At 44.9% G+C, this 62955-nt stretch overlaps 1 protein-coding gene across 2 annotated transcripts; it reads right to left on the reverse strand.

Annotated features, from left to right (window-relative positions):
• Positions 1-26661: 26661 nt before the first annotated feature.
• Positions 26662-59289, reverse strand: LOC310792564 (scavenger receptor cysteine-rich domain-containing protein DMBT1-like). 2 transcript variants are annotated; one of them, XM_083654263.1, is made up of 15 exons: positions 59174-59289; positions 59054-59077; positions 56066-56140; positions 52895-53039; positions 48888-49075; positions 46007-46105; positions 42959-43027; positions 35330-35890; positions 31366-31504; positions 28936-29144; positions 28488-28663; positions 28105-28335; positions 27762-27922; positions 27075-27322; positions 26662-26932 (listed from the first exon to the last, which is right to left on the reverse strand). In XM_083654263.1, the coding sequence occupies exons 1-15, from the start codon at positions 59241-59243 to the stop codon at positions 26886-26888; spliced, it is 2442 nt and encodes an 813-aa protein (XP_083510389.1). In that variant the 5' UTR covers positions 59244-59289; the 3' UTR covers positions 26662-26885. The 2 variants fall into 2 exon arrangements, with proteins under 2 accessions (XP_083510389.1, XP_083510388.1); XM_083654262.1 differs by having other exon boundaries at positions 35324-35890.
• Between the last annotated feature and the right edge of the window lie 3666 nt (positions 59290-62955).

Consider the following 62955-nt stretch of genomic DNA (forward strand, 5'->3'; position numbering starts at 1 on the left):
GTCAGCCGTGTGACTTTTCCGGGGTTATTGTCCTGCGTGGGGGGGGTACAGACGGAGGTAGGCGACGAATTTCGAGGTTTGACTGACAGATTGAGGGCGAATGGCGTTAAGAGATTTACTCACAAGCTCGTTTTAATGCTTTTCCATTGGTTGCATTTGTTAAAAACCACACAGAGACGTGAAGGGTGACCAATGGCACTGATTTATGACAAAAAGTAAAAAAGTGAAAAAAGGGACATTCGAGGTCCTGGCACAACAGCGACGATATATAAGCTTTACCCAGGATATAAATTAATCGCCAAATCCAAATGTGTGTAGTGACTCGAACATATAAGGCCACTCAACCTGATCGAATGCCTTCTGTGCATCAAGTGACAAGATTGCTGCACCACAGGTCTTATTGAGATCTGCGCATATGGAATTGAGAAGGCGCCTGACATTGAAAAAAGAAAGCCTATTGGGAATGAACCCTGTCTGGTCGGGGTGAATGATGGATGAGAGATGCTTGTTCAAACGGGTAGCCATAGTTTTAGTAATTACTTTTCTATCAAAGTTCTGAAGTGCAATGGGTCTATAGACAAGTTTCCTGGGCACTTCCGGTTTGCTTCCGGACTCGGCCGCCGTCGTGTCGGTCTTTTCCGGTGTTTTGTGAATACAGTCAGAGGAGCAACGTACTGTACTAGCGTAGTAGCCATAGCGACCGCGGAAAAAATGCAAACTTGGGATCATTCTCAGAGTCTCCTATCTAACGAAAGAGTGTCTATCCCACACCCGTTGACAGTGGACACATGGGAAGATAATATGTATAAATGGCCGAACGTAACTACAGGCAGGATTATAGCGTATTTTGAGGAATCAATGGCGGTGGACGGCAACGCGATGTAATTTGTACTAACAACGTGGGCTCTGGAGAACACCAGGGGTTTCCCTGCAAATTGATGATTTGTTAATCTGAATGGATGGAACTTGGCTGTATATACACTAAGCATATTTATTCATTAAGCATTACTTTTCAGACAGGTAAATACTGGAACGTCGGGGAGGCTGATCCAAGCCCACAACATTAGCTCAACACTGCAGTGCTAGCCTCTGCAGTGCTAGCTAGCTAACTAGCGTTACACCAGGCAATGCTAAACACACAAAACCAACTAGCCAAATAATAATAACATGGATGATCAGCTATATCGTTGCTAACATGATAACTACCCAGCGAGCTAGCTTACCCGGCAATTCAGCAGCAGTGACTTGCTCCAGTCTGCGTCTCTTTTTCTGAGGAGGCCGCACGTATCCTAGCCACAGTTCAGGGAAAGGATTCTCTTTGGTTGGCTTTTTGTCCACAAAGTGGTGAGAACAAACATTAACGTATTTCGGCGGCTTCTTCAGATTCAAAGCCTTCAGCCACATCCGTGAATCCGAATCCTCAGCTGGTTTTCGGTAGAAGGAATACAGTCGAGTGCAGGGACAAAGCTGTTTGGTAGCGGGCTGATGCTCAAAACATTGTCGATCCGGTGCATGCTCCCTAGTCCGATACCTCACGAGTCCGACACCTCACGAGTCCGAAAAAAAGAGGCATTGGACAGGGGATCATGTCTATGTTCCCCGGCTTCTATGTTCCCCGGGTTCTATATTCCCCGTTTTTCACTAACCCTAAACCTAACCTCCCCCAGACCCTAACCCAAAACCTAACCTCTCCCACCCCCACGCCTAAACCTAACCTCCCCCAGACCCTAACCCAAAACCTAACCTCTCCCACCCCCACCCCCACGCCTAAACCTAACCTCCCCCAGACCCTAACCCAAAACCATGAGGTGTCGTCGGACTCGTGAGGTATCGGACTAGGGAGCAGTCCCCGTCGATCCAACCACTCGTTCAAGCGTTTCTGTGTATTGTGACAGCCACGCACTGCACAATGTGTTCCAGTATTAACCATTGTTAATAACGTCTGCTAACGTTGGTGTAGCTGATGTTATCGATCGTTGTAAAAAAAAGTTTGGATATTTCGGCTGCTGCCTTCTGATGTGCCCGCTGCTGTGGACGCAATGTGGACTTAACCGGAAGCCGGTGACACGAAAGGCTGCTATGGCGCCGCCCTAGGAACGGCCAGGAAACTTGTCTATAGCTGGCCGGATCTGCTTGCTCCTTCCCCTTTTTTAAGATAATTGAAATGTTAGCTTCATATAGTGTCTTAGGCCAACATTTTGTCGGCATTAGAGCTAGATATCATTGTGAGGAGGAGCGGGGCAAGGATGTCACAGAATTTCTTGTAAAACTCGGCACCGAATGCTTTACCTGACGGGAATGATTTGATGGCAGAAGCTATTTCTTCCACTGTAAAGTCAGAGTCTAGGTCCTCTCTGGCAGCGTCACTGAGCTTGGGTGTCTCAAAAGAGTCAAAAAAGTCACTCAAATCACACCGAGTGGCATCACTTAGACGAGTAAAGTTTGCTGTAAAATTCCCTAAAACGGTAATTTATTTCCTTAGGACTAGTCAGCAGGGTTCCCCCCTTGGATTTGATGGAAGAGATTAATCTGGAAGCCTGAGCGCCCTTGAGCTGTCGTGCCAACAGGTTCTCTGGCTTATCTCCCAATTCAAATTGTTTTTGTCTCAGATTTAACAGAAGGGTGTTTATTTGGCCGCCCAGGATACAATTATATTCATATTTTAATTTCAATATCTTAGACGCCTCTCTCTTTTTTTCTTGGCTGTGGATTCGTAGGAGATTATATCACCACGGATAACAACTTTTAACGTTTCCCATAGAGTGGAATCAGACACTTCTCCGTTGTCGTTAAATTCCATAAAGTGTTTTAATTTGGTGGCAAATTATATTCTATGAATTTCCCATCGGCGAGTAAAGAAGGGTTAAGACCGTATGCCAAGAGTAGCTTTGTTTAGGAAGAGAGAGGTTCAGCGAAATGGTCAAAGGAGCATGGTCAGAAATCAAAATGTTATGGTATTTTGTGTTGACAACGTGGGAAATTAACTGGAAATCTATTAAAAAATAATCAATTCTGCTGTAGGATTTATGAGCATGTGAGTAAAATGAAAATTCTTTATCAGTGGGGTGTTGTATTCTCCAGATATCTATTAAATTCCTTGATTTGATCAAATTGTTCAAAACTTGCACAGATGATATATTTGAGGGTGTGTGTGTGGACAATTTATCTAGGTATGGGTCTAGGTAACAGTTCAAATCACCTCAGATTATTATTTTTGTGTTATTATCTGGGATTAAATCAAAAATTATTTAAAAAAAGTTGGGATCGTCAATATTGGCGGCGTAAATGTTGAGTAAAATTAAAGGAAATGAATTGATGTTACCGGAAACTAAAACAAAACGTCCATTAGGGTCTGATATTGTGTTTGTCATGGAAAATGAAATGGATTTATGGATGAGGATTGCGGCCCCCCGGGCTTTACTTGAAAATGATGAATGGTAAATCTGGCCTACCCACCCTCTTTTAAAGGGGGACTTACCCCCCAGATATGTAACAAAACAGTGATTTGAAAAAACCTATGGGAAAAACCAAGAAATGACGTATCCTCTTGTCTATATTATACTCTTTGGCTGTGCTCAGCTCAGGAATTTTTCTCCGGAAATCGACGCCATTACAGTTTTCCCACCGCCTCGAAAATAATTTATATGAGAGCTGCAATATCTTTATAAATATCAACAACTAGCCAACGCTGGTGGCTTGTATGGAAACAGCGTTGCTCAAAATGGTTGAAAGTTATATCAATTTGGTAATTCAGTGGCAAACTAGAAATGTAATTATTTTTCTGCATGTATGTGTATGTGGCGTCTGTATCTATCGCTAAAAGAGCATAGTGACACGAGACTCATTATCGCCGGCCGCATACTGGTGTGGATAGAGCCTCCATCGGGCTGTCACCTGGCGACAGCTTAGCAGCGGCAGCTACAGCAGCGGCAGTCACAGCGCCACTTCGCGTCCAGAGTCCATCTGCGGCGGGGCCGCAGATGGGACCAGGCGGTCCTAGCAGCCCCAGATGGTCTACCGTCACCGACTGTCTCAGCACGACCACGGGCTGAGCCCCCGTGGCCGACGCCTGCCCATCCGGCCGTCCCAGCACGACCACGGGCTGAGCCCCCGTGGCCGACGCTTGACCACCCGGCCGTCTCAGCACGACCACGGGCTGAGCCCCCGTGGCCGACGCCTGTCCATCCGGCCATCACAACACGAGGGCGGGCTGGACCACGGGCTGGACCCCCGTGGTCTGGTGAATGAGGTAAAATCCAGAAATCCAGCTCTAAAAAAGCACCGTGGCTCAAAACTGTTTCGTACTCTTAACCAAGCTAATATTGTCTGGGATCCACGGAGCAAGCCAAAGGGACTTTTGTGTGAAACATTTGCAGTCTTGGTAACAAACGTGAACAATTAGAGCATCTCCTGTATGAGTCCAATATTGATTGTCTAGGTATATCAGAATCCTGGCTGAAACAGTCCTCTCCAGAAGCCCTTGTATCCATGCCAGGATACAATGTTTTCAGGAAGGACAGGATTAAGGGTAAAGGTGGGGGTGTATTACTCTACATTAACACATTGACTTTTTTCAATGTTGTAGGTAGGTTCTGCCAGTTTTTTTTTTTGAGGATTCTAGGCTCATTTTATAAGAGCCGAGGATTCTTTTCTGTTAGGACTTCGTGAACACCAATCATCTAAAAAGAACTAATAGAATGTGTGCTTTCTCTGTCTAAAAGAGTTAGTTTGTAGAGTTAGTAGTTATGTAAGCATTAGCAATTGAATACAGCATGGTTTCAGCGTCAGAAAAAATATTCAGAGATAAACGGCTTTTTGTGAAATTCGATAGAACAGTCACTTTAACCATTCATTTTTGGCATCAGTAAGACCTAAACAATAGTTTTGAACAGTAATTTCCTCCATAACAGCAGGAAACTCCCCTCTGCTCAACTCCTCCCTCCGTGGGCGTTCTTCTTGGCTGCAGCGCCGTGTCACAAGCACTTTCCTACCTGTGCAAATGCACTTTCTCATACTCTCGACCTCTCAAATAAATTTCTGAATAGAAATTAAATTACTCTAAATTAGAGCGAAAAAGAAACAAAAAAGAATGGGTTGAAAATCCCATTCTAAAAGCCTTTTATGGCTGTTTCCAATTTGGTGCTATTTTGCAAGGCAAAATGGCCTGCTGCACCACAAGCTTGTCACCAGTCTCACTGCCCCGCTGCCGCTGTGCGGCTGTGCCTGGCTGTGCCTGTCTGCGTGGCCGCTCCCCGAGGAAGCCCGGCTGGAGTCGCCCGCCTCCCGGAGCCCTGGCCGAGAGCTCCGATGAAGCCCCTGCGACTCTGGTCATATTTACGCTGCGTGCCTCAAAGTGTGCTCCATCCGCAATCCACCATGCAAGTTTGCAATCCCGCACCGCCAGCAATCAGCGCGAAAACGAAAGCGCCTCCGCCAATCCATTTTCATGAGAATGGAAATGGATCACACTGCTTTTTGCTTGCCTTCCTACTTCCTTGTCGCCACTTAGTGGGTCGGTGGAATGGGTTGTACATGTTGTACACGTCCAATACTTATATAAGAGATGTAAAAGGGTTAGATGCACATCCCACCGTCAAAAAAAAAAAATCGATGCCAACGACGTGTTAACACACAATACTGTAATCTTGGATATTGTGGCAATAAAAGTGATTCTGCTTCTGCTTCAGTGGCTCCACCATGACAAGAATAACATCATGGGGAGACCCGGAATATTTCTAATTCTTGGGGGAATTTTGGAGGAAATGGTCAAATTCAAACCTATTCCATATCGACACAAAATATCAAGCATGGGCAGCTTCAAGCCAAAAATACTGTTCACAGCTTGGTTGTCTGCCGTGTTTTAACTGACTTGCTCTTTTTGTGTCAGTCGTCGTGACGATCTACTGGATCAAGCAGATGAAGTCCATCGCTCAGATGAAACGGCGCCTGGAAGACCAGCAGATGGACATCCGGAATGTATGTGGGCAGATCGATCGAAATATCAATACTATCAATACCACATCAGCATCAGTAGGATCGATACCAGTAGCTGTCTGTGCAACACATCTTGGTATCGGGTCAATACCAAATTTTGCGTTATCGCACACCTTCTGGTTGTGTGTCAGATATCCATCAGTCATGCTCAGAGACCGATGATTATTGCAACCACTAATGTTAGCTATTCAGATCCCCACAGTATTTCTAAGCGAATGAGCATAAGATCATAATTCCTTGAATATAAAAATTACTCACTGAAATTCAGTTGAGAAATGTAAATTATGCTTTTCATCCAGAAACCTTTTTGTTGTTGTTGTTGTGTGCATAGGTGGACTTTTTGTTGAACTCTGTGTTATGGGTTGTTTTAGGATGTTAGCGGACTCCATTTCTAAGCTAACATTTGTTTATTGGAAGAGAATGGTGGAGTCAGTGGAGGCTATAAGTTTGTATAATTAAACACAACACATTTTATAATAGGTTAATACAAAAAAAAGAAATACAAATTGTAATAAGTCAAATTTATTTGTTATAATTTTGGAAAAAGTTAAATCCTTTAAAATTGACATTATATAAACTTAACAATAGAGAGCCAAAGGTCCGCCCCTTCCCGGCGGAGCCTACATGCACCAGCATCTGAAAAAAATGAATGGTGGTGAATGACGAGAGGCAATACTTTTTTGATCTCGTTTGAATTATGCCATGAGGTACACATTATGTTTGTCAATTTAAAAGATAACTTTGCAAGTCAAGAAGAAAGTCAGTTTGTGGTAAAACTGTACGATCCATATACAGTAAGTTTTACTTCGTTTCAAACTCGGATTCTCATACAGTATATGCTGAAGCCTGCACAAGCAGCGCTGAACTGAATGCTTTTCTTTTTTTCTCTTAAAAAGACCTTAAAAAAAGGTCAGGTGCAGTTGAAGGCATCCTGGCATACCTTGGCAGGTGATTGGTGCGGCCACCCACCTCCCTCTGATGTGTCATTGACACGTCCCGCACCAACGCCAAGGAAGACCATTCTATCTGCATTCAGTTCCTCTGACATAGCTAGCTAGCTATTCAAGCCTAAGCTAGCCGTTAGCTTCAAGCTATCCGACAGCCAAGATCTGTCTTAACAGTGGACAGCTGGCGGATCCAGTCTTCTGCATCCACTGTACCGCCTTTTCTAATTCCACTCGCCGCTACCGTGCCTCCATCCTCTGCGAGGATCTGCTGCATGGAAATTTCCCAAACTTCTACATTCAGGACGATGTGGCGGAGAGTAAGCACTTCGGATTCGGGCGCGCAGCTATATTAACATGTCAGCCTTAGACCTGGCTGGGGCCCTAATGTAACCGAGTTGAATCAGCGCGGATTCCTCGTGAGTCCCGAGTGGTAGCGAGTGGATTGGTTAAACTCACTCCCCAGGTATAAAGGCATGTTAATCAGCTCCGCCAAGGGAGCTAGCTCTCTTGGCGTTGCGGTTAACATGTCGGTCTCCCAAGCCGAGGGTCGGCAGTTCGAATCCACCCCTGGGCAAGCCCTTAACATGGGTTGCTGCAAGTACCACCTACCCAACGCCGTTACATTGATGCCGTGAACCCGGATGTCCAGTGGGTGTGGAGTGAGTTTAAGGGGGTGAGTGTAACCGAGTTGAATCAGCGCGGATTCCTGGTGAGTCCCGAGTGGTAGCGAGTGGATTGGTTAAACTCACTCCCTAGGTATAAAGGCATGTTAATCAGCTCCGCCAAGGGAGCTAGCTCTCTTGGTGTTGTGGTTAACATGTCGGTCTCCCAAGCCGGGGGTCGGCAGTTTGAATCCACTCCTGGGCAAGCCCTTAACATGGGTTGCTGCAAGTACCACCTACACAACGCCGTTACACTAATTCAATGTCATTATGACTACGCGTGTTCCTCCTGTCACGTGTTCAGTTCTAAAAGGAGATAAGCTCATGTCTAGATGAACTGGACCCGCAACACACCACGGCAGAACGAAATAACCAGGCTGTCAGATGGAAAGTTTGCAAAAGGAACTTACCCAGCATACGGCACAGGGCGCAGACAGCAGGCCGGCTGAGGCAAACCGCTTCACGGGACAGCCCAAGCCGGGGTGTAGAAGCTAGCTACAACCAGCTTCCGTTTATTAGTTTAGACGCTAATAGAAAAGTATCTCACACACACGTGGAAATAAAGGAATAAAGAGAATAGAAACAGGAGCGGTAGAGACGACATGTCTTCCTTGTTCAGAGTGGCAGAGAGAACGCCCCGCTGCCTATTGCCACGTCATATAGATCACACTCCCTCAAGTCAACTCCCACTCTCCTATGACAGCCTCACGCGACGTCATAAATCACTTAACAGGGGTAACCGACAAACATCATACTAACGAACTGTGACACTCCTGGTACACTGACATCACCGCAGCACTGAAAAGTAGGTTGCAGACAGTTCAGAAACAAATTGGTCAGACTCATCCTGCAGCTTCATCCCAGTGCTCAACTTTTACAGTCTCATTTTGACATCCTCAAGTGGCTCAGGGTAGAAGAGAGGGTAGCTCAAATCAAACATGTGCATGGTACACAAGATAATCAAAAATGTTTCCCACGGTACCTCAGTGGCTTATTCACCAGGATTAGGGATATCCATGGACATGGCACTAGAGGGAGCCCTACTGACCTGGTTCCAGCTAGATTTAAAAGAGGCGTTAGTGGCTTAGGGCCATTCATTGTATGCTGCCCTGGTGTGCGGACCATTATTTTTTCACATGCTGCCCGAGGTCGCCATGAACACATTGCCATGTTGCCCCGTGTTGCCCATCCATAGGTCTGAGGGTTGCACTGAGTGCCCCCTTAGGCAGCAAGGATGGTTGTCCATCAGCATTATGTGAGAATTCGAGTTTGAAATGAAGTAAAACTTTAACGTTGTCCTTTGTCCTACAACCCAGGTTTTACGAGTGAGGCGCAGGATTCTCACAAATTCAGCCTTGCTGCCCCTTGCTTAACATTGTCGCGGGCTGAATGCACTTAAAGGAGAATTTCGTTTTTTTTTAAACCTGGACCCATCTCCTGGCATTAATTATGATTTGGCCACTCTCAGCGATCTGCCAGTCGGCAGGAAAGTATCGCGGGACTTCACGAGACTTGGTGACCGAGATCACGTTTGAGGTAATTTGGTCCCTGGGAGAGACCAGGAAATAGCCTGGGGGGAAATATCACTATGGTGGATGTTGACGGATCAGATTATGGCGATATGCGGCGAAAACGGGAATAAAAATAGCTATTTAGATGCAGGAAAGACAGGCTCACACTTGGCCCCAAATCAGCTCCATTTTACGACTGACTTGGACGCTATTGATCTCAAAACAACGCTAGGACGGCCAGAAACGCCACGGAGATCGCTGGGTGAGTGGCCAAATCATAATTAATGCCAGGAGATGGGTCCAGGTTAAAAAAAAAACGAAATTCTCCTTTAAAAATGGTCTTCCTTGGCAGTTGGTGCGGGGCGTGTCAACGACACGTCAAAGGGAGGTGGGTGGCCGCACCAATCACCTGTCAAGGTATGCCAGGATGCCTTCAAGTGCACCTGCAAAAGGTCCTTTTTATAAGGAAAAAATAAAAACATTCAGTCCAGCGCTGCTTGTGCAGGCTTCAGCATATGTGAGAATCCTCCTTCTCACTCGTAAAACCTGGGTTGTAGGACAACCCTAACGTTATAAACGTCAGAAAGACTACACACAACCAGTTGCATAAGTGACGTCGTAACTTGCTCTTCCGCCAGGCCATGTTGGTGTTGGTGTGACGTATATTATAATTGTTGTATTATAGTTGACTGCGTGATTTCAAACTAAATGTTACATAAAATATAATTGTTATGACAAACTTTCTTGACATACAAAGTTATCTTTTAAATTGAGGGAAGAAATCACATGTGTACTTCATGGCACAATTCAAACGGGATCAAAAAAGTATTGTCTTTCGCTGTTCACCACCACTTATATTTTTTTGACGCTGGTGCTTGTGCTGAAGCAGGAAGTAGGTGTGAGTTTGGCTCTCTATATGGAGGACTGATGCTTATCACTTTATTTCAGGTGTGGTGTCATGTCTTGTCACCTTGCTGAACTTCATTATTGTTTGTTGCAGAGTGTCATCTTGAGGTATCGTGCTCAAGACTCCACCTACCAGAACATCAGTCCAGCCACCATGGATCACGACCAAACCTCCTCTACTGTCAGACAGACTAGATCATTGCAGAGTGTCATCTATGAGGAATGTGCTGAAGACTCCATCTACCAGATCATACTTCCAGCCACCATGGATCACGACCAAACCTCCTCTACTGTCAGACAGACTAGATCATTGCAGAATGTCACCTATGAGGACTCTGCTCCAGCTTCCAGATCCCAGTCAGACTCCATCTACCAGAGCCTCAGTCCAGCCACCATGGAGCATCAGGACCAAATATATTCTACTGTCAGACAGACTAGATCATTGCCGAGTATACTATGAGAACTCTGCTCCAGCCTCCAGATCTGAGCCAAATTCTATCTACCAGATCAAACATATTCTATTCTAGAGCCAGACTCCTCCTAGTCTCTCCCCAGACTCAAATAGTATGTTGAATTGCCACACATACTACATACTGTAAATGAGTATGTGCCACTTCGCAGCCCCCGCTGTTGTTTTGAGGGCGGGTGTAGGGGTCCAAATTGAATGACTGACATGTTGTAGCACCAATGAGAGAGTTGTTCATTTTCAGAAGTCAACAGTGACACTGACGCATGAACTCTGAGCTACTATAAAAAAAAGTGGCATTTGGCATATTGTTGGGCGCTATAGCAACATGCCAAATGTTAACTTAAACATTTTAATGTTAAAAGGCCATAACTCAGTGACTGTAGATCATAGAAATGAAATTCCTTGATTGCTTCATTCCTTGGGCCATTTCCACGCCACGCTGAATTTTTTTGATGTTTCAAGAGACTTTGTTGAATTAATTTTTATTCTTAACATTATTAATGGACAAGGTAAAGAGAAGAGCTTTCATTTACCTGTTGAAGCTTATACCACTGACTATAAGATCAGGTCCCATCAGACTCAGGGCCCTATCGTCTGTCTGCCTGACGCTATTTGCATTTTGCGCCTGCGAGCCGACTTGCGCCCGTCATGTTGTATCGTCCCCCAATGTGGTGCTGCGGGGCCATCCGCAAAATACCAACTAGGTTTGCGCCTATACATAAACAATTAAACAATGCTTTTATCGTCGCTCTCCGTGCAGTACACTGTGAGGTACAGCCCTGCAGTTAATTAGATTTGCAAATGAATGGGAGTTAATGCCTACCCCCGTTCAGTCGCCAAAAATACACAATTCCAACAGCACCAGAAACACTCACTTGTACATGTTGTGAACGGTTGTGACTCGTGTACTCACCACGTGATTAAATAATCCAGGAAACGGCCATTTTCGAAGTGAATCCACACACCAAGATCTAACAAAGATTAACCAAACTAAGCAAGAGTAACTCAAGTTACTTCCTCATTTGCCATGAGACACTGTATACGGGCGCATGCGCTGTGTACAGTGCCTCATGGCAAACAAGGAAGTAACTTCAGTTATACAGTTAGGTTACTCTTTCTTTGTTTGAGGCGCGGTGTGAAATCACTGCGCCTGATGGCCATGTTTGGAAAGTAGTTTGGGCTATCTATTTACCTTCGAAAATGACTGCATTTTGGATTACTACTTCATCGTGTGAGTACATGAGTCCCAACATGTAGCCTACATATAGCTTTTTGGCACTCTTTGAATGTGCGTTTTTGGTGGTATGGAGGTGTACCGGTAACTCCCATTCATTTGCAAATCTAACTAACTGTACCTCTAGCAGCTAGAGTCTAGCTGCACCTCACGGTGCACTGCATGGAGTGATGAAAAGCATTGTTCATCTTGTTTATGTATGGGCAATATGGCAAATAGGCAAATCTCTCAAAAAGTTGGCCTCTCCCTTTAACTTAGCGGATCCCTGCTGCGCGTGAGTCACTGCAGTATCACCCCCTGCAGGACGCACACAAACCGACTCTGGAGACATTATTGTTCACGCGGACTGTCTAATCCTGTAGGCTACATCAGAAATAAAATGGGAAAAAAAACAATCAATCAAGAAAGAAAGAAAATAAGAAAGATTTTGCTCCAAACACACACACAGACAGTATACTGCATCGGCATACAGCACGCCTCCCAGAGCGCTGCGCATCATTATGCACAGCTGGCGTGGGAGGCACGCACTCCATTGGCCGAGAAACACACAGATGACGCCCAAATCCTGAGGACAGAGCACCCAGAGGGTGACACGCTGGCCCTAGAGGGCTACGAAGCACCCCAGAGCCGAGCACCGGCCGCGCCATGCGCACCATGGCCTCAGGTACCCTGTCATCAGCTGGACAGCCGGACAAACTACTGAGACAGAGGCCAGGGGGGAAACCTGGACTGGGCAGGACCCTGGCATGACCAGGCCGAGGATCAGATAGCTACCAAACACCAACCTGGGGACAGCACCAAAAAAGGCAGCGTAAACCCAACAAGTGTAAGAAACCAGGAAGTGGCGTAGACGGTAAGGATAGACGAACAACCGCATAAGATCAAGAATCCCAGAAAGCGTTGGACATTTTAGCTGATACAGTAAAACACTTTTTAGACAAAGACAAACCAGCTGACCCCAAGCCAGAGCCAGACAAAACCCCACTTGCATGACTCAGGGGGGAACCTCCGCCATCCGCCAGAGTTCACTTTGTTGACAGGCGGAGGTGAACCAAAAGGCCCGACATGGAGGCCCCAGGCCCGTATCCAGGGTTTCGAAATTGGGGAGGTCCAGACATGGCAAGGGGAGGGCGGCTCCGAAAAAAAGTAGAGGTCCCCCCCCCCTTTTTAGCCATATTTAGAGTAATATATCATTTTAAATAAAAAATAATAAAAAAATTACCTTTTTTAGCCATATTTAGAGGAATATCTCATTTTTAACATTAGGATACTGTTGTGATGTAATTATTCTGTATTTTCTCCTTTTCTCACTCAGAGCAAAGAGGGAGATATATAGCATGATGATAATGCTCTATATCTCCCTATTTGCTCTGAATACACGTTTTCAAGAACATGCTAAAGAAAATTGTCAGGACGAGCTCCAAAACCACCAGCTGTAACTTGAATGACCTCTGTCTTCTATATAAGAAGAGGGTTCTTAAGAAGGCTCAGGGTGTCCTGCGTGACCCACAGCACCCTCTTTACCCTGAGTTTTCCCTCCTTCCTTCTGGGCGCAGGTATAGGATGCCCCACTGCTGCAGGAACAGATACAGCCATTCTTTTGTTCCTGAGGCTATTCGCTGTCTGAACTGTTGAATTGAATAGTAGCCTACTTCATGCCCCCTTTTCTGTTTTAATTTACATGGTTTCGTGTCCTTTTAAATGTACTATGTTTTAAGACATCCCTACTTTTTACTGTTTCATGTCTGTATGTTTTTAAATTACATGTTTGTTATGCTGCATATGAATTGCCCCAAGGGGGATAAATAAAGACATGACACAGACTTAACATGATAGAAATATTATCAGCAAACTTAATGACTAGACTAATTATTCTGATCTGAATGGCATATATCAAGAAACATTGACTCCTCTCTTTGCTGTATAGTGGGAGGTACATTTTTGAGTAGGCTATTAAAATAGCATGTCAAGTTCACATTTCTTTATTGCCAGATTAAACAATTCGTATTGGTTGTTGGTTGGTTCAACACAACATGTGCGCGCTTCTTCTTCTCTAGCCTACAAGCATGTAACTTCCTTGATTGTTATTGTTGATAATTCTATTTAACACATTGACTGCCAGCCGTTTTTTTTTGCTGTAGGTAGCTTCTGCCAAGCCGTTTTTTGAGGATTATGGCTCATTTTACAAGAGCCGAGGATTCGTTTCAGCTTGGACTTTGTGAACATACAATATCTCAAAAGTACTAATAGAATGTGTACTTTCTCTGTCTAAAAGAGTTAGTTTGTAGAGTTAGTAGTTATGTAAGCATTAGCAGTTGAATACAGCATGGTTTTAGCGTCAGAAAAAATATTCAGAGATAAACGGCTTTTTGTGAAATTGGATAGAACAGTCACTTTAACCATTCATTTTTGGCTCTCTCTCTCTCTCTCTCCCTCCCCCTCTCGCTCTCTCTCTCTCTCTCCCTCCCTCTCGCTCTCCCTCCCTCTCTCTCTCTCTCTCTCTCTCTCTCTGGGGGATGGGGGAAAGCGTTTTCCCCCATCCATTTTCATGAGAATGGCTGGGGTGAGAATGGCGTGACAAGTTAAAAAAATGCTTGCCTTCCTCTAGTCAGGACTCAGGAGAGCACTGTTGCCACTTAGTGGGTCGGTGGAATGGGTTGTAAACGTTCGGTGGCTCCAATAATTATATAAGAGATGTAAAAGGGTTAGATGCACAACCCACCGTCAAAAAAAAAAAATCGATGCCAAAAACGTGTAAACACGTTGTTGGCAGTCAACAGCTGGATTCTGAAAACGTGTTTACACGTTGTTGGCAGTGAATGTGTTAAATAGGCTACATTTTAATTTCCCGAAACATTCTTAAACAAGAAAGGAACATAGTGCACTGCAAAATATTTTTAATTACATTTGTAAAAAAAAAAAAAAAAATTAATTTTTTTATTTTTTTCTCTGAAATTATTAGGGAGGTCCGGACCTCCCTGTCCTCATAGCTAGATACAGGCCTGGGAGGCCCCAGAGATGGTCTTGGCTCCTTGGTCGGAGAAATCCGCCACTAGCCAAGAGCTGTACTACAACCTGTGCAAACAGGACCTGCTGCACCCCGCATTCCTTGCAAGCGAAATCCACGCGACAGTTCCCGCTCAAACCGCGAACGGTCCCATATGCCTGGCCATCAGCCCGGGACAGAAACTACCCGGCAGACAGGCATTCTTCAGGCCGCTGCCCCTGTTCAGGGAACAAAACTTGACGATACGACACACTCCTTTCTTTGAGTTGGACAATCGTTCAACCTACATTCTGGTGCAGAACCCGACAGATGCACCTTCCCAAGTGCTGACGCGGCAGCCACTCAGTGTCGGTTGACAGCTCATACACACCTCCAAAAGGGAGGGGCGGGGGGCAAGCCCCACCTCAGAGGTAATGAACGAGACCTTGTAGGGTAGCCAGGATAGGTGTGTCCCCACTCACTCCACCAGCATGCACTAACCACTAACCTAGGCTGCATAGACGGCCTATACTGCCAGTAACTCAGACAATCTCATTTGTTCCAGGTTGAGGCTCCCATGGACCTCCGGCATACTCCTCACGCTGAGAATCACCCTACACAGGAGCGAACTCGATGGGGGGATGCCGGAGATCCGGGAGAGACTCACCCTCCAACAAAAAATAGCACTGTGAACCTCGTGAACCTCACTGTGAACCTCCATGCCTTACAGACTCTAACCAACATAGTACGAGAACCTATGTGCGCGCAACCAGAGACTTGACGCAAGACCTTAGGGAGGTATCCTCCTCAGTCAGCAGTCTGAGCGGGGGTAACAGTCCCCCCTACCTAGTCTCCCTAGACCTGGTTGAACAAATCTTAAAATCTGCCACGACTACCGTGGTCCAGCCTCTCAATTACACTTGGCATAATAGTCTCAGCAATGCAATCCCATTTTCATAGATCCACAGAATCTAGAAATAGCACTCCTCATCAACCTACCAATCACTGAACAGCAAAACATAATAGGCTAAAACAATGTCACATGACCGCTATGACAGTCACTAAACTGAGCCTACTGAATCAGACAGTGTTCCACACAGTCCCCCAAGGGGTGACTGTACACATCGATGACACTGTCCTCCATTATCTCAACCCCGACAGGCATGACATGGACATTGAGATAATGGACGCATTCAAATGTCACAATCTTACGATTGGAGATGCCCTTCAACAGCAGCCCCTAGTCTAGTTCAGCGCCAAGGCGACTGGACCCACATTCACTAAACATGTAACCATCATCATCAGGGTCATCTCAGTACCCTGAACACCCCATCAGTCTGATCGCTATCAGCCTCCTCCTTAGTGACTGTCATCACAGCATCATGCACAAACACATCCAGAGGCTACAAGCTTCTGGAATGAGGGGCGGGGAATGAGTTAATACATATTTTATATTGTTGTGTTTTTTCTTATTGTGATGTATTTTCATTTTGTGTTTTTGGTTGTAATCTTGGCATGTTTCACTCATTAAAGGAGACATAATAATTAACAAACTCAAAAATGCCTCAAACAATATAGTGAGATTAACAAGTATTATTGGTATTTCAATCATGAGAGACTAGAAGGAAAGTACGATAAACTTTAATGATAAAACAACACTTCGATTTGGCGGATGACTCCATGGAATGATGACGCTCCTCTGAGACAAGAGGAGGACGTCAGTGATTTATAGGATAGAGAACCCCAAAAGGAATATGAGAAAATGGGACAAATGAGATGCCTGGAGGGGATCATGGAGCTCGCCAAATTCAAACAAATGCATGAAAAGAACATTAAGCCTAAATTAGGGCCAGGTTAGATTAATTGAAACATGATATTTGGCAATGGGGATACATGAAGGGAATACATACATGCAATCATGCATACCTGCATACATGTATCTGTGACTTATCCCGGCTTGACCAACAGCCATCCGAATGCACTTCAATTCGTTCACACTGACTTATAACGGGCTTGACCAACAGCCAACCGAAAGCACTTAACATTCATACTGAGATTTATTCTGGGCTCGACTTCGGCCTCCGGTTGCACTTTACATTTACGTTCATAATGTGACTTATCCTGAGCTTGACCTCAGCCAACCAGTAGCACTCAACATTTACATTGTGACTTATAACGGGCTTGACCAACAGCCAACCGAAAGCACTTTACATTCATACTGTGACTTATAACGGGCTTGACCAACAGCCAACCGAAAGCACTTTACATTCATACTGAGACTTATTCTGGGCTCGACTTCGGCCTCCGGTTGCACTTTACATTTACATTCATAATGTGACTTATAACGGGCTTGACCTGCCAACCGAAAGCACTGTATATTCATACTGTGACTTATAACGGGCTTGACCAACAGCCAACCGAAAGCACTTTACATTCATACTGTGACTTATAACGGGCTTGACCTGCCAACCGAAAGCACTGTATATTCATACTGTGACTTATAACGGGCTTGACCAACAGCCAACCGAAAGCACTTTACATTCATACTGTGACTTATCCCGGGCTTGACCTCAGCCATCTGACAGTACTTTATATTCATATTGTGACTCATCCCGGGCCTGACCTCGGCCAAATGGTAGCACAATAGGAAAACAGGGTAAATGGGGTAATGGGGCATGACATTGCAAAGGGACTGAGAGTGAACCACCACCAAGATATGCATTAATGACTTACCTCCAATTAGGGAAGGAGGGATTCATACTGTGACTTATAACGGGCTTGACCAACGCCAACCGAAAGCACTTTACATTCATGCTGAGACTTATCCCAGGCTTGACCTCAGCCATCTGACTGAACTTTATATTCATATTGTGACTTATCCCGGGATTGACCTCAGCCATCCGGTAGCACAATAGCGAACCGGGTGAATGGGGTAATGGGGCATGACATTGCAAAGGGATTGAGCGTGAACACCACCAAAGATATGCAAGAATGACTTACCGATTGACAGTCATGGGGTAAAACGACATTTTGGAGGACCTCCCGTTTCTGTGGGACATTGATTATAGTTATTTCATGAATGGAGAGGACTTGGGTCAATAGTGAATCTGCTTGAACAGGTCAGATATACACTGGTAGATGAAGGCCAGTAAGATATGGGATATGAACTGATATTCCATACAGATAAGAGAAATAAACCCCCCCAAAAAGAAAAACTAATTTAAACATGAAACCTGAGACTTACGCAGATATATACTGCCATCTATGAACAATGGCTAGGGTGCTGGAAGCAGGGCAAAGAGAGAGAAGAAAAAAAAAAAAAATATATATATATATATATCAAAATCAAAATACATAGAGTGTAAAATCATATCGACATGATTTATGAGCTTTAGTGAGCAATGGTTAATGGCAATAATCCGATATATTTGGGCTTAGCCAGCAATGGTTGGCAATGACTGGAGAATTTAAAACTTGAGATAGCCAGCAATGGCAAGGGAGGGGGCAGGACCTGCTTGCAATGAATGGGTTTTAGCCAGCAATGGCTATGGCAAGGGGGCCGACAGCATCGGCTTGCAATAAATGGGCGAAGGATCAGGATCAGTTTGATCTTAAGACAAAAAGATCAGGACAGCGCTCTCAATTACTTTAAAATTGACACAGGTTTGCGATTTGCACCAAACACCCTCTTCATCGAGTTTGGCAGTTCCTCAAGCAATGACCATGATATTTATAGTATAGATGAACACACCTGGCTGGCACCCGGGTCTAACCTGGGTAGGGGAGCCATAATGTAAAGCCGCCTACCATAAGATCTAAGACATGGAACAATTATAATAGATGATTCACAAAAATAAACAAAAATGCGACTGAAAATAAAAATAAACAAGAAATAACCCATAGGAATGAGGGTCCCAGGGAGTGTATCCCGACGCCTCCTTCTGAAGGATTCTGTCAGTGGTTTTGAATTCATCTTGATTGCAATGTTTGATTTTTAGCTTAGAACGAGGATACTTGATTTCGGATTAGTCAACAACAATGACTATGATTTCAGCTTAACACATTGAGTGCCAGCGACGCCATATGGCGTCAGTAGAAATTTACCGTAGAGTGCCAGCGACGCCAAATGGCGTCAGTAACTCCAAATTGTTTTTTTGACGGGGGGGTGTCGATCTAAGCTTCTTACGTCGCCTCTAACAATATTGTAGCTATTGGAGGTCGATAACCTATTTTACAAACCCATTAGGTGGCGACAGCACTCTCCTGATCAGAGAAAAAGGAGCCAAACACACAGAAATAGTCACTGGGGAAAAGGAGGAACTCGCATCGCATCCGTCCGTATGCATCGACGTGCATGAAGCACAACGAGCACAACGCCAGCTGTGCCCCGAGCAGCAGCATCCGCTGTCACAACTGAGCACCTCCGTGTACGCTGCAACAGCACATTCGCATAATCAGCCTTATTATTCCGAACTGGAAGCATGCGAGCCCGTGACAAACACACACGGAACCAAAAGGCTGGATGTCGCGCACCATTCACTGTGTGTGCGCAGCAAACTCAGCAGAGACTGAGAGCCAACAGACACATAAGACACACCCAGGAGGCGTGTGCAGTTGAGGGGGGGGGGGGGGAGCACGCAGTGCAGCATACACTTCACCCAGACAGACCCAGACATCAGAAAATTAGCTTCAGAGTCAGTGATGTGCTTGAAATGTTTAATTTCACAAAAGGCTCATTATCTCAGCTCGTAGAAAAAAAGGGGTGTTTTTGCTTCAATCAAGCTATCTTCTCCGGGTCATAACTAAAGAACGGAAAATGGGATCAATAAACTTTTTTTTGCAGGTGATAGAAGAGAGTCTCATCGTTATTTGTGCGTGTTCAGTGTTTACATAGTAATTATTAAAGAAATTATATGACTGTTTTAAAATGCATTGCGGCCTATGTGGCACAGCAAGCAACCTTTTGCCCAAGGGCCGTGGCACTCAAAGTGTTAAACAGTGACGAATAATTTGATTCCCAGTTTAGCCACCAACAATGGCTATATGATTTCCATCTTAGCCCACCAACTATGACTGTCGGATTTAGCCAAACCATGACATTACAATGATGACAATGATTTTTGAGCTTAGCCAGCAATGCTGTATGGTCCGGACTGGAGTGACCGCATTGATCAGATGATGAGTTGATGAGCTGAAACAATGATATGATGCCTTGACTGGATCACTAGCAGGAGAGACAGCCAAGATTACCCAGTGCAATGAACCTTCATAAAGCAAGGAAAATATACCTGAACAAGTAGGCAGAAATAAAATGCACAATACGGACAGCACAGTGGATAAGTGGTGAGCCGTGCCGCCTCACGACAAAAGGTCCAGGGTTCGACCCCCGGTCCATTTTTTAGACAGCTGTTGGGGCTTTGGACAGCAATAGATAGAAGGTCAGCAAAGACCTGTATTTAAGGTCAGTACTGAGTTGACCCAGATCAGCAACGACCTGCATTAGCAGGGCTTTGAACGGCAGTGGATAAAAGGTCAAATGACCTGCATGAGCATAGCCAGCAATGGTTTAAAGGAATGGCAGTGGATAATCAACGACTTTGAATTCAGCTGATTGGTCACAATGAATTTGATTTTCAGTTAGACAACACAATGACTTGATTTTGGCATAGTCAACATCAACAAACTGACTGAATACAGCTTAAATCAGAAGCTTTTTTTTTTTTTTTAGATTTCGCGCTTAGCCAAACCATGACTGGTGATGAGAACAATGATGATTTTTGGGCTTAGCCAGCAATGCTGTATGGGTCAGCAGTCATCACATGATGAGATTGATGAGCTGAAAATAAACAACGACACATGGACAGGATAGCTAGCTGGAGAGGCAGACAGAATTGATAATAGCTTCAACACTTTCAGCCCTTTCAGGGACAATTATTTCAAAAATAACAAGCCAATAATTCATGGGAATGCAAGCCTTATTAGTAGCTTTTTGAATGAAAAAGATACAGTGATGGCCGGTGATGATGTCATCAGATAACGACCATCTTTTTCCCCCAACAAACGCCCGTTTGCTACTACGGACTGCTCATAGCCCTGCTGGCGCAGCTGAGGCCAGACCATGGGGAAGTCTGGGCAGATTCACGGTGATTGACGGGACCCGGCCTGGAGAAGCACTGATGCTTAAGTGCCATAGCATCTCGGGCACTCTGGACACACCGAAAGATCCATGGGGCAAACGGTTCATTCTGGCGGCAACCCTATAGAGCTGAAATGTAATGCTTAATGCATGAGATATAAAGAAATTGGTTAATAAACAAATAAAAGAAATACAATGGTTTCACCGCCTTGCAAATGCACCATAGACTGCTAGTTGCAACTCGCAGTGATATATGTTGGCCAACATATAACGATGGGATTGGCAGCCTCTTGTTACATGACTAGCATGACACTGTATTAATTATTTTAGCTTTGGTATTATTTATGGTTAAAACAAACGCCAAAGGCATTTTACTTTGAAATTCGTTAAGAACAGGAAGTGGTGTGTTAAGACTGGGTAGCTTGACACGGAAAAAACGTCAACATTCCCTGGGCCGTCTGACTTAGGTCTGAAGGTTATACAGTAAACACTCTTTCTAAAATGCTGCTCAGACATGCTCCATGAGCCAAGGGTGTTTTGAATAACCCATTGCGTGATTTTTTTTTTTTTTTTACCGCATATCACATTATCTCAACAACCATAGGTGTAGTCCCGGCAGAAGCGTGGGAACGGCGTTCCCATACTTCTCCAAGCAGTGTTTTGTGTGTGTCAACGTGTGTGTGTATGTGGAGCCAATAAAACGAGTGAATCTGGACAAAGTTGTCATTCGTCTATATTTAAGGTGGGCTGAATGATTCACATGGCATCAACTCGTGGCTTGAAGGAAGAGGGAAACACTCCACCTTAACTAATATTTAAGGTGGGCTGAATGATTCACATGGTATCAACTCGTGGCTTGAAGGAAGAGGGAAACACTCCACCGGTCCACCTTAACTAGCTAGTAGTGTCATTTTCAGCATCAAAATGTTTTTTTTCTCCCAGTACCTGACGAGATAACAAGTAAAGATGAAAAGGCAGCCAAACATCCTTTCATTTTTCGGACTAGTTGCGAAAAAGGTACGTTTACAATCATTTAGAAACAATGTTAAAAGCTTTTGGCAATCATATCGTTCCTAACAGTAAATGGGTGGGCCAAATCAGCTACACACGGAAGCACACCGGTCCGGTTTCTCAGTTTCTGCACATGCGCAAGCGGTGTACATTTTACTATGGAGTGCACGTTACATTACCGAGATTTATTTTCAATTAACGCTAATCAAAAGTTAGCGTTAATCACCAGATTGCAATTTGCATCGCCAGAATTCGCCACAAAATGGTAAGTTACTTGCTAAAAATGCCAGCCGCGTGCCAAATGATCAATTATGCAGCCTTGTGCAACTTGTGTGATGCTTGAGACTTGTTTAGCTTAGCTGTTTGTGATAACTGACTCTGTCATGGGCTACTTCTGCAGTGTCTAGAGGACACAATAAATTATGTGTGTGTGTCAGTGTAGTGTGTGTGCGTGCGGGGGGACCTGTGCGTGTGCTGGGGGAGGGGGGTGTTCCGCAAATAGGTGCGTTCCCTCACTTCTCAAGATAGCACTACACCTCTGTCAACAACATGAAGTCAATTGTGAATTAAATGTACAATGTGCGGTGATGACGTCATCGTCATCAGGCAGCGACATGACATCTTTCAACTCGCACAAACTCCCGTTTATTTACGGTTTAAGTAAAGACTTAACTGCCCGGTGATAGCAGAGGATCCGCGCCTGTAGTACAATTGACCACAGGCGAAGTGGAATGGGACGGCCTGGTGCTGCCTGCTTGCCTGGAGAAGCCTGGGGACGCGATGATCATGGTGCGGAAGCCATGCTTGGACGCCTGAACACCCATCCAATGAAGAATAGTGAGCCTCCATGCATTGCTGCTTGCTGAACAAAAATGTTTGGTCACTGATTGACGGTCTGAAGTCTGTTGTTGACTTGAGACCCTTGAGACGGACTCCTGGCTGGAGGGAAATGGCCGCTTTGCTTGAGCCGATTTACTCCATGAATGGAAGCAAGGAAAAGATTGACGACGAGCAAAACGACCAAAAATGAGGGACAGCGAAGCAGCAGCTACGCAGGAACAGCAGCTATATGGGTGAACAAACAGGGTGAGTTACAACTTGCAAGAGTCTTAAATAGAACTTCATTTAGGTGATTGGCAACAGCCGAAGAGAGGGAAAGCGTGGGAGACATTGATTGGACAGGGATAAAGAGGGCGTGCATATTTATGAATGGCTGATGTAACCTGAGGGCGTTGCTGCAGGGGAGAGAGAGATGAATGGAAAGGAACCATGGATTAGTGAATGGGATGGATAAACAATCATTGACTAGTGAAGTAGTCTTCATTATTGAAAACAGTCTATATTATTATGAGCGCTGCATTTTGTATATGTCCGAATGCGCACAGACAACCAGCTCTCATTATGGCATTTGCGCAAATGAATTAATGGGAATGAAAGAAGGGGGCACTGATTGGTAGGGGTTTCATGATATTTCGTCGCACGATATATCGCGATATCAAAACGTCACGATATGCGTATCGTCAGAAAAAAATGATATCGTAAAAAAAAAAAAATAATCTGAATAATAATAGAACAAATTTAGCAGAATCAACATGCATGAGTGAGGGGGTAGACTCAGGGGGCAAAACAGCTCAAGGGGTACATAAGATTACATGAGTTTAGCAGCATGAGCAGGGGCTGACTGGGAAAATAATTCAGGCCGGGCATTAGATACCAAGCAGGCCAGGCCGATACGGGCCGACGTGCGTGCCGGCCTGAAGGGCGGCGCCGAAAAATTTGGGCCGTTTGAAGCCCAATTTGGGCCGTTTGAAGCCCAATTTGGGTCGTTTGAAGCATGATTTGGGCCACCGGGCATTTGCCCGACGTGCCCGATTATGCAGTCCGCGCCTGAGCATGAGTATGAGTTGAGCATGAGTTATTTAAGAAATAGTTTGTATACTTTATTTTTCTTTCACCATGCAACAAACATTTAGTTTGTGACAGTGTGACACATTCTATTGCAAGACAAGCATTATCTTCCATGTTGTTTTATAGTTATTATAATAACAATTTCCAAAAACAGCATTTGTTTTGTATTTTGTGTATTTCAAATGAAAGACTATTTTTCCAGTATTTTCCCAGGACTCCCTTGAAAAGAGGTTTCGATTTCAACGGGACTCACATGGTTAAATAAATGATAAATAAATACATAAAAATTATTTACTTTTGTTAAAAAGAATATTGTTAAAATATCGTATCGTATCGTTATCGTGAACCCAATATCGTGTGATCGTATCGTATCGTGAAATTAGTGTATCGTGACACCCCTACTGATTGGTTATGTGGATGTAACGCCCTCTCCATGCCTCTGCAGCACATTTCAGCCTTGCAAATGGGCAGGTGCGCACTGCAGAAAATACAGTTTGGACACGCCTATAAGTGTGCTACCGACTAGCATTTGCGACACCACTGCGGGAAAAAGGGACAATAGGGCCCTCAGTGTCTTGCTGTATGTATTCTCCATGAGTGGTCAATTGCTTTACATCGCATACTGATGTAAGCGTTGATCATTATGTCAGGAACATACAAGATCATTTTCTCTATCCTGTTGATTCTTATTTTGTAACCTTTTGATTGATTTTTGTATTTTTTAAATACCACCTGTATCTGAGTGTGTGTTTTTGCTTGAGCTGAATTAAACCAACAAAAACCATCAGCAGAGTATGACTCAGTTTCCCCCTAACCACGTTCATACTAGGGCTAGCTGATGCTAACGTTGAAAGGAAGAAAGCCCTGCTGATACACATTCTGGGCAACGAGGGACAGCAGATTTTTCGTACCCTCGGACCCGCTCCTAATATGCGGAATGTGTCACACTGCTGTCTGGACATTTTATAAAGCTTTCTGTATCCCCTGATCTAAAGTGTAAACAATTCATGACACATAAGTGTGTTGCATCATTTGTAGATAACTCTGAACCTGTTAGAATTTAAAATCATTTCTACCAACATAACTAGCCTGTTATCTCTACTGTACTGTACAGTCAACCTATAGTGACATCATCTAGCAGCGACGTAGTTGGCGAAAAGGTGCAATGTGATCATATGAGTACATAAGTCATGATCAAATGTTTCATGTCCTCATGTCCTCACACAAGTCATCTTTGCTTACTTTTATTGCAGAATGTGAATCTATTTTCCTATTTTATTATATTAGGCTACTATTTTGTTGAAAGTACACAGTTTTACTGTACAGTAGATTGTTTGCACAGCAATTGAATAATTTAAAATCTTATTACTGCACTGTCGCAATAAAAAAAAAATCTACTGTATTATGTACTGCTGTATATGCACATCATTTGTATCAGGTGTGGAAGATCTACAGATGATATATAACACAAGGTGTAGTCTCGTTTATTGTATGTGGGTTTCAGCTTGGAGTGCAATGGGGGGGGGGGGGTGCGCACTCAGTCTACCTCTGTGGGATCTCTAACCAATTAACCAAAGTGTTGAATCATTCTGGGTGATTTCTTCAGATGAATCAGCGTCTGGGCATGCTTCCTGTTTTTACCAACTTTTGCTGAGGCTATTGCCTTCAGTTCTCCCTGTGGTTGCTATAGGGTAAGTCTCACTTTTGAAATTATAGTCGGAAGTCAGAGAATGTTTGTTGTGATCATAGTTTCACTTTTATCTCTAGCTACAATACAGTGATAGAACTCTGATTTAGGTTTGAGAGACAAAATCTCATCAAAGGGGCCCTGAGGTGGAGTAAATTAGGGGCCCTTGATATGAAAAAGGTTGAGAATCACTGGCATAGGGGACCTAAATACATCTCTCGCTCTCTCTAAATAATGACATTTAGGCCTAAATTAAGGAGCCTATGAATAAACAAACCTAAACATGTGTCCCTGTGTATTTTTGTGGTAATTTAATAGCAGACACAATTAGATTTTGATTTGATGCAAGTGGTATTTCAAAACCAGAGGAGATGCCTTCCCCTGTTATCTACCCGGTATTTGTGAAACAAAATCAATGAAGTGAAAGTTTTGTCACAAAACTATATTGTTGCATATTTATTGTGCATTTTTAAGTGGGTATACTCAAATCCTGGAGCTTTCCTAGTGGGTATACTGCGTATACCTGCATATCACGTAGACTACACCACTGATAATTGTTTTGAGGCTTTTAACAGGCTACCTTAAGTAATTAATGATACATCAACAAATTACTGTATATATAGATCATTTACTAATGATTTGTTCATCATTTGTTCATGATTAACAAAGGTGTAAAGTGATGAGATACTGGTTTACAGAACAGATGTTTAGAATATAAAGACTGGATGACTTAGAAGTTATTTATAATGTATATGAACTAATTACTTATAAATCATTTACTAATGATTTGCTCATCATTTGTTCATGATTAACAATGTGTGTAGAGATAATTGTTGTAATATAAAAACTTTTAATGACTTACAAGTGATTCCTAATATATTGACTAATTACGATTTATGATCATTTCATTATTTACTAAAAGTTTATAGATTACTTACAACACAATGTTTATGTTTACATAACACTTGCAAATGCCACTACAAATGTTTTGTAAATGACTAGTTCATCATTACTTCATCATTAACTAATAGCTTATAAATGATTTACTACTGAACGTTATTATGAAGTGTTACGAGTGTTTTCTAACTGAGCTACACTTCACTGGTCACTGGTGTTTTTATTTTTCTCTGAGTGGCCAATAATTTGAGTGTTATGTGATGTTAAATCAAGACTGTGACATAGTGGAACACAACACAGATTCTCTTTTTTGACGATGCTTTTAATCAGAATGCTACAGAACAAAGGGCAGTGATTTATAATAATTCAATGCCACAGTGAACAAAATGGTAAGACCACTAATGATTGAAGCTGGTCATTCAAGGGCCAAATTAAAGGCTGTTGTGTGCAAGCTTCAATTACACCTAATTAAAACATTCTTTTGCGAATCTCTGCGCCGATTATTCGCATGAAGATCCGCACCGGTGTGAAATGGCCTTAAGCCTTGTCCTCCTCAGGAGCCTCATCATCCTGCTTCTCAGGGTCTGGGGATGAGAAGAAGACAATGAAATATGTTAGTGGTAATGGAGCTGCTGTTTAGGCATACAAATACAACACTCTTATTGCTAACCTAATACAATACCCACTAATCTGCTAATGGTATAACAACCAGGTATGGCCGCAGACCTTTGAGTTGGATGGGACCCAGGACCAGAGTTTGGCTCTCGTGTGCTGACTCCAGGTCTCTGGCTTTGCGTGTGGAGCAGCCACGGTGGCAGCGGGAGTTGGAGTCAGAAGCTGGACATATGAAGACTTTACACTGCAGGTACACCGACTCATGGCTTCGCAGAAACTGGAACGCCTGGAATGTGAAACGGACGTAGCTACGGGGAACGCGGGTGTAGTAGTCATGGTAGGTCTGGTCCTGCTGACACCTGAAGATGAAACGAAGCATTACTGGATGGCATGGTTAGGATCACTGAGGCAGTTTATTTATATAGTCCTTTATCACATGCATGTCTCAAAGGACTGTACAGAGAATGAGCCAAACTAGATGTAGGTGATTTTAGCAGGACATAACAGCCCACCTATTCTACATACCGGTAGCTTAACATACCTTGCCCCGCCAGCCGTACACCTCAATAAGAAATTAAATGTTTTCAACTTCCACCATTCAATATGCAAAACAGTGCATTATTTCCTTTGAAAACAACAAGCAGTAAAGAGATGTCTGGTAAATATGCAGTCAGACATGTTCTTTGCTTCAGTTACTTCACCTTTACAACCGGGGCGAGCAATCACTCTCTCTCGTTGGAAGTCTCTTTTACTTTATGTAAAACTTTCTGACCGGTCCCCATCACCATGTCATCTTACCCGTTACGGACGAGGTAGTAGGCTCTGGTGTGGAAATCATGGGGCGATGGGGAGGCCACACATGTGTCGAGGAAGAGGACCAGGCTGCTGTCATCTCTCCTCAGCTTCACTTGGACATACATGTTCTGGTTGAGGGTCACTATGTATGGAACTTCAGTCACCTGATAGAAGAGAAATGTCAGTTTGTTCTCCCATTAAAACTGTGTACAATGCAGACAAGAGTGTGCTATTTATGCATTTTCACTATGGATTGCGTCTTGGTAAGATTTTTATTAAATCCTTAAGTTGAGCACCTATGAATCACCTTATCTTTACAAACTGGGGGGAAAACACTTTCTCATACCTTAGAGTTAAAGCTGTCGTCAGTGTAGAAATCCATGCTGCCATTGAATCTACCTGTGCCTGTTATGCTGTTGTTGACAATGTTACGGGTTTTGTACATGTTCTGGACAATTATGTCTGGGTCCATTCGACAGTTCACGTTCAGCTTCATGTGAGACTGGCGTGTGATCTCACCGTTGCTGGACTTGTCCGCACGGACAACGTTGGTGTACACAACTCTGCCATTCTTAAACTGTTCAGGGTAGAACACAATGAGAATAATCACTAATCACACAACTCAATCCACTGAGCTAAATGCCTCCTGCCATCTCAGTACGTTTTTGGAGAATGATCCTAAACTACAGCAGATTGTTCCTCTCTTCCAGAAGGTGACGGGTGGCCTACCTCTCGAATGGTTCCACAGGTGTTGATGGAGAAGCTGAAGATAACTTGGTATCTGGAAACCTGGGGCCTGCAGTACTGGTCATCCAAGTACAGATTGTTGCCGTCATAGCCCATAGAGTTCAGGTAGGACTTCTCAATCACAATGTTCATGTTGTCTGAGGAACAGTCCACACGACCTGAAGAAGCACGATATGTTTACAACAGCTTGAGATTCACCTCCACAATATTTAACTTGATGGATTTTTTTTCCGTGTTTGATCCTTTGTTCTGGTTGATTTTCAGGATCTATTTTTAGGATTACTTTATATTATAAAGACTTTATAATATAAAGTAATCCTAAAAAAGTTCATAATGACAGTATGGTGATTTAGCCGAGTCTGATTAATCCATTTCCACATGAGAAAAATCCAATGTCCTATACAGATGACTTAAATCACAGTAATCTTACCTGAGCTTGACGGAAGAGAGCTTGTGAACTCAGCATCGAACCCTCGGCCAACCCCAGAGCCGTCACTCCGGAAGACAACAGTCATGTAGTTGGAGGAGGAGTGGAAGGATTCAGTGCCGTTGTTTTGGCACACTTTCCCCAGAGGTGGTGAATTGATAGATGACCCATCGTACACTGCAATGTAGTCACAGTTGCAGCAGTTCTCCAACCTGGGTGCAAAACATAATAAAGTCATAATTGGAAAGGTGACCACTTAAAGCAAAACTCAAAATATAATTAACAGTTCAAATGTACATTACCAGTCACAGTCAAAAGTTTGGACAAACTTGATTGAATGTCTTATGTTTAAATGATCTTAAAGCCATTTTGGCTTATGCTTAAATATTTGAAATGTGTTTCTTATGTGCAACGTCATCACATAGATGCGCGCACATCACTGGAGTAGAAAGCCGCTCCACACCTTAGACTCTATGCTCCACACACTCGTTTGAGTTGCCTGCCGCCTCGCCTGGAAAGCAGACGAGAGCAGCCGAGCGCAGTCAGGCAAGGGGTCAACAAGTCAAACACCGATGATGACACCATCAGTGATGTCACACTGCACAATTGCTCAAGTGACATCACTGATGTCATCACTTCCGGGACAAAATTGAAACAGAACAGACAGAGATGCCCCTTTTATATTGTGGTCAATGCATAATTCCATTGTGTTATTTCAAAGTTGTAATATTATACATTGGGTATTTATCAGATCAGTGCATCATTCTATTGTGCATAAGTATTTTCTGTAAATTAATCAGAATGAGATGGATATGTAATTTCTGTTGTCACACACAAATTCTTAATTTTTAATGAACACCATAATGTGGTGTTCACTTAAAATCGTGATCAACACCCATTGACATATATATAATGGACCAACGGAGCTCATTGACTTTGACACAGCAAAATGAAGCTCACTTCCCGATATTGTTTGATTTCGTTTGATTGGTTGAATGGATTAATGCTAGACGGAAGTACGAGGAGAGGGGGCGGCTGCCCCTAGCCGCTGCCGGGGGAGTTTCCGAATTTGCCTGTCTCTCTTATCGCCGTAATGCATTATGGGTAGTCAGCTATTTTGGCTAATGGTAGCGGCTAACGCTATACTTTACATTGCAGTAAAACGCCACTGAATGACCAAATTTATTTAACTTTTAACCATTTTGAGTAAGACTGTTTCCATAAGGACCCCCAGCGTTGGTTAGTTGTTTATAACGTGACTTTATTTATAACGTTATAACGTACTCCGGTTTCTGGGCTGAATCCAATGGTCTGAATACAGAGAAGGCTTAAAGCAGCTACGAGCAACTTTTTCGATTGTTATTAAACAGTATAATTACAATATTGATGCATCACATCTTACCTATAATAGTAGCTGATACCAAAGCCTTGTCAATCGGAGATTGCTCCCTTAGGTGATTATTAAGTCTGTGTCTGTCTAAACTCGCGTCAACAGGGGGCTCTCTCTCTCTCTCTCCTACGGCCGGCCCGGCTACACCCGGAAGTGAAACGCGGAAGTGAAACCCGGAAGTGAAACGCAGCTGCCTGCCTTTGCCGTTTGCGCTGCCTAGCAACATAACATAAACAATGTGAACGCCACGGATACTCTCGGGAACATCTCTCGTTATATTCTAACAGGTTTTTTGGAAGTTATTTTGTGGTTATGGCTGAAGTGGCTGCTGCAAACCGTTTCATTTCACTTCCTGATCTGCCCTGGCCACAGACAGACTACACTGGCCGATTCACTCGGGGTTCAAGCGAGACTACTCTGCCTTGGTCTCGTCGACTATTAGAGGTAAGATGTGATGCATTGATATTAAATTTATACTGTTTAATAACAATCGAAAAAGTTGCTCGTAGCTGCTTTAAGGCTTTATCTAACGGTATAGATAACGTTAAATGGTCCGCCATGTTATGAACGTTAGATGTATGGTATCTATATAGTTACGTGTGTCTACTAACATTATTAAAAATATCATAAAGTAACGCTATTTTCTGATAATTTGCTTAACCATTACTTGCTACCTGCCTTGCGGCACATTGCTGCCTCTACCGGTCGGAAGTATTACTGTTCTTACTATCCGATGTTTGTCGTCAATTTTCCTCGAAATGGGGCTATAATTTGGAAAACGGAGCGCGTTAGAGCATGAAAAAGACTTGAAATTGTTTTTTCAGACCATAAACTAATTTGGAAAGTGTTTATTTAAGACATAGACCGAGAGAGAAATTGCCTCGTTTCCCATAGAGTTGAATGGATGTTCCCGGAGAGTGCTACACAAACTGCGCCCCCCACTGGCCATTTGAAAGAATGCAATTTCTGCATGGGCATCAAGAATAGGCAGGCTGAATTGGGCACTGTCAACACCCAATAAAGCAGTTCTGTTCATCACTCACTGCAGGTCGGTGACTGACAGGAAGATGCTTTGGCCAGAGGAAGCTGTGAGCCTCCACACACAGTAGGTGTTGTTGTGGTAGTAGCTGGGGTAGTAGGGGCTGGAGAAGGACCCAGAGTCATGCAGGGAACCTCCACACTCTGAAGGAAGGTGAGATAGCATGAGTCTCTTACAGGTTTCAATCAAAGCCACTACTGCATTTGCAGTAGGCTCATTACAATTGACGACACAAGGGCTGAGCTGGGAGACATTGGAGTACACAGCTTTTAGTAAATTACCGGTATTTACAGTTGACTTTCAAGAGAAAATAATTGGATGGATTTTCAGACATTTAAGGTATAAGGAGTTTCAAATACACACACACACACACACACACACACACACACACACACACAAGCTTGATAAGACTGGGTAAAAGATAAAATATACAGTCTGCACGTAAATGAGAGTGAATAACTTAATGATCTGACTGTAACACTTAACCATGATGAAACATGTCGCTCAGATCATTTGTAAAATTGTGAGTTGTTAGTACCTTCAACTTGCTAACTTGCTTCAACTTGCTTTCTAAAAGTTTCACAAGAAGGAATTGTAATAGCATGTGGAATATTAACCCAACCGATTACAGTGCTTTGGAAAAACACGGTAAATAGTGTCTTTCATCAACCAAAGTCAGCAACAGTCTCCCAGATGCAGGCGCGCAGACTTGGTGAAAGTAATACTTACTTAAAAACATGACAACAATCATAATTTCTCCAGCAATGGACAATATGTAATTAATTTGCTCATTATTTTAGCCAAATTCTATATTCATGAAATGAAATTCTTAAAGACCAGGGGCCCTATCGTCGCAAAGGCGGTAATTTTGCGTTAGCGCCCGTTTTGCGCTGGAACAGCACCGTGCAATGCCCTAATTGTGGGCATGTCCACCAGCTGCGCTTCCCGTCATCTCGGTGCAAACCTCCATAGGCGTCTTTATGCCCAAAACAGTATTCACACGTGTGAGCTCATGTCCACCCCCCACAGCGTCACATCTGTGACAGCAGCTTCTTTCTTGCTGAGTGCCGAGGGACAGAGTGAGAGAGAGAGAGAGAAGAGAGGGGAGCGAGAGAGAGAGAGGGGGGGGGGGGGAACGACAGAGGGAAGAGAGAGGGAGAGATTCATCCTCTGAACCAGTTCGGATTCAGATAAACCATTAGAAACTAATGAAAATTGATGCTGATGGAACGATCCATTTGAAACACGCCAAAGGGCTGCTGCGCAGTTATGCAGTGAATATCTCCATGTCCCAAAGCGTGCGCTTACTGTAATTAGTCGTTTCCTTCCGACTAGTCTCTCCCCAGACTCAAATATTACGTTGAATCGCTGCACTGCTGGTTTTGAAGGCGGGTTGAAATTGAATGAGTGACAGGTCGTAGCACCGATAAGAGAGCGGTTCGAAAAATGGGCTGCGCCTCCCGTGTTGTCTGATCGCAAAGTCATTACTGATTGGAGAGGACTGAAGCCATCACTGGCATATGCCAAGTGAACGGTTCCTTCCCATAACCAGCCCTCTGAGGGAAAGTGTCCCAGACCCAGAGAGAGCTCGGCAGCATGCAGTAACGTAGTGTATCAGCGTAAGAACTCTCATGGGTCTGGCGTTGAGACTACGTTCCGTCCCACCCCCACCACCCAGCCTGCCTACCCGGCCAGCTCCCACCTTCTCCGGGGAGACCCCCCTCCAGGACCTGGCGCACTAGCCGAACCTGCGCACCCCACCCCTCCCCGGGCTACACACAGACTCCCGCCCGCCAGACCCTCGTTCCCCTGGTAACCCAATTCAAAACGCAAATCACTTTTTGGCTGAATGTGGGCTCACAGGGTGGCTAGAGACAACGCTGTGCGCCGTCCCACGGAGCGAAATCATTTTCTGGCAGCAAATCACTTTTTGGCACAACACCGGCACAACTTTCTCAAAAGCAATCTACTGTTACCTCACACCACAGACCTGTATGGTCGGGAATTATGTAGCCTAATAAAACCATGACAAATTAATTCTCATTTTAAAATCAAGGTGTGTTTTTCTGCAGTGTAGGTTATAGATGAAAATCAATGTGGCATTCTGAGGAGGGAAGTGTGTGTCCATGCGCGAGGTGTTGGAGAGAGAGTGACATCGTGCCATGCGTAATGTATCCAAGCAAGGATTTCCTGCACTGCTTGGAGAATACTGTGTGCGCTCAGGCATATGCCTGGCGTAGTGGGGTTTTTTGCCTGCTATTTGGTGGCGTTAAAATTGAGAGCACCAAAGGCCCTTTTTCTAACACATTGCACTGGAACTATTTTGGCACGGGCAACGCCCAAACCTGTGTTTACACTCAGAACATGGTGATGGTATCTTCGCCAAAGCGCAAAATGACACTTGCGGGAGGCAGATGATAGGCTAAGAGGCATACGGACACGCCTGGGCCACGCCTACACCTGTGTCTGCGTTTAGATCCCAGCGCAAAACTGGATGGTGGAGGCAGACGATAACTCTTTAAGACACTCCCCCACGGCAAGAGACTGAGGTCTGCCAAGACCAGAACCACCCGCCACAAGACCAGCTTCTTCCCAACCGCCATCAGCCTCACCAACAACGCCCGGAAACCCCTTCCGCCAAGGACTCATATCTAATTTAATGCCTGTTTAACTGGGACTGTAAATTCATGTAAATTCCCTGCACATTTAATGCCCATTTAACTTAGCCTGTAAATGTCATGTACATTCAATGTACTCTTATTTAACTGGGACTGTAAATTCATGTAAATCCACTGCTTATTTAACATCTATTTAACTCAGTCTGTAAATCTCATGTAAATTCAACATAAATTCATATTTACTATCCACAGAACACTTCACCACTCATGTGCATATTGTATATATTTTCTCGATTTGATTGCACTTGCAACTTTGCGAGTGACTTTTGTTATCTTCCTACTTCTTATCCCTGTATATTGATGTAACCGCTACGCTGCATACAGACACTAAGACAAATTCCTCGTATGTAACTTGCATACTATGGCAATAAAAGTGATTCTGATTCTGATTCTTAAGATGCAGGGAAGATAGCATAAGAGGCGCGCAAACGGCAGCGCAAACGATCACGCAAATTTCACGATGATAGGGCCCCAAAACTATTATGTTATGCATGCAAACTCTTCAGGATTACCAAACCTCTTGAAACCTCTTGTGTGGATTCATATGTATGTCAATCTTATTTATTTTTTTCTAATTTTACATATTGCTGTCATGGAACTATTTTCTTTATTGTGTTGTATTTACAAAATGTATTGTTAGAAAAACTCTTCTCAACAAGGGAAAAAATAAAAAAGGAAGCAATTGAAATAATTGTCACGGCACACAAGCTCCCTATTTAATTGGCTGTCCTGCATGGCTGTGAGGCTAAAGGGGTGGTGGCTTATCTAATTACGAATGTGTGAGTTTTGAAGAAGGAAGATCCCAAGCAGGTGTGACAGAGTTTTCCCTTCTCCTAACAGAGTTTTTGTTTCAAGTATGTGTTATGTTAGTGTGTGTTATGTCTACAAATGAACTGTAAAAAGAGCACCGAGGCGAGGTGCTGGTGAAACACGGAGAGCGAGCTGGTGAGATGGTGAGAGACAAGCATTGGACCGGCGCCAGGGCTGAGGGATCAGGTAAGCCACAACCACTTTACCTTTTTCTCCTAAAACTATGTGCATGGGCGAACAAACCATGGGAAGTCCTAGACACGAGTGAATATCCCAACAATAACGGTATGTTCTCAGGGTTGTGCGTTTGCCGTGACATAATGTAATACATTTTACTAAATTGATTAATTAATTGATTAATATTCAAATCTACATTCAGTTTGGAAATGGCTCATTAGAGTAGAATCTATTGTGGTGAGTAGCTAACTAATGAATAATAACACATGCCTTTTAAAAGAATAATAGTATAGTTACCCTTACGTGTCTGGGAACAAATCTTTGTGACAATTTCATGCTTGATGGAATTCAGGGCATCAAAATCATTGACAAAGAATTTCTTCTCGGGGATTCCAGCAATCTCGTCCAGCTGAGTCGCGATTGCATTTTTCACCCCAATGGCGTAGATGGTGATGCCCTGCGCCCTCAGGTTCTCTCCAGGAGCCCTGACCGAGTCGTCAGACCGTCCATCGGTGATGACAACCAGGGCCTCTGCGACGTTCTGACCACGAGTGGCCCTTGCTCTCTCAAAGATGGGACCCATGAATGACAGTGCTCTTCCTGTGTTGGTACCACCTCCCATTTGTCTCATATTCTCCACAGCCCTCACTAATGAGTTGACATCTGAGTGGGATGTCACGTCAAATTCCAAGCTTGGTGAATTCGCGTATTTTGCAACTCCCAGGCGGACATGTTGCGGCCCAATAGGTAAGGAACGGAGAAACTCTGTGATGAACATCTTCATGTCTTGGAAGTCCGTAGCAGAAATGCTTCCTGAGTGGTCGATCAGGAAGAAGATGTCTGCTTCATTTGTTTGTACACAGCCTGGAAAGGAAAGGAAACCAAGAATGCTGCATAGTAAGGGTTTTACTTTGTTTTGAACTTCGGAATCTCACACTATGCCAAGTTGCTCCCTGCAGCGCACCAACTGGACAATGTCTATTTTCTCAAAATGTACTGCTATAAAACCATCCATTAGGCCTGAATTGATTAACAATGGCATGGGCACGGCCACCCGCTCCGTCCCATGACGAACACGTCCCGCCCACACCATCTTGCCATACCGTTACTCTGCTTTAGTCCAGCAGCCCATGCAGACGTGTTCTGTTTCTCTCTTGACCCTCAACTAGCTTGCGCTTAGCTCTTAGCCAGCAGTGACACCTGTCTCCTCGTTTTCCATCAACACAAACGGGAGCGGCGGACGAGGACTGCACGACTTTGTCGAACCAGGCTGCTGTATTCACCTTATGTAGCCACGCCCATTTGACCCGGTTGTGTGGTCATGTGATGACGGCTAAAAAAAAGAAAAAGAAAAAGGCTGGCTGCTCCAATATCATCTAACTCTGAATTAACTAATAATTTAGCCAACTGTATGTAACATACGAAATAAAAGCAAACGGCAATGTCTAAGAATGCAATGCCATGTAACTGGCTCATTAATTCTCGCATTCCAGGGAATTACGTTAACGTCTGCGGGTCTTATAGACGTAAAAGGCGTGTGCTGCGCTCAGAGGAGAGAGAACTAAAGCTTTCTTTGTTGGAGTCCAGGTGTTTTACAAGAAAGTGCTCGTCATTGTCGAGGATAACGTTATCTGACCTGGCAGTGGATACACTGCTTGCTTGCTGTGTACCGAGCTCAAAGTAGTAGGCTGCTACGTTCTTTGTTTTACCCCCTGCACTGTCCTCAAAAACAACTTTATTCTTCTGACGTTCTTTTGTATTATTCTTCTGACGTTCTTTTGTATTTCGCGCCGCGACCAGCGGAAGCGTTAACACAACTCGGAAGAATTTGGCCCACCCCCGTGATGAACATAAGGTGAATACAACTGGGGACACCTCGCCATTCCGAAGTGTCGGCATTCCGATCATTGACTTCTATGCTTTCAGAGAGGCGGCCCTTTTTATCTCCAAAAAATGTTTCGCCGAGAGGTTAGGTTCTGGGGGAGGTTAGGCTTAGGCGTGGGGTGTGGGAGAGGTTAGGTTTAGGGTTAGGGTCTGGGGGAGGGTTCTTTCGCAATGGCGAGACAGATCTCAATTTTGTCGGAATGCCGGTATTTCGGAGTGCCGACATTTCGGAATGCCGAGGTGTCCCCAATACAACTAGCTTGGTAGTCTCTCTAGCTAGCCGGCCAGTGGCTAGCTATTAGCTGTTGAGTTACGCTAGCCTGAGCTAATTACCTCCCCGGCTGGGGTAGTGTTATAGCTAGCTTAGCTGCCTGCCTAGCGCTAGCTTCTACTGTTGCTTGCACCGTAGCTTGTTAGCCGTTGCTAGGTTAGCTGAAAACCCTTTGCAGCTTTTCTTTCGCCTCGCTGGCCAGACTGTGTCCACGGACCCATCTCGCCCAGCTATGGATGCAAACACACCATTTAGCACACACACCATGCAGCATCGGCTGCACTGACAGGTCGTGCCGACTCGCACGACCTGTGCATGTTCTGTCTGGGGCCGGAGCGTGCTTTGGCGGACCCACACTTTTGCAGAAAGTGTGGCGGACTCCTCATGTGGGCGTGCTGCCACCGGGCCGCTGCCGTTTGCGGGGAGATGCCTTCCGTGTGGCTCGCCCACTGTAGGCCCGAGCCCTCACCCAGGCCATGGAGCGTGTAGCTCCCCTGACAGGGTAGGATTGTCACGCTAGCCTCATTGTAACTGTTGCTGTGCACCGTTAGCTGTGGTTAGCTAGCTATTCGCTGGGTTGCTAACTGTGCTGTTAGCCGGCTCGTTTGCGGCTTTCTTCCTTCTTCGTCCCTGTGCTAGTCAGGCTGTGTCTTCGGACCCGCCTTGCCCAGCTACGGACAAGAACGTGCCGTCCGTCTGCCCGGCCAGTGCCGTGCTGAGGCGGCTTCCCCTTGTTAATCAGGATGGAATTGTTATGCTTACTGTAACTGTTTCTTGTGTGCACCGCTAAGCTTTAGGTTAGCTGACATAGCGCTAAGCTTGCTAGCTGTTGCTTGGGCACCGTTGGTCGGCTCGCTTGCGGCTTGCCTCGCTTGCTCCCCCCCCCAAAAACAAATGGGTTAGTGAGTTTTTTCCTTCCCCTGTTGCTAGTCAGGCTGTTTGCGAACCCGCCTCGCCAGTGCACTCTGCGTCAGGCCGGGGGGGGGGGGGGGGGGGGGGTAACAGACTATCCACATATCATGCATGTTGCTTGGGGCCTGCCACCAGCCCCCGCTTCTGGGTGAATGTAGGCACATTGTAAAGCAATCCAATTTTGGATAAAAGCGCTATATAAATGCAGACCATTTACCATTTACCGTTCTGTCGAAGGTATGCTAGTTCCTTCCCGCTGCCTAGGTTGTGTCCTCCCCACCTAGCTTCATTGAAAAGGGCAGAGCCGCTTAGCCTGCACGTTCAGTGCGCTGCGGCATGGTGCCAGATGTTGTCATCTGTGTTATATTGTGCACGCTGCTATAACAGTTAGTAAAAAAAGAAACTGGAATGAACGCAACGCGGATTTCATGCCTCCGCCATTAGTTAATTCTTGAGTCCAAATTGCCATTTGAGGCAAATTGGAAGAAATTCCGTCAAGGTATTCCTGAGATCTCACGTTAACGAGCATGAAATTATGTCACAGTAACCTTGAACTTTGACCACCAAAATCAAATCAGTTGATCCTTGAGGCAAATTTGATGAAATTCCGTCAAGGCATTCCTGAGATATGGCGTTAACAATCTTGAAAATGGCATTGGGTCACAGTGACCTTGCACTTTGCCCTTTGACCACCAAAATGTAATCCGTTCATCCTTGCACCCAAGTCGACGTTTGAGGCAAATTGGAGGAAATTCCATCAAGTCGTTCTTGAGATATCGCTTTAAGGAACTTGGGAATGGCATTCGTGAGGTCAAAGTGACCTTGGCCTTTGACCTTTGACCACCAAAATCTAATCAGATCATCCTTGAGTCTAAGTCGATGTTTGAGGCAAATTTGATGAAATTCCGTCAAGGCTTTCCTCAGATATTGCGTTAACAAACATTGTTACGGACGGACAACCCGGATCCATAAAGAGAAAACATTGCATGGATGCATCTGGGACGTATCCTCAGTGATGTACCCTGGGGTCATAGGATGTTTCGGGTCTCGCAACATCGCCCAGGTGACCCAGCCGGGGCTGGCCAAGCCCCAACTTACGTCCCCAGTAGCTACCCACGGTCAGCCCTCTAGGAAGGGTCGAAGGTGGTCACGTGGTCAGGGCCACTCAATCCGCTGCTCCGGAACTACTCTGCTGGGACCGGGGTGGAGAAGGGCTCTGGTACGTAGAGGGACCGGGCTCTGTGGGTTGCCACCCGGCCGGGCTCCTCCCCCGTCTCACCAGGTCTAGGACCTGTGCGCTGCACCAGACTCCCCCGCTCCAAACATCTCATTCCAATGTGATGGTATCTTGGTGGATACCATGCAGTACCAGTAATTGGTGGCACTGCAGACTCGACTTGCGGCTTGAATGGCCCTCCTAAAAGGCCTCTCGTGGATTGTTGGGCTTCTTCCTCACGGAAGACGGAGGCTGGGGCGCTAACCCATACTGCTCGCGGGTGCCGTCCCTGTTCCGGCTGTCAACTGTCTCTCCAGTGGTCACTAGTCTATTCCTGGTTGTCACGTAGTCTATTCCTATGAGTCACTGGCTAAGCCAGGCTAACTTAACTTAACTTAATGCCTCCGGCCTGGCTATCGCTGGCGGAGGCATGAAAAAAAAGAGGGCAGACATCACTCCTCTGCTAGCTTGTACTAACCCCGCTGTTGCATCGGCTATGTTCGGGCTGGGCTGCTAAGACTGCCGCCCAATTGAGGTAGTTAGCTCTGCTGACTTGTTAGTGCTACTAGTTCTAGCCGCTCGCACGTGGGGTTCACTAGTGTGATAACATTGCTAGCTTTGCTCCCCGCTTAGCCGGGCTGCTTGCACCCCGTCTAGCTGCGGTTCAAGGGTGATCATTACCTCCCCGTGTAAGATGGGTAGAGTGAGTTGTTAGGGGTCCGCTTGTTACGGCTCGGTTTACCTGAAACATGGCGGCCTGCAGGGGCGGACTGGGATCATAATTCAGGCCGGGCATTAGATACCAAGCAGGCCAGGCCGATATGGGCCGACGCGCGTGCCGGCGTCCGAAGGGCGGCGGCGAAAAATTTGGGGCGTTTGAAGCTCAATTTGGGCAGTTTGAAGCCCAATCTGGGCCGTTTGAAGCCAGATTTGGGTCGTTTAAAGCCAGATTTGGGCTGTTTGAAGCCCGATTTGGGCCGTTTGAAGCCCGATTTGGGCCGTTTGAAGCCCAATTTGGTCCAAGTCCAATTTTACAATGAGATGCACCCACTTTAAACCTGAATAAAGTAATAAAACCACTAGTAAACCAGTAGGCGGCGCCTGGCCTGCTGTTCAGTAAGTGGCCTGGCCTGGCCTGCAAAAAAAAAAAAAAAAAAATTTTTTTTTTTTTTTTTTGGCAGGCCAGGCCAGGCCAGGCCACCGGGCATTTGCCCGACGTGCCCGATTATGCAGTCCGCCACTGGCGGCCTGGTTACGTTAGTCACCACAGAGTTGGTTAGTGGCCTGCTTGTTATTAGCTTACAGGCACGAGCTGCACGGCACCTCGCTGGTCGTTGTTATGCTGAAACACGCCGGTGGCCCGTGGCATCGAGCTCGGCACCTGCGTCGCCACAGTGTTGCCTAGCCATTGCTCGCATCCCGCTTAGCTTGTTGCTATGATTGCCAAATGCGTCTTAACTAGGCTTGGCTTGCTATCCCTTGGCATATTGGACTTCGGGATAGCTAAAGATGGTCCAGGTGGAAGGCTTGGAGCAAGCCTCCAACCGACTTCGGTGTGGAGCTCTCAATATGCCCTTGCCTCCAGAGTGCCCCTGGCCGGCGAAAGCCACCCGGCAAGGGGGCGGGCCCGCCACAGTCTGTGCTCAACGCCCCGCTAGGTCCCGTGTCTGTGACAGCCCGGGTCATACAATGTGCCACATTTACCGCCTGTGTGAACACGCCGCTGGCTCCCCTCCGTGCAAAGGGGATACGCGTCTATGTTTACCTCGACGACGCGCTCATAGCGGCGGACTCGAGGGACCTCGTCATCGCGCACACCAGGGCTGTGATAGATCACCTACAGGCCCTGGGGTTTCTGATAAACTGTTGTTTTCACTGAGGTGGCAGGGCACTATTTACAGTAACACACAGGGAGGAGGGAGACAGAGCTTGTAATAAGTGGGGAGCAGACATCTGTCAGCGACTGAAACAGTCGCTCCAATGGGGAGCAGCTGTAGAGCAAGCGAGGGCTTATCACAGTTGCCTGTTTCCGTGCAGCCAGACAACTCTCCCAGAAGGGAGAGGAGGCTGGCCAGCGAGACTAGTAGCGCACCTACCCGGCCGACTGAACTTCGGGGTGGACTTGCTGTGGCAGTTACACCCCCAAGTGGTGAAGTAGATTTGGGCCAGATTCGGCCATGCCGCTCTTTGCATCACGGATCGCAACGCACTGCCCCCTATGGTTCTCTGTCGAAAACGACGACCCCCCCGTAGGCCACGATGCATTAGGTGTGGTCCAGGGAGAGCCTTTATGCGTTCCCCCCTCCCCCTGATCCAGTCTGTCCTGGACAGAGTGAGGGAGCAGGGCCTGCGACTTATCCTGGTGGCGCCGCAGTGGCCGCAGCAGATCTGGTTTGTGACCTGTCAGATCTGGACCTCATCTCACTGTCGGTATGGCCACCGTGGCCGCTGCCGTGCCGGAAGGACCTCCTGTCGCAAGCGAAGGGCGAAATACTCGACAAAAAATATCAACGCCAGCTTCAGATCTATGGTCGTGAACCTGCCTGCCTTTTGCCCCCCCCCTTTTAACTCGGAGGAGGAGTGACGCTTAAACACGCTTTGCCCGGTGCGTGCGATCCTGGCCTACGTGGGCAGGACATGCACACTGCGCACCTGTAACCAGCTACTGCTTTGCTTTGGGCCACGGGCCCTGAGTGGGGCACTGTCCAAGGAGAGCTTGTCGCACTGGATAGTGGAGGCCATTGCTTAGGCTCCCCCGGAGTGGCTGCTGGACGCTTTGAGTGGCGGTATGGCAAGATGGCACGGGCGTGACATGTTCGTCACGGGGTGGAGCGGGTGGCCGTGCCCATTCCATTGCCAATGACGCCTTCAGGCGTAATGGATGGTTTTATAGGGGTACATTTTGAGAAAATAGACATTTTCCAGTTTGTGAGCTGCAGGGAGCAGCTTGGCATAGTGTGAGATTCCTCGTTCTCATCGTAAAACCTGGGTTGTAGGACAACCCCAACGTTTTTAGTCCACACATTCAATTCTTTATTTTCAATTCACTACACTTCACTATACACTAACACCTGCCCTTATCCTTAAATCTTTTATCTTTTGGTGACATTTGTTTAAAAATGTGATAAAATAGAAAATGTTGTGCATACTGTACAGTACAAATTACAAGAAGATATCAAATATCACTGTGAACTCACCGTTTGACCGATCTGAACACCATTTGAAATACTTGATAGGCTATTTTCCATCTAATGTCTGTGTCAATTTTGGTAGCACATGAATGAAGACTGTGGAAATATTGATGTTAATTTATTTTTGTATATTTTCATAGTGACTTCTGAATTGACCAAAATGTTTTTGTTTGTTTGTTTTTTTAGTTTTGGTCTGAGTGAAATGTTATGGTCTCTCCTGATTCTAAATATTGCTGAATCGCTTGGTTTGACCAAGTAAAACTATTTTTACAAGCATTTTACGAAATGTCTATGCAAAAATAAATGGTGGATGAAATCCCTTGGTTCGAAAATAAGTGCAGTAAAAGGCCAGTGAGACAGCGCAAGTAACAAATTACACTTTTCTATGCAGGTCAGAGATCCTATCTATCTGCCTATCGATCTATACAACTATAGCCGAATATATTGAGTTAAAATACCTGTTGGTGGTTGCTTTGGTGGGTACGTTGATGGTTGCATTGGTGGGTCCGTTGTTGGTGCACAGTAATCTACATGACAGAGAGAATAGAATAAGGTCAGTATCTCAAACTAACTTTCTTTTTCCAGACTTTCTAATATCCTTCTCACTGTAGATCATTTTCTTGCTATGTGGGTCAATTAAGCCATAGATCACAACAGACCATGGTATATGCTTATTATACCACACCTAAGCCCTTGTTCACACAGGACGCCGAACGTAAGCAGAACTGAAGCTTGAAGCAGGCACAAGCTGAACGTACTCCTTACTGTTCACACAAGACGCCTTCTCTCTTCCTCTCAGCATCTACTCTCGTGCCTTGAACCCGCTCACAACTCCCATTGACTTCATGCCTCATGGCTTCACGGCTTCAGTGGCACACTTGGAAATTCGGCGTCAATCCTGAGTGATCGCTTCGGCGTGGCGTGAGAGTGGCTTCGGCAAGCTAGGCGTCAGCGTGGCACGCGCGCGGGTGGTGTGAACGGCTTCGCCTGTTAACAAGGACGCCTAAATGAAACTTGTGGGTACAGCGTAGGTACAGCTTCGGTTGAGCGTTGCTTCGGCATCCTGTCTGAACGGGGCCTAAGGGTCGTACCTTAGGTGTGGTATAATAAACATATACCACGGTCTGAAGTGATCTATTGCTTTTATAAAACAGTTAAGTGGAAGTAAAGTGGTATATATTGTATATTGTATATTTTCGCGTATTGGTTTGTTTCTTTTCTTATTGCAATATTTTAATACTGCTGTTTCTGCACCTTACCTTAGTTGTGTAACTTTTATTTATTGTTTTATTGTTTAATTGTTTAATGTCATTGATGCTCTTGTCATTGATGCTCTTGTGTGCTGTCATTGATGCTACTGCTGCTGTAACGCCAGAATTTCCCCTCGGGGATGAATAAAGTACTCTATCTATCTATCTATCTATCTATCTATCTATCTTACCAAGTATGGCAATATGAAAGTATCCTAAACAACTCCTTTAAATCGCTTAAATCACTGTTTGGACCTGAGCCCCTCTGGCTCAGGTCCAAACAGCTCACCTTGGTATCAACTCTCCCATAATTGGCCCCAATAAAGTACACACAGTGAGTGGCTCTCACTGCGGTATATTTAGTGTGTTGTATGCTAAATATACCACAGCTGTGAGCCAATCAGATTGCTTGATTTGAGAGCGCCGTTTTATAACAAAACATTAACCATGGAGATACTGTTTTTGTGTGTGTTTTACTCCTGTTCCACTCTAGATAGAGAGGTAGGAATAACAATGAGGTCAGCAACTCCACCAATCTCACTATTTTGATACTTTCAGTCTCAGGTAGAGTCAAACAGGCAGTCACCTGTGTCGAGCTGATCGTTACTTACCGCTGTAGTCATAGCAACAGTTGCCATAGTACTGACAGGAAGATGAGCAGGAGCACCTTCTCACTGTAGATCATTGTCTTACTGAGTGGATCAACAAAATATTAAAGGCCCATTCCGTCAATTGTCACTGTTACTGACGCCGGTGGCCGTTAGAGTAACTGCAGGCAGCGTGTGAACGAGCTGACGCGCGGGCACCATACTCGCACACGCACAAGCAGTTGCCTGGCAACAGCAGAGCTGTTGGTTGCTTTGTAACGTTAACTCATAAAAGTCCATGAAAACGGCAACCTGGACATTTTATCGGTCAGATCAGCCTCGAGATGCCCAGGAAGGATTCTGGATGAATTAGGGGACGTTATTGTGGCATGTTTGGTCGTGTTTTGGCTTGCGTTGGCTGCGGGGAAGTGGATACTCACGTTAGCACAAGCCAGGAAATAGCCTGCTCCCCCTGTATGTACGGTACCGTGTAATGCCTGGAGTTGACCAAACTGAACAATCAAACAATGTTTCATAAGCATAACAGTAACGTTAGGCATATTTACGACTGTTAAATTCATTATCCACACAAGACGGTAACGTTATTAGTGGGGCTGGTGGTAATTTCTATAAATGTAAATTAATATTAGTTAGCCGCGATTAGCATCAAGCTAACATTACTATGTGCAGTCCCACTGCAGCTAACTGCAGTCAGAGCCTTCTCCCCCGGTACATCTTGACCAAACTGAACAGTCAAACAATGTACCGTAAGCATAACAGACAGTAGGCTAACGTTAGGCATATTTCCGACTGTTAGATTCATTATCAACACAAGACAGTAACGTTATTAGTGGGGCTGGTGGTAATTTCTATAAATATAGCTAAATCTATTGGTTAGCCGCGTATTACATCAAGCTAACGTTATGGTTATAATAGGCAGACTCACCACCGCAGCTAACTGCAGTCAAACAATAATGTTCCATGACCATAAGCATAACGGTAGTAACGTTAGGGTTGCATTACTTCACACAAGACGGTAATGTTAGCAGAGTTTCTGACCAGGTGGTCAGATACTTGTACTACGGAGTGACAATAAAAATCTTGAATCTTGAAAATCCATTAGCAAGCAGCTAACGTTATCTGGTCAAAACCACATTACAGTAGCTACAAGCAGCAAGTTTCCTTCATGAACCGAAAACACAGTCCTGACTCTAGTTTCCCCCCGATGTCGGTCACATTGCTGCTGTCTGGCCAGACGGGCTTCATTAGATAAATATTTATTTATTTATTTAGTGTGGACTTTTTATGGAGTCTGTGTTGTTGTTTCCTTTTGCTAGCAGCTAGCGACGAACGTAACGTTAGCCATTTCCTGTTAGCCGTCTAGGACAAGAGCCAGGCTCGTGAACGCGCAGACGTCACATCCTCTAGCTGTGGCGGGAAATGCTAACCCCTTCGAAACTGCGGTATTTCCATGTATCTTCTGAACGGCTGGTCGGAGAGAAACGCCCCCGGTCGCCATTTTTAAGTTACGTCAAGGCGCATTCACTCATTGCCAATAAAAAACTCTTTGTGCACATTTATTTCTCGCCAGAACCGACGGAATGGGCCTTTAAAACCAAGGAGAGAACCTTTTTTGGAGTGTTTTACTCATGCTGTACTCTGGGCTTACTTTCATAGTCTGGGCAACAGTTCCCTCTGTCTTCACAGCCAGTGTCACAAGAGCAGTTCCCAACCTGGTAGCTACAGTTATATCTGCAGGGACCTTCATCTACAGCGAGAACAGACAAAACAATTATCAATTTCCACCATGTAAATAAGAGTGTCTAGGTTCCGATGGGATGTTTTGTTGTTGGTCTTTTTGCAGAGTTTGTTAAAGAGCATCAAAATGACCCCGCCCAGGGAGCAGACCAGGATGATCATCTACTCACACCCTTGTAAGCATTCTAGATACTCTATACAAAGCCTCCGACACACCAGCCACTATCAGTACCCTCATCACAACCCACTTCTCAAAAGCATTTGACAAAGTGGACCTGAATGTTGCAATGGAACGACTCCTGAAGCTGGGTGTCAGACCTGCCCTATTGCCCTGGGTATGTAGCTTTGTGTCCGACCGCAGGCAAGCTGTACGGTACCAGGACTGGGAGCGTACCTATGCGTACCTATGTACCTAGGCCCGAGCAGAGTTCCCTGGGCCACGCCCCCTGTGAGCTCAGCCCAGTTGGAGTGGCAGTCCTGGGGGGTCATGCCTATGTTCCCCGGGTTCTATGTTCCCCGGGTTCTATGTTCCCCGCTCCTGCTAAAAAGGGTTCTATGTTCCCCGGGTCCTATGTTCCCCGCTCCCGAAAAAGGATATGTTCCCTGGGTCCTATGGCCCCCGCTCCCGAAAAAGGGTCCTATGTTCCCCGGGTCCTATGTTCCCCGCTCGTATGCGTAAAGTTGGCGAGTGCAAACCGCAATATCTCGAGGTTGTGAGACTTCATTGACAGACTGCATGAGGGAAAGCTTGAGTCTATAGGCTCAGATGCACACATTCGAGTCCGACAGTAAAAATAAATTATAAGTTGGTGACTGCGCGGCGGCAGCAGCAGCAACATGCTATCCATAATATTAAATTTTTCAGAGAGAGAGAGAGAGAGAGAGAGAGAGATCAATATTTGCAACATTGACACAGCACAAATCGCCTCTGCCTATATAACCCACAGACATGCACAAGTTCTGTAAAGCCATTCAAATAAATTGTTTAATTTCACTTGATATGTTTCCCAAAGTTTTTTTTATATTATATATTTTTTATTTCATTAATAGAGCATGTGGACCTATAGGCAACGAAAACAAATAGGCCTGCTTTAATGGCTTTCTTTAGCGGATAAATCACCTCCCCCGACAGCTAAAAGGTGGCAGTTTATCACCAGTTCTTACTTAGACTACTTTGAATACCAAAATATAATAGCCTGGGGCTACATATCAAGCGAAATTAAACAATTTATTTGAATGGCTTTACAGAACTTGTGCATGTCTGTGGGTTATATAGGCAGAGGCGATTTGTGCTGTGTCAATGTTGCAAATATTGATCTCTCTCTCTCTGAAAAATTTAATATTATGGATAGCATGTTGCTGCTCCTGCTTCTGAATGTGTGCATATATCTGAGCCTATCTATAGACTCGAGCTTTCCCTCATGCAGTCCGTCAATGAAGTCTCACAACCTCGAGATATTGCGGTTTGCACTCGCCGACTTCACGCATACGAGCGGGGAACATAGGACCCGGGGAACATAGGACCCTTTTTCCGGGAGCGGGGAACATAGGACCCGGGGAACATAGGACCCTTTTTCGGGAGCGGGGAACATAGGACCCGGGGAACATAGAACCCTTTTTAGCAGGAGCGGGGAACATAGAACCCGGGGAACATAGAACGCGGGGAACATAGGCATGACCCCCCAGGACTGCCACTCCAACTGGGCTGAGCTCACAGGGGGCGTGGCCCAGGGAACTCTGCTCGGGCCTATCGTCTTCCTTGCCCTCATTAACTGTGCTGCCACTGACATCCCAAATCGCTGGAAATATGTGGATGATTTAAACCTCATCCATGTATGTGATGCTAACAACATAACATCCCCCCAGACAATCCTTGACAATTTAGACAGTTGGGTCCTCAACAGTCAAATGGCACTGAATCCATCCAAGTGCAAAACAATAACTGTAACATTCAGAAGAAATCCACCTCCCCCCGTCCCTCTCTTCCTGTGTGGTAAACAGCTACCAACATGTGAAAGCGTCAAGGTGCTTGGAGTCCAGATTCAATCAGACCTGAAATGGAATGAACACACTGATGCCATGGTTAAGAAAGCCAACACAAAACTGTACTTCCTGAGAAGGTTGAGAAGGTCAGGGGTGCCAAAATCAGACCTGGCAACAATATACACAGGATACGTCCGCCCCACTCTGGAGTATGCCTGTCCGGCGTGGCGTGGGAGCCTGACGCAGGCTCTGTCAGACCAGATAGAGCGTGTCCAGAAACGTGCCTGCAGAATCATAATTGGCAGAGCATATTCCAGCTATCACGACTCACTCCAAACCCTGTCACTACCTACCCTCCAAGACAGACGAAACTCACTATGCAGAGACTTTGCCTTGGGTCTTCTGGATTCCCCCTTCAGAGCCTGGCTGCCACCTACCAGAGCCCAAACATCAAACCGCCAAACCAGAAACAGCACCCAACTCAACATGCCCAAAACAAGAACAAAAAGATATGAAAAATCACCCATCCCATTCCTCACATCTCTCCTGAACGCCAAATAATATAGAATGAACAGCCCTACCCATCACTGCCATAGACTGTTGATAAAATACAGAAAACTCACCTAATTATTATTATTTTATTCTACATTGTGGTTTTTATATTTTTATGTTGTACTCCATTGATTGTATCCATTGTAAATATTCTCGTATTTCAGTTACATAAACTGCCAAGAGAATATTCAATAAATAAAACTTGAAACTTGAAAAAAATGGTGAAATGGTATTTTGTCGTAATCACAGTGACTTACCCACGACACGGTACTGGGCATTAAATCCTTGGTGGGTGATCCTCCTGTCACTTGTGAAGCGCACAGTCAGGTAATAACCGGTGGAGTTAAAGGTGGAGGTCTGCCCGTCACACAGTTTTCTCAGAAGCCTGTCATCATTGGTGCTGGGGCCATCATAGACAGAGATGCTATCAAGACAGCCTTCAAGTCTGTGATCAGAGCATAAGAAGTACAGAGGGTGAAGTTCAAGCAGCACAGACAACACAGAAACACTAGCAGTGACTGTGGGGATTCCATGATAGCATGGAAACCTCACTGTCAGCTTACTTCACAGGTATCATTAATCTTATGATGTGAACCAGGTGGTTAATGACACACAACTCCTTTGATCATTCTAGGAGGAGAAAAAAAGGATCATTACAGAAGAAAGTCTGAACTGCTGGTCTCTCTTATAAGAACACATCCTTTGCCATAACAGAAACAAGTCAATTCAAAGGGCACAGAGTATGTTAGCAGATAATTTAATGTCATCAGCAGGGTTCTTTAAAGGGGCTGTAAGTGATTGTTATGCCTCCGCCGGTGATAGCCAGGCCGGAGGCATTATGGATCCGGGCTGTCCGTCCGTAAGTCCGTCCGTCCGTCCGATGTTCGTTAATGCGATATCTGAGGAACGCCTTGACGGAATTTCATCAAATTTGCCTCAAACATCGACTTGGACTCAAGGATGAACTGATTAGATTTTGGTGGTCAAAGGTCAAAGGCCAAGGTCACTGTGACCTCTCGAATGCCATGTTCAAGCTTGTTAATGCGATATCTCAGGAATGCCTTCACGGAGTTTCATCAAATTTGCCTCAAACATCGACTTGGACTCAAGGATGAACTGATTAGATTTTCATGGTCAAAGGTCAAGCTCACTGTGACCTCACGAATGCCATTCCCAAGTTCGTTAAAGCGATATCTCAAGAACGGCTTGATGGAATTTCTTCCAATTTGGCTCAAATGTCGATTTAGGATGAACGGATTACATTTTGGTGATCAAAGGTCAAAGGTCAAGCTCACGTCACACACCCAATTTCCAAGCTCTGTAACGCAACATCTCAGGAGCGCCTTGACGGAATTTCTTCCAATTTGCCTCAAATGGTGATTTGGACTCAAGAATGAACTAATGGCTCTTTCAAAATGTATTAGTAAAACATGCACACTATATCAGTGCACAGCAGCGCACACACTGACACACACAAACTCCTGTCACCATACCGTCAAAACCTAACCTTGCGTCCCCAGGCTCTCTCAGAAGAGAGAGACCCCAACACTCAGTCCCGCCCAGCCACCCCATTAGCCAATAGCATTTTAGAGAAACGTGACGTACCTCTAGACTGACCAATCAGAAGCAGTTAAAGACGGACAATACTAGCAAGTTAGTTTGTCACACCACGTGACACCACTGTTTGACATTGTTACCAAAACTATAAGGTGACAGGTCAATATTCTTAACGTATGCCCATTATAACTCTGGAGATTTAACCCGGGGGGAGATAATTTACAGGACAGTGTCTTGCAGATTTTAATTAGCAGGTTTTTGATGAATAATAGTTGCCAGTTGGTTTATAGTTATGTTTAATAGACTTATTTATTGTATTTGTGTGTGTCTCTAAGTGATTGCTAACTAATTGGGTGCATGTTCCCCGTCCCACAAATCGACATATAAACTTATTTTTCATATTTATCTCAATGGTCCCACACACTGCTCTCTGTCAGCTCACAGTAACAACACTCTAACACTTAAGGTTGAATTTGGCTGTGGTGACGTGATGTGGAAGCCTATGCGACACTGTGTGTAGTTCTGGAATAGCTTAGCATGAGCTTTTTACTTCTAGGCCTCGCATTTACGCTTCAAAACTCGTGAAAGTGGTCCTGATGTGTGAAGATTATCCTGCTGAACACAGGTTCACGTTTGAATAAGCTTGCGTTAACCACAGACCTTATTTGAAGCATCACGCCAAAAACCAATTCAAAAATCCCATATAGGCAGAAACAGTGAAGAACCCGGAAGTCTGGGACTTGCGACTACAAAAATATGTCATTCCTGCCGTACTCTATAGGTGGCATTTCTAGGAAGTTGTAATTAGGCTGAAAAAGCGTCTGAAAAAATATGAATGGTGGTGAACGGAGACAGACATTACTCTTTTTGATCCCATGTCAAGTCACAGTTTGTCCTGAAACTGAAACGTAAGGTTTAGTTTTGTCAATCGACTACATCTCTCGTGTCGCACAATATACGTCACACCAACAACATGGACTGGTAAAAGAGACGTTATTTATGCATCTGGTTGTGCGTAGTCTTTCTGATTTATAACTTATAGTGCCACAGTTTTACCACAAACTGTGACTTTCTTGACTTGCAAAGTTATCATTTACATTGACAAACATGATATGTGTACCCCGTGGCAAAATTCAAACGGGATCAAAAAGAGTCGCGTCTATCTCCATTCACCACCATTATTTTCTCAGACGCTGGTACGCTGAGAGAGGCAGGAAGTGACATTCACTTTGGCTCCCTATACAGGAGTGAGCCCAAAGCAGGACATTGAATACTGTATGTTTTACTTCGTTTCGAACTTCGGAATCTCACACTATGCCAAGATGCTCCATGCAATGCCCGACTGGACAATGTCCATTTTCTCAAAAAATTGACCCCTATAAATCCATCCATTACGCCTGAAGGCATCATTGGCAATGGAATGAACATGGCCACCCGCTCCGCCCCGTGACGAACACGTCACGTCCGCACCATCTTGCCATACCGTCACTTTGCTTTAGTCCAGCAGCCTGTGCAGACGTGCTCTGTTTTCTCTGACCCTCGACTAGCTTACGGTTAGCTCCTAGCCAGCAGTGACACCTGTCTCCTCGTGTTCCTTCCATCAACCCAAATGCGAGCGGTGGATGAGGACTGCACAAATTCGTCGAACGAGCCCTCTTCGCCAGGAACGGCAGGACCCACTGCAAAACTGAAGAGTTTTTTCTCTCATGCTGTTACAGCTATCTTGGTAGTCTCTTAGCTAGCCAGGCTGTGGCTAGCTATTAGCCGTTACGCTAGCCTGAGCTAATTACCTCCCCGGCCGGGGTAGTGTGATCGCTAGCTCACCTGCCTGCCTAGCACTAGCTTCTACTGTTGCTTGCATCGCCCCGGGTCACACGAGGTGCATCCTTACAGCGAGGTTGGCTGGATAGTTGGCATAGTGTTAGATTCCGAAGTTTGAAATTAAGTAAAACGTTGGGGTTGTCCTACAACCCAGGTTTTCCGAGTGAGAACGAGGAATCTCACACATCTAGCCTCGCTGCTTCTTCAGAACAGTGGGCTGCTGGACGCTTAAATGATGGTATGGCAAGATGGCTTGACATGTTCGTCACGGGGCGGAGCTGGTGGCTGCGCCCATGCCATTGCCAATGATGCCTTCAGGCGTAATGGATGGTTTTATAGTGGTCAATTTTTTGAGAAAATATACATTGTCCAGTTGGGCATTGCATGGAGCAACTTGGCATACTCTGAGATTCCTCGTTCTCAACTCGTAAAACCTGGGTTGTATTTAAATTGGCGCTCTGTTGTGAGAATGGCACAGATTGGTGAATCATTCAACACTGGTCCAATCAGCGGCTGTCAGCTGATTACAGCTGGGGCGCAGGCCTATTACTTCTGTGTCCTGCATGAACTAACGCAATGCTTCATTTTTAGGCCAGGTTCTGAGCTGTCCTAAAGTTCACTCTCACACACACACACACACACACACACACACACACACACACGCACACGCACACACACACAATTTAGGATTTCCTTAGGACCCTTCTGTCGTATCCAAATCCTAAATGCCTTTGAGATAAGACAAATGTCCTAATTATAGTTAACTGGTCCTACAGTACCTGGTTCTGTAATGGCAAAAGTCTTATATACTTTCCTAAAGTCAGACGGGCCAGGATTTCAGACTTGGGTAAGTTTCTGCAATATTCACCCAGATGAACATGCTTACCTCACATTGTGGATATCCAGCTCTATAATTCCACTGTTTGGTCTGATGTACCATACACAGTCTGCGTAGTTTGGGTAGTCCCCTGGATAGTTGGGGCTGTCAAAGTAGCCTGTGGAGTTGTCCAAGAGGCCACCACAGGGTGCACCTGAAGAGACATAACATTTCTGATCAATTCAAAATCAAGTACTGGAAATTAAAACATGGACACAGATTAAAACATGTTTGCTCATTTGCTCATAGGGTTCATATACTTCAACACATTATTATCTCAGCGACAGCTGAAATTAGTTACACGCTAGTCAAAAATCATCATCAGACAGGCATATTGATGACCAACATTTTATCAGAAGTCACAAATCAGAAGCTTGAGAAAGAATGAGACTGACCAAAATTCCCCCTAAAGAATAAAGAAAAATATATTATATTTGTTTTAAATGGATACACTGTGAAAATAAAGTTGGAAGAATGTGTGAGAGAGAATGTCGGCTGTAAGACGCCAAAAAGCACCGGCTGTACTGTTGAACTACGATACGCGCCGTAAGACGCCGAGGCCACATTGAAGGCTAGAAATAATAGTCAAAGCGCCGGCTTCCTGACTGGTCTATCAGGAAGAAGAAGTCTGCTTCATATGTTTGTACACAGCCTGGAAAGGAAAGCAAGAGTGCTGCATAGTAATAGTTTTTTCTCCACACATTCTTTCTTTCACTATAGACGGTTTTAACTTGACAACAAAAACATTTGAAATTGAACCCCAGCTCACTTCCTGTTACAGTGTTTGCTGTGGACAGAAAAAAAAGGAGTAAGAGCAGAGCAGGACTAACAATTCCATGAAAAGCACGGGTGTAGTGCTGTGGGAGCGCAGGGGAGTGGAGCTCCCATACTTTTTCTCCAAGGGGTTGGTAAAATAGGGGGGAGGTCGTTCCTCATACAGTATAGATGGGCTCCCCCAGTTCTCCAGATAGCACTACACACCTGGTGAAAACCGTCTATAACAGGTGACCTCCACTAGCCCCCCGAGCTAGGAAGTCAAACCATCCTCACGAGCAGAAACAGGGATGTCTATAATGTATACAATATATATATATAGTATATATATACTGTATATACATACACATAATGTTTTATAGCCAGCCAGTGGCACAAGTGCAGTTCCCGACCTGGTAGCCACAGTTATATCTGCAGGAACCTTCAGCTACAGTAAGAACAGACAAGAAATTATCACTTCCCACCCTGTAAATAATGTCTACAATGGGATGTTTTTTATTTATTTCTTTTTTGCAGAGTTTGTCAGTATCAAAATGGTGAAATGTTATTTCGTATGGCCTGCATTTATATACATTTCGTCAAATATGCAATCATCTCAGTCAATCAGTGATTTACCCATGACACGGTGACGGTAGGCTACTCAGCATGAAATCCTTGGCTGGTGACCATGAGGTCACTTTTGAAGTGCACAGTCATGTAAGGACTTTTATAGAGAAACAAATGGTGCAAAGTACATACTGTTAGAAAAAAGTAAATCTGCAATTCCGGCGTACTACACGTGCACTACCCCCAGGTATTAATTTATTTATTTAACCTTTATTTATCCAGGGAGGACCATTGAGAGCACGCTCTCTTTTTGAAGGACGCCCTGATTACAGTGTATATCACAATTAATACAAGTTAAGACAATTAAAATCAAGAATAAGATTGTGGCATAAACAATAAAACACTAAAATGATAAAACAATACACAGTAAAATGAATCATATAAAATTACAGTACCACGAAATGAAACCCTTCCCCCGCTCCTAAAAAAAATCCTAGGAAAAGGAAACACCATGGCGCTATCTTGGTACAGGCGCTATCCGCTTTTTGCGCTCGCAGGGATGATAGCAGTCCGCCTCGCGCAAGTGTCCAGGTGTTACTAAGTTATTTAAGTTAAGTTATCCTTTATTTATCCCCATGGGGAAATTCATCATCTGCATTTGACCCATCCTCTACTAGGAACCTTCCTAGAACTTAGGAGCAGTGGGCAGCCGCAGTGCAGCGCCCGGGGACCAACTCCAGTTATTTTGCCATTGCCTTGGTCAGGGGCACTGACAGGAGTATTAACCCTAACATACAGGTCTTTGATGGTGGGAGGACACCGGAGCACCCGGAGAAAACCCACGCAAACACGGGGAGAACATGCAAACTCCACACAGAAAGGACCTGGGACGGATTGGGGTTCAAACCCGGGACCTTCTTGCTGTGAGGCATCAGTACTAACCACTGAGCCACCGTGCCGTCATACCGAGTTTTGCACCCCCACCGCCAAATGCATCCCCACCTCACGGGAGCATATTGTAATGATTTATACAGAAACGTAACTGTTTGAAAATTATATAATTGTTTGGGTAGACGTGACCTCCCTGTTTTTAAGTTAAAACAGCCCCAAAATATGGTGGGGGATGCAATACTCGGTGAGGGTGCATAACTCGGCACAGCAACGGCTGCAGGCGCAAATTGGAGGCGTGCCAAGTCATTTGTGCCCGGCGCAAACGGGATTTGGGCAGTGTTAACCACCAGAATTATTCACAGGTGTTCCCTGGCAATGCCTGGTCGTTACATCAATCAAACCAATCAGATTCCCGTCTCGCAGTCCCTGTAATACAGTTTGCATGAGGCATATATGCTGTAATTCTCCCCATGTGTAATTTGGATAGGCCTATCTCTGTGAATTAAAACTAGGTGAAACAGTGAGAGCTGCCGAGGACGGAAAGAGTTTGTCGACAGATTGTCTGTGGAGCCCCAACGACCCTCCGGGTTATGGGATAGGTGAAGGTGTCCAAGTTTTCTCAATTCATTTGCATTAACCCCTCTTTGCGATGTGATAAAAAGTTTCTCAGTGAATTATAGTTGATTGTCTCACTGAATAATCTGCTGGTTACCCAATTTTAGCAGCAGAATGATGACTTTTTTAATCAGGGTGGCACAAGTGGGGCACAGACTTATGAAGGGGTGGCCAGGAAGGGAAAATTTGACGTTTTTTGGACTTTTAGCCAAAAAAACACACACACACGCACTCGCTCGCACTGTGCACTCACATGGCACACGTCAGAATAGCGTTAATTTACCATGTTTGTCCCAACTAGATCCCCATCCCAATTAAAATCAGACAAATAAGCCAAATGTACTGTATACATACCCTGATGTGCAAGTGCAGGAGAAGCTGAAGGTCCTTCATCACCACTACTATCAGTGTCTGAGTAGTAGTCTGAGTCTACAAAAACATAAGTTGCCATTAGAATGATAATAAAATCAACCTTTTTTAAGTAAGCTAACGGGCATGTTACCCATAATTATTGTACTTATACACCAGTGGTATGCAACCTTGCCCTACTCAGGAGCCACATTGACAAAACAAAATCTTTCCTTTCCTCCCTTTGTTTTTTTTTAGATTATTTATTTATTTATTTATTTATAGTAGGACTTAAAAGAGCCACAACTACCCATAAAGGAGCTGCATGTGGCTCTAGAGCCTCGGGTTGAGTATCACTGTTCTACACACATAACTGACAAGTTTCAACTTTAGTTTCAATGTCTGGCAATTAACACATTCACTGCCAGCCGTTTTTCAATACTGTAGTTAGCTTCTGCCAAGGTTTTTTTTTGAGGATTCTGGCTCATCTTTCAAGAGCCGAGGATTCGTTTCTGTTAGGATTTTGTGAACACACAATATCTCAAAAGAACTAATAGAATGTGTGCTTTCTCTGTCTAAAAGAGTTAGTTTGTAGAGTTAGTAGTTATGTAAGCATTAGCAGTTGAATACAGCATGGTTTCAGCGTCTGAAAATTTATTCTGAGATAAACGGCTTTTTGTGAAATTCGATAGAACAGTCACTTTAACCATTCATTTTTGGCATCAGTAAGACGTCAGACATCTAAACAATAGTTTTGAACAGTAATTTCCTCCATAACAGCAGGAAACACCCCTCTCCTTCAAACTCCTCCCTCCGTGTGTGTTCTTCTTGGCTGCAGCGGGCGTGTCACAAGCTCGTTTCTGTTGCTGCTGTAACCTCGCGTCACCAGGCTCACTGCTTTGCTGCTGCTCCTGTCTGCTGGCGGCCGCTGGGCAAGTCTGGATGGGCTCGCTCGTTTCTTGGAGTTTCGGTTGAGAGCTTTGATGAAGCTTTTGCGATTCTGGTCTTATTTATGCTGCGTGTTTCAAAGTCTGTTCCACCCGTAATCTATTATGCAAATTTGCAATCCCTCACCGCCAGCAATCAGCGCGAAAGCGAAAGCGTTTTCGCCAATCCATTCTACAGTATGAGAATGGTTTCATCGCGCGTTCCCCTGCAGTTTTGGCTCTGCTTTTTCTAGTTTGGAGAGGACTGTCGCCACTTAGTGGGTCGGTGGAATGGGTTGTACACGTTCGGTGGCTCCAATATTTTTATAGGAGACGTGGGGAGCATTGATCCACGTCCCACCGTCAATTTTTTTTTTTTTTTTTTTAAGCCGAGATATCTCGTCATTGGCAGTCAACCGTTGGATTTTGTAAGCCGAGATATCTCGTCAATGGCAGTGAACGTGTTAACCACACTTCCACTGACATCAAGGCAATATCAAGATAACTGTTTAGGTTTAGAAATCTGGAACTATTAGGATTTGACAGTATATACATACCCACACATACAGCTGGGGGCTCCTGCTGTCAAGCTGCTGGCTTGACTCATCTGACTGACAAGGAGGAGAGCTTGTTGCTGCTCTCTCCTGCAGCTCTGACCGTGACTGACTGGTAGCAGTGCTGCTGGCTGCTCTGTCCTGCTGTGCAGTTTTTAATTTCTTTGTTTTGATGGAGAAGAAATCCTCAATGTTCTGATTTCTTTTCATACTGTAATAGTCACATGAAGACATACTGTATGTCACTTTATATGTCTTGCACAATAGATTTCCTTGTGCATGCAGATACATTTGACATGCTCACATCAGGCCTACAAAGTTACACAAGACAAATTTACATAGCTAGCATTAGCATTGACAACCAAACAATGACTGACGACAGGTTTGCTCATGTTAGCAACTAGCAAGCTGAGATGAAAACACACCTGCTGCACCACATTATCACGTAGCCTAGCACACAGGTTTACTGTCCGTTTACCCTGTTAGTAGCTTATTTTTAAAGACAGGGTGAAGTTTCAAGCCTACCGTAACATGTCATGGTATTTTTTTTAGTGAGGGTGCTTAATTTTTTTAAGTGAAAATCTCTGTTTGTTGGCAGTTATGTTTTTCTTTAAACCACTGGTACAGTAGCTATGTGTATCAAAGAGTCTACTCACGCATGCCACAATACATAAATAGCATACAGTGGAGACACCATGTAGCCACCAGGAATCAGAGGGCGCTTCACTTCGATCTTCTTCACAAGACGACATTAGCGTTATAGTTGACTGCTGCTGCTGATCAGCTGCTACCAAATCTTCAAATCAAGATCTTCTTCTCTGGGGCTTTCAGCAGGCTAGACACTACTATGGCTCATTACTGTCTCTCAGGTTTAAGACTGGATTGCGCCTATACACAGAAGCTTGGTTTACTGACTGGGCAGAGAGCCAATCATATGGGGTGGCACCTGGGGTGGCCAATCAGATTCTAGGGGTGGCCTGTGCCACCCCAGGCCACTCCCTAGACACGCCACTGATCCTGGCGTGGCACATCCGTGCGTAATGACGTATCAAGCACAGCGGGTATTTTTGCACTAAGAGGTGCTTTTCAAAGCTCTTACCGCAAAGTAATTGCGTGCATGCTGATGATAGGAGAATGCCATCTGTGTCCCTGCATTTTGCACACTTGGTTAGATTATTACAACCGGCGTAGTGGTAATAGCGCGGCAGGGGGAAGACAGATGTGCTTGTGCACGCCCACAATTTGCATTGCGTGAGGCATTAAACGAGCGCAAAACAAGCGCAAACACTAAATGACCGCCTTTGCGATGATAGGGCCCCCAGGGTCACAAATAATTTTGATAAATACACAATCTGACAAAATGCAATTTCTTTTGGTGATATCTGTTGTATCTATTTGAGTAGCATCAGTTCCTGATGTTCGACACAGTGAGTGACAGCGCGCTTTTACTGCTGAAGTTGCATTTGTTGGCTGAAATTAATGACGCATGCAGATCAGAGATAAGTCAAACTCACCTGATGATGCCTGCTGACTCTGTCCTGAAAAACGAAATGAAACAGCAGTTCATGTCTAAGAATGAAAGGTATGTCATTAAACACAACACACACACAACAACAGATATCACTACGCCATACCTTGCACGCCGTGTGAGGCGATCACACCGGAGAGAACCAAGAGAGTCCACATCATGTTTCCACCTAACATGCTTCAAACCCTGATGTCTTATATACCTAGCAGCTATACATTTCTGATGACACTGAATGTGGGAAGTTCCTCTAATCAACAATAGTGGCACATCAAAACTCAGTTAAGATGGTTTCACTTCCCAGATTCATCTGTGTCAAAATCTTCCCATCTTACTTACATCAACTTTTTTCAAAGAACTATACTCCATAATTCTGTCTTACATCTGGAATTATAAGAAAGGAGTTAAGTTATTGTGCAAATATGATATTGGTTGTTTGATTATTGATCCCTGCCTGCCTCTTGGCAATGCGCAACCAGTGCGCAGCATTAGGATGATTGAAGGGTGCAACGTGCCATGTAGCCTATCAAATCCTGATCTGCATCATCATCATTGACAGTCAGCGTAACACAACAACATACCGCCTAGCAGGCCCGGACTGGGCATCTGGCAGTTCTGGCAAATGCCAGAAGGGCCTCTGTGATTTTGGGCCGCTTTGGGCCGCTCTGGGCCGGTCTGACCGGCCCTCAATGCATCCAAAGTACGCTGTCAGTGTGTCAGTCAGGTCAGCCCAAAACAAGTCAATGTCAAGTGGTCATCATGGATATTGCATGGTCTGAGAGGCGGAGACACCGCCCCCCCCTTTTCCAAAAGTGAACTTGGCCTGCTCCGTGCAGCGTGCTCCTCCCGGCTCCTCCATGTCAAATGTCAATGTAATTACATCACTCAACGCAGCCGCGGGGCAATAGATCAAATACGAACAGTATGTCTATATCGCAACATGATGAACATAAACAAAGCAAAAGGTGGCGCCGAAAAGAAAAGAGACAAAAAACGTAAGGCAGCAGTCCAGCCCCGCTATCACCCCCACCACCACCGTGGTGACTGACAGTGATGATGATGGTGAATTTTCTGAGGAGGACGTGGACCATGGAGGAACTACACAAGCTGAAGCTAACTTTGCAGAAGTAGGTGTCGTGATGTTGTTTGCACAAGTAATGTTGCTTTGTTTATGCACATCAGATCTGGGTAGGCTACAGTAAATGAATGAATGGATTGGTTAAATTTAGAAGGTGAAAATAACGTGTAGTCATTTTGTAATTTAAATCAAATGCTGCTGGTGATGTAGCCTAATTGAAAACTGGATTAACATGTCAAAATAAATAAATACGAGAAACAAAACGGAAACTAATGTCAGAAATGGGCTTTCCCCCCTTGTAAATCACACAGAAGAGAAGAGAAGAGAGGCCAACTGTCCCTGCTAGTGATGCTGCTGATAAGGATGTGACTGGGAGTGAGCCCATGGAGGCTGCATTTAACTACTTTTCACGCCCCAAATTGGAGGATTTGGATTTGTTTTTTAAGTTCCATCCTATTCAAACCACCACCCACAATGCTGTGAAGAATCTATTTCATTGCAGCAATGGAACAAAGCGAGCCTGGTTGACATATTGTGGGGAATCACACATACTGTACTGTTCCGTCTGCTTGGCTTTTGCAAAACAAGTCAACCCCTTTACTCTGGGAATGTGTGATTGGAGGCATGTTCATCAAAGAGTCATGGAACACGAACACAGTGGCTGTCACAAAGACTGCAGACGCCTACTTTTTAAGGATCAGCAAAGGAAATATAAAAGAGTTGCTCAATGTGAATCAAATGTCCATCGCAAGAGAGCAGGTGCTTAAAAGGCGACAGGTACATGTACTGGAACGGATTATTGAAATAGTGAAAGTCATAGGAAAACGTGGCTCAGTTACCGAGGAGACAAATCAGAGGCTGCTTACACTTTGGAAAATGATACTGCAGACCATGGCACTTTTTTAGAGCTTGTTCTCCTGTTGAGCAAATTTGATCTATGCATGCACATGTCAGTAAGTGTATTGAAGACAGTAAGAGGCTGCACAACTCCGGGGCCAAGGGCAGAGGATCACTGGTCACTCTCCTCTCCAAGAGGGGCGGCTTTAGCTCAGGAGGTAGAGCAGGTCGGCCAATGACGCAAGGGTTGGCGGTTCGATCCCCGCTCCCTCCTAGCTGCTGTCGTTGCGTCCTTGGGCAAGACACTTAACCCTCCTTGCTCCCGATGGTGTGTAGGCACCCTGCGTGGCAGCCTGCCGCCATTGGTGTATGAATGGGTGAATGTAGACTATCTACTGATTGTAAAGCGCTTTGGATAAAAGCGCTATATAAATGCAGGCCATTTACCATTTACCAAGACAACCGTGAACACGGTCATAGAGGCTATTGGGCGTCTCATTAAAGAAGATGTTGCTGTTGAGGTTAAAAAGGCTGGCATGTATTCCATTCAAATTGACACTACACAAGACATAACAGCAAAAGACCAGTGTTCAGTGATCATTCGCTATGTGACGACAGACGTGACAACCCGTTCTCACTCCGAGCGCGTAGCATATTGACGCTTTGTCCCGTCCCTTGTGCGTCGCTTGTTACTAACATGGTACCCTTGAGCGACCCATGAAACCACTTGAGACAGACCTTAATCGGGGAGCAGTTGACTAATGGGGGAGCAGTTAGGCTAATGGGGGAGCAGTTGCCATAAGTGTCAAAGATGACTTCCATGGGTTTGCATTGAGTTTAGTCGGAAAGCCCAAGTCGTTTCATGGGTCGCTCAAGGGTACCATGTTAGTAACAAGCGACGCACAAGGGACGGGACAAAGCGTCAATATGCTACGTGCTCGGAGTGAGAACGTGTTGGACGTGAACATACAGGAGAGAATGATAGCACTTGTCAACTGTGAGTCATCTACAGGACAGGCTTTTGTTGACCTGCTTAAATCTGTCTTGGAGAAAATGGAACTTAATATCGCTGACTGTGTGGGTAATTCCACTGATGGAGCGGCAAACATGCAAGGGGAATACACAGGATTTTCAGCGCTCTTGTCAGCTCATTCACCACGGGTGCATGTATGGTGTTATGGCCATGTACTAAATTTAGTGTTAATGGACACCACTGGATCTGTTCTACCAAGTGCATCACTTTGTTCTTTGTTAAATGATATTGCTGTTTTTCTGCAAGATTCATATCTAAGAATGAATGCATGGGAGGAAGTGAGCAAGGATGCACGGCACAGGCGACTGTCACCAATAGGTGAAACCAGATGGTGGGTGAAAGACGCAGCACTTACAAAAGTGTTTGGGAAGTTTGGGGATCCAGAGGGATGTCTTTACATCGACCTTGTTGTAACACTCAAGGCCCTGAGCGACAAAGATAAGATGAAACCGACGGTGCGTGCAAAGGCTGATGCTTATGCAGAAACCCTGCTGAAATACCAGACCATCCTCACTGCCCAGACGTTTTTACGCATCTTCGAGCTAACAACTCCACTTTCCAACTATCTGCAAACCAGTGGAATGGATTTGCTCACGGCCCATCACTTTGTCACAAGCACACAGGACAAACTGAAACAACATGTACGGGATTTTGAAAGCGTAAAGGGAGCAGCAGACACATTTGTGCAATGGGCGAATGGAAAACTAGATGAGTGTCAGACAGACGCAGAGGTGGAAGAAGCGCTGCCAAACCGGAGACCACAGAAGAAAAAGAGGATGCCAGGCGAGTTATGTGATGACACAACAATACCAGATGCCAACAGAAAGTATGAGGTAGAAGTGCACAATGTCATTCTGGATACCATTGTCGAAAGCATTTCCCGACGTTTCGCAAAAAACAGAGAACTGTACACAGATTTTGCCCTGCTTCATCCCCAAAACTT

Source organism: Poromitra crassiceps, assembly GCF_964638095.1.
Source record: "Poromitra crassiceps genome assembly, chromosome: 2".
Classification (NCBI taxonomy): Eukaryota; Metazoa; Chordata; class Actinopteri; order Beryciformes; family Melamphaidae; genus Poromitra; species Poromitra crassiceps.

Coding starts and splice junctions, on each gene's coding strand:
- LOC310792564 (XM_083654262.1), bottom strand. CDS start 59,243: ATGTTAGGTGGAAACATGATGTGGACTCTCTTGGTTCTCTCCGGTGTG. Junction 43,028..46,006: donor CTGTTGCCCAGACTATGAAA/GTAAGCCCAGAG, acceptor TCTGTCATGTAG/ATTACTGTGCACCAACAACG. Junction 27,323..27,761: donor TACTACCTCGTCCGTAACGG/GTAAGATGACAT, acceptor TTTCATCTTCAG/GTGTCAGCAGGACCAGACCT.